This window comes from Aedes albopictus, chromosome 1 (assembly GCF_035046485.1).
Source record: "Aedes albopictus strain Foshan chromosome 1, AalbF5, whole genome shotgun sequence".
NCBI lineage: Eukaryota > Metazoa > Arthropoda > Insecta > Diptera > Culicidae > Aedes > Aedes albopictus.
Window position 1 is genome coordinate 108,352,154 of NC_085136.1, and position 72,089 is coordinate 108,424,242.

The following is a 72,089-nucleotide window of genomic DNA, read 5'->3' on the forward strand; positions in this document are numbered from 1 at the left end:
ATTAGTTAAAAATTAGGGTAAAAACTAACTTTTTTTACTCATTTTTGGGTAATTATTTTAAGTGTGTTATTCTATTTTTAGAAAATAATAGGCCACATAAAAAAAAATTTCGAATTCATTATAAAACTTACAAACATCGACGGGATTTGAACCTCCAATCCTGCTATCGTTAATTTCCAGTCGCCTTTACCAATGAGGCTATCACAGCACTTGCAGTGATGGACGATAGAAGCTTTACTGGTTCTACGTATTGCCAGTTTCCCTATTCCTCCATTTCATGTTTGCCAGTCGCAGGACAAAAATAGACAGAGATTTGAATGCAAGATCAAACAACGAACCTCTCTCTCTTACCAACAGCGCTATCGCGGTGCGCAGACATGTGCACTGTAACACTAATAACAGTGGTGGCGTTCGCAGGGCCCGTCGTCGGCTGGTTCGGAACAAAGAGAACGACGAAAAAGTTGCTAGTCGACTATTTATGATTGAGCTTCGTCATGGGGTGCATTTTGGCGGCGACAAAGATCCTTTCCAGACGGAGATGATTTTATTTAATTTTTTGTTTTGTTCGCGTTGTGAGAACGGCGATTATACACGTACCTACGTGAGCGAAGGTAAAAGGTAATTATGTCATATGCCGATATGATTACTTCTGCAGATGCTGTTTAGTTTTATCCTGTTTTAGATTATTTTTAGTAATGAAAAAAGATATTTATGACATAATGTCAAACAATATATGATCGAATAATAATAGACCGAAAGAAAAAAAAAGTTATAATAAACAAATGCAATCATCAATTGAGCAGAATTGTCTGTATAGTTGACATTTTTATTGATTAGAATTATTTAGTAGGTACCATATTTGCTATCTCCACTCTCACTAACATTCATTACTTCGTAATACATAGTCTGTTCGATACTTTTTGTTGTTATAATTAGAGGTTAGAATAGCAGTACATATGACATGACATATAATTTCAAATAAGTTTGCTCAATTTTGAGATAAAAAGAACTCATTTGCAGATGTATCACTTTTTGAAGCTAAAATTTAAAATAAAGTTTAAAAAATCTGAAAAAATCATACTGGCTTATAAAAAGGTGCTCTTTCGAATAAAATCAAAAAATCAATATATTATTCTTAATTTAAAAAAACCCAATTGGTGATTGGTACAAATTAAGTACCTTACCAAGAAAAAAAATGTTAAATTTAAATTTATACGTTCAATATATAGTCCGTCCAAAGTCTTACACCGTACATCAAAACGTTTTTAATTACATTTTGTTTTAGATTTTATAGAGACATTTTAAAATCTTCTCCTGTGTGGTAGGGATAGGATTTTTCAAAACACCATCGTTCTTCTTCTTCTTCATGCACCATCAAATCACCAATAGCATATCTGCCCAGCCTAGGCCCAAAGTATTGACTTCAAAGTAATCATTACGAAGCATAAATGTCAATTTCTTGATTTTGCTTTGGCTGACCAAGCCAAGGTTGACCGTAGCATTTTCATAATTCAAATCTCAATTTGTTCATCGAGCACATGTTCTGTTGTGCTGCACGTGGATGTCAAAGCGTTTTCAACAGTGTAATTACGAAGCATGTTTCACGAGAGACCATATTTTTTTCAATACGCTAACTCCAACAACGCCGAAATTAGAATAGAGGAGCTTAGAAGCAAAGGGGTTTAAGTTACAAAAACCCACTTTCGAGTAAATGAGCGTTGAGGTTTTTCACCAGTTTTTCATCCCATTCAAAATGTATGGAGTTTCAATATCAACCCAATTTTCTCTGATTTACTGTAATTTTTCTAATCATCATAAAAATAATCTTTAAAAAGTTCCTGTGAGCTTGAAATCTGAAGATTTTTTGATATGTTCAGCTCAAACTCGACAAAACGGTCACTTACACCTCTTTGCATCTGGGCCCCTCAATAGCATAAGGATATGTTCCAGAAAATTTGGACTTTTGAGAATACCACGTAACCCAATCGTTCTATTCGCATAACCAATCAATAAAAAAAGATGTCTTATTCAAACGAGTTGAAGTTCACTTAAATCGGTTCAAAGTTGAAAAAATATGAGTACTTTTCAGTTTTGAGGGTAGCCGGATACGCTTCCGGCATTCTACGCAATGAAAAACAAGCAAAACTGCAGCCCCTCAACAGCAATTGAATGTTTTTTTTTTAATTTTTCAATTACATAGAATAAAGCTGTTTCCTTATAAACATTTTTTGATCTTTTACCTGCTATCCATCGACCTTTTGCTCTACAAGCAATGAAAAAAATCGAATACTTAATCAAATTTCTCATTTTTTGTAATATAGTTAAAAATTAAAATTATTTCATATTCTGATATAATTATGTTATTTTTGCAACTGATTATTTTGTTCAGTTGCAAAAATAACAAAGTTTTAACAGAGTTTGTTCTGATTTATTTGTAACAAAACTAGTTACAAAAGATTATAATATATTTTCTTATAATTTAGTTTGAAAAAGTTTGAAACAGTCCATGTCATAACAAAATTATAACATAATTTGTTAGTTATATCACATTAAGATATAATTATGATATATTATTGTTATGTTCATCTAGTCGGGTATGACCTCCACTTTAGCATCCTATTCTACATCATATATGACTTCGTGATGGCTGAGAATTCTATATATTTAGACCAACATGTGAGAATGCGAACTTCAGTTTCTCTCTTCCCTAATAGGTGTATTTTCAACTATTCATGTACCTATCTTTCAAATAGGTAGATCCGACTTCATCCTCTGGAACGACAGGGAAAACATGTGAAATACAAAATATTTCTGAAAAATCCCATTCAAAACCATCTACAATTTTGGATTCAGCTGTCTGTATTAGCTTCGTTCAAACAAGTTTATTCCATAAGTTTGACATTTTTATCATTGAAATTCACATGTCAAAGGCGGAATCTGGAACGTCCCTTTGAAAACCTTAAAAACCTTCAATATCGTCTGCTATGTTCTCGTTTAGATGTATGCAGGGTACTGCGCCACTTGGGCAGTGGCTGGTATTTTGGGTACTTTTCAGCTACAACTCAGTCAATTTCAGAAATTTAGCAAAACCTCGCGCCGCAGAGCAGGGACTTTGTTTTGTACACAATACAGCACCTCCATGTCACGTAATATACCATACCTCTTATCAAATGTGATACCGTAAGTGTACCATACTTTGCGCACCTAGGGCCTAACTTTGCGCACTTTTCAAAAAATCGTTAAACAGTTTTTCTGGTGCATTATGCAAACTTGTTTCCCACGGAATACTAGCTAGTGATATGGGGCATGCACTTTGTCTCAGTTTGGATGTAATGATAAATGGAAGAGGAAGACAAATTGATGAGTGAATATGCAGTTGCTTTCCCTCAAATGCTGTAAATAACGTTGTAGAATGACGTAGGTTTTGTTTCAAAATTTGTTTTAGTTTAGATAGCAATACCATAAAGTATTTGTGCACTCTCAATAATACAATAATAACCAAACTTGTTCCACAACAGAATGTAATATTGAGATGTTATTTAAGGGCTGCATACCAATTGCTTGGTCATAACAAAATAAGATTGTCCAACAAAACATGTTATGGAAACGTAATGCCTTGATAATTCAATAATAACAAAACAAGATATAAAAACAGGTTTTGTGATTTCGTAGTTATTAATTTGATATTCCCCTCTGCTCGGGGACCAAGTAGAGGACGATCTGCGTACCCTACGCGGAGTACGGAACTGGAGACAAACAGCCATGGACCGAGTGGAATGGAGGCGGCTACTATGTACAGCAGAGGCCACCCCGGCCTTAGCCTGACCGGTAAGTAAAGGTAAGTATGTAACACAGTTCTCCTGATAAGGGTGTATCATTCAAACAAAAAACTTCACCTGGTTTCATTTATTTTGCTCTCTTACAGAAGAGTTTTCAAAATCATGTTTTTTGTCAATTTTGAACCATTTTCAGCATTTAAAAAGTTTTCAGATTCTGCAGCATTCCGCGATCTGAATAAAATTACAATAAAATATAAGGCGTATCCTTTGTGAATCGCAAGAGAACGGGTACCAGAAAGTACCAGACGAAAAAATAAATCATTTTGAAATTTACACCTTTTTGACTAGTTTTTAGTTACAATTTATGATTAATTTTGATATAACAACTTCGTTTCGATTACTTTTTCAATGAACGGCCACTTATTCTTGGTAGATAGATCATAGCAGAATACAAATCTGGTCTTTCATTTCTTAACAAAATGTGTCAAATGGAATTAATTTAATAAATTTGGGCAGAAATCTCCATACACCGATAAACGCCTAAATGTATGCAATGCAGTAGTAATCTAATGTAGCTAGAACTGTTGTGTTCAAAATTTGTTATAAAAAAAATCAAAAACAACTCAAATAAAGAGCTCACTATTTGTAGCATGTGATCATATGTTGATGCACCGGTAAGAAAATATTTTCAGATAAATATTGTTTTTTATAGCTAAACGCATTGAGTTTTTCACTCAGTAATCCACTAACTTACTTTTAAGTATAAAGTTTTGATAAATGCCATATTTTAATAGAAAATTCAAACTGTTATATTCCACACGGCTTCTATCATCATGTTCAAACTCCTAAAATTTCAATACATGATTAATTTTTGAGTTTTGATGTGTATTCCAGGGCACTATAAAAGTTGCCCTAAACTGAAAATGTGATTCCGAAAATATCTAGAAAAAGGTACAACATTTAAACTGAATTTAAGGGACCGTTAAAAAATAACGGCCCATATTCCCAAAAATTGTGAAGATAGAACATTTGTTCAACAAGTTTCCTAATTATGACACTCCTTACAACTTTGCTGAAGACATAAACACGTTATCTACACTTATAAAAGAATTGAATTTCTGTCACACTTCTAGGAGAATTTCTATGAAACGAGGTGGCTCTTGTTTCCAAACAATATTTTTCATGGAAATATAATTATTTTTCAGTTCTCTGTTGTCAAATAAAAATGTTCGACGCTTCAATCGATTTTTGGGGGTGGAAATAAACGTTGTCCTTGGAGAGGTTATAAGAAATCAGTTCTAGCCTTTAAGTGGATTAAATTTATAATCCAAAATGCTTCCTCAATATCTAAATTCACAATTTTATCGCTAGTACTTACATAATACACCATAAAAACGTGTTAAAACTTTTTGGCCATGAATTGTACCCTGTTACTCCAGTGTGCGGCGGTGCGCGGAGAAAAGTCCCGAAAAAGCTACAAAATAAACAACATCACAAGATAGGAGGTAGGTAGGTATACACATCCATCCATAGAGAGCGGAAAACGGATGATGATGACCGTGCTGCGCACGGTTGGTTCCAAGCCAATTTCGCGAATCTCCAAGCTCAGTCTGATCGCAGAAATCGACGCGAACGGGTGGTGCAGTAAAACCCCTAATAAGTAAGACACCAAAAGTCGGTCGTTCGTTGGTGGTAGAAAGTATCGCGGTTTCGCACTAGTAATTTAGGAAATTTGACAGTATTCCACACGGTTTTTTTGATTGACAAGTGAGGTATAGGCCGTCGTACACGTACCCACCGGTTTGAGGAGGATCTGAAGGAAAAACACACAGCACACAGCACCCTACACACAGAGGATGGCGGTAATTTGGATTTGTCACACGCACAATTTGTTTCTGTTTCTTTCGACGGCTGGTGATTTTAGTTACAGTTAATTAGATATCGAATGATCAAAATGAACGTCAACAATGAAGAATATAGATTACAGATATGATAATACACATATCAGGTTTTCAAGAAAGAAAAGCTTAGATATTGCGCACCACTGGACTACGCACTCTTCATAAGTGCGAAAACGTGAATCATAGTGTATGATAACATCAAATCGAGTTGGTGTCTTCAGCGCATTATTTCTTCGATCTCTGAAGAATATGCGTGCTAAAGACACTTGATTCATTTACTGCAATTGCACACTTTAATTTACGTTTTCGCACTTGAGAAAATTTTCTGTGATAGTCTAGATGTGCACATTATGTGCATGTTAATTAAATTGCATCAGAATTTTAAATTTTGAATTAATGGTTCTCATACCAAAACGGTAGTTAAACAAGAACATATTGAACATTTAATTCTTACAGCTAGGGCACTGTTCTCAAATTTTGAATTTATATTTGAACTTAATATTTTCTTCTTCATGGGGAGTTTTACAGGTAACCCCAATCCAAGGTGCCAGGCGACCCGTGCTGAGGGATGAATGTTTGAGGGGGTTTAAAATATGTGGAGCCCGTAGCGTGGGTAGATCGTCCTATTTTTCTATTTTAGAATATGTGATCTGGTAATTCAAGGAATCATAGTATTTAGTCCTTGCTACTGGTATCTTGGTGGTTTCCAGTTTTCGAATTAAACTAAGGTAACCAACTTTACTTTGTAAGTAGTTAAAAACCTCCCCATCCGAGGCTAAACTTAATGCAAAGGAAATCAAATTGGGTTAGGAATCAATGAATGTACTAACTCTTCAAAGACTGGTAAGTGACTTTTAACTAACTTATAACTGAACACATGTTCCATTGGAATGATATTGCTGCTAATTTTAAAACCCGGGTACTAAACTTCCTAGGCGCTGTCCATAAACTACGTAGACTCGTTTTTGGGCATCTCATAGCCCCCCCCCCTCCCCCCTCGTAGACTTTTGTTCATACAAAATTTCCGAAATTTGTATGGACCGTAGACTTTGGACAGGCCCCTACTGGAGATAATTTAGCAGCAAAACAAGGGTGATGCTAGGTTTCCGATGCATGGCCAATATCAGTGCTCATGTTTTGTTTTCTAAGATAACAAAACAAAAACTTTATCAAAATCGATACTTTATTGCCCTTTAATGGCAATTGAGTAATGCGACATGCACTACACTAAGGATACGGGTAATGTCACGATAGATCTAAAAACTGGTCGCAGTGACATACCTGAACAGAAAAATAAAATGCCTAAAACTTGATCATGTAATTTGTCGAATAAATTTGGTAGAGACAGTTTTGAAGCCAATCAACAAAAAAATGGCCTCAAAAGGTTTCAGAAACTCTTCAGAAAGAAGAGATCAAAGCTGACCAAAATAGCAAACTTTCGCTTATGACTCAAATAAAACAAGATGTTAAAATAAAAGAAAAAAAAAATACAAGTAGGTGCTGTCTTACCAAAACAGCAGCTTTTGTGTCACCATTTAAGAGGTACATGAGTGTATTATCTTTGAGTTTATTGTTGTTAGCTACCTTTTCATTCGAGGCTCATTGTTCTGAAAAGGTTAGTTGGGTATCCTTTCTACTAGTTCAGAGATATCACATGTGAAAACATGTCTTTATTTTAGAGACGATTGGCATTCTCTAGAGTCCCTGAACTACAGTTACTTCAGTGACCTCAACTATTTTCCAAGACCACTATCATGGAAATCAAAGAAATTTCTCTAGAGATATCTGGATAAAAGCATTGGAAAATTTCTGTGGAAATAAGGCGCTGTCCATGAACTACGTAGACTCAATTTTGGCCTCAAATTTTCGAAATTTGTATGGAGCGTAGACTTTGGCCTGACCCCCCGTCCCCCCTATAAGTCTACGTAGTTTATGAACAAGCCCTAATAGAGCAAATCCTATTTGAATTCTATACTGAATTAGCCACCAGCTGCTGGTGGCTAGGCATGCGGAGTGCGTGAGTAAGTCTCGACTTCATACAAATAATTCATTCTCACTTGTAATTATCATTACCTGTTCTGTGGTTTGGTTGGTTAAAGCGCCAGTCTATCGATTACGGAGTCGTGGGTTAGAATCCCACCAGAACGCGATTTTTTACCAAATTTATCTATCAATTTGTCAATTTGCAACATTGTGTGCCTTCTAATTGCAATTTTTTTTTCAGTATACCTTGTTGTCAGTTTTATTTCTCTGTTGTATGTAGGTACGATTTTAACTTGTGTTCACTTTTGTGGGCTTCGTAGCTGTGCGGTTAGTGGCTCCAGCCGTATAGGCGTTTGGTAAGCCTCGGAGTGTGGGTTTGATTCCCGTTTCTGTCGGTGAAAAACGGAAAATTCTCCACTGGACCACTGAATGTTTCGTTTGTTGTCCGTTGTCTTATGTTTATGATCGTTCAGTCTGTGCAACCTCTGGTTGAAGACGGTGTAGTGTCTCTTTGATTATTTTCCTAATTTAAATAAGCATTTATAGGGCTCAGAAGCCATAGTGACTGAACTGGTTACCCAAGTAACACCGAAAACATGTGTTATTACAGTGATATAAGTGTATTAGGAAACATATTATATTAGTATTACGCTTTAATTAAGTAAGCCGCTGACAAACAGCAAAAACAATATCATAGATTTCACCAAGCATGAAATGAGCACATTTTACTAAAATATAACATTATTGGAGCCTCGTTCAAATCAATCACGGAAGCAATAATGTTTGTATTCGATAACAACATTTCATTTGAGTATGCCGAATTTCCATAATTGTAGTACAAATAAATAAAATGCGGGCTTTCTGCATGGACAGTTTTCATGGACCAATTTTTAAGGTTTGAAGTTATTAACCTTAATGTTGAAATTTGTTGAATCAAAATTGTGTCAAGCAATTTTACAGAGGTTCACTCAGTACTGATTTTTCAGAAATTCTTTTGGAAATATTTGGATTGGTACTCAGGTTATCAGCAAAACGTGTTTTAAAGTGATCGATTTGACCCTGGTTTACGGTACTGATGTTTTGTGGCTTCTCAGTGTTGACAAAATCAAAACGTGGTAATTTTATTTCATCCAACGTTTTGGTCCGCTTGGGACCTTCTTCAGGGACTCAATAATTACAGTGTCCACGGCCAGTGTGGTTCGGCAGAACCTGTAACTGTCGCATGTATCGAGTGTTCCTGCACAACCCTAGCCAAATCGGATGCCCTATTTTGGATTTCTGAGAATATTTGCATTCATTTTCTAATAAAAAAAACTTTGCTTCTATGATGCTTCGTTCTTGAGTTATGATTCTTCAAAGTACATAAGTAGTGTCAGGGGAAAACAAAAAAAATCCACCTGAGTTTTCCGGAAAAATAGGCGACCCTGAATTTTTTTCAATTTTTTTTGTTCATATATCTATTAGCCCTGCCAGTGGAGAAAGTTTCATGAAAATCTGAGACCCTCCGGCCCAAACCCGTACGGTAATAAAAAAATGTCCAGGTACAGTGACCCCACAATTTATGAATCGGCAAAAATGACCACAGTTTATGGATCACTCATTTGATCAACATGGTGATCCGTAAATAGTGTACAAAATTAAGGTTATGAAAAGTTATGAAAAGCACCCTCGATATCTAAGAAAAAACCCCAAGGAAGATTGCTTTTGAATGAATGCTCTCTCGATATCGTAAACAACTTTGTGTAAAAGAGGCACAGTGTATTTTCCAGATTGGTAAGCATGTTGATTCACATAAAGAAGTACGTTGGCCAGATGAACACTTCGGATGTGATGATCGACAATGCATTCTGGGCATTTTTTGAAGAATAGATTTTAAATTGATTAGATCTGAAATATAATGTAACAACTTTTGTTCTATACATCGATATCTCCTTAGCTCAAACGTCCATATCCTGTGTTTACTTAGTCTGGCGCCAATTTGAAACAACATTTATAAATAGGCTCCCACGCAAATTTTTCTTATCGAAAATATTCAATTCGAAGCTAATCTGACCTAGATCTTCCACCATAAGCATAGCAAAACAGGCCAATATAAACAGTACACGAGCGCTTCATGTTCATCCCCCTCCTCCCCATTAGCTGCCCCTCCGGCATCAAATTAGAATATTAGAACGATCAACAAATATCGCCTCTCCCCACCTTCTTATTTCGAGTCCGACGTGCAAGTGACTTTTGTCATTTCTCATTAGCGTGATTTCGAGCAGCAGGCTTCTTATGAAAACCAGACACCTGTCGATTGTGATCATTCCACTTCTCAACGAGAGGGTTGTGTTATTTTTTTTTCTGTAGGCGCGCTTGTTTGTTGATCCGTTGAGATGAAAATTGAAAATATTACACCAGCCAGGATCCTATGACATCACAGCAACAGAGGCGCCAAATGATCAACATGTGTTTCCATCCGTATAAAGTGCTTCTCTAACTGTTACCCTTAAAGCATTTTCGAGTTAAAAATACAGATCCCAAGAAGTGATGCCCATTTTTTTACCTCGTACCAGCTATGCTTATAAGCAGAAGTTGAATGATCGATGGGGCAATTAGGGGATCGTTAAGAAATGCTCTTATTGTTAATGTTTAATGAGTTTTAATATTTTAAAATAGACGAATCAATGACGAACGAGTTTGCAAGGTATGAATGAAAAGTGGGCGCGCTCGATAATTAGGTCTGAAACAGGCGGTTTGTTGGTGAATGGTCTTTTGAACTCATAATCGAAACGGTAAACGCGCGGGTATTACGCAATACCATGCTCAGGGGGACGGGTTCAATTCCCAGTCGGGTCAGGATAGTAATTACTGTATGAACATTGAACACAGATAAAAGTAAGGAAGAGTACACGTTGTCTAAACTTCCAGTATTGTGAATTTACATGATATATCTGTGGATCTTATTAGCAGGTTTGCTTATATCCTAATGAGTCTGCTTCGGATGTACTGTCAATTTTGATGATTCAGGAACCTTCTAAGGTTCCAAGAATCACCGCATTCAAGATGCTGTTTAGGTCCTTCTTCAATTCCAGCTCATCTAGGGATCTTAGGAGAGATTTAGGGACGACTCCGGTTGCAGAGAGGACAACCGGAACTATAAGGACGTCCTTCATGTGACACATCTGCTTCAACTCCTCCGCTAGGTCACGGTACTTGGAAATCTTGCCGAAGAACGTTGATTGTACATTATGGTCGATGTCGACGAGAGTTACACGCTTCATCCTTTTGTCATGAACCACAATATCTGGCCGGTTCGCACGAATAAAGATGTCCGTAATACAGCTTTATGCAACTATTTTCCAGAACCCGGTCCATCTGTTATTTGTAGTAGGGTACACATCTGTCAACCAAGTTTAAGCAAGCTGTTGATGCGCAATCTTGACAACTACGTTGTGATGATCGAGTTAGGCTGATCCAGTTAACACTGAACAGCCTGCAACGACATGCTCGATCGTTTCCCCTACCTACTGAATTGCACTTTCTACAGCGGTCCTCCACGTCTTCGTGCAGTATGTACCGTCGATAGTTCTTCGTCGCAATTACCCGGTCCTGGATGGCTACCATGAAACCTTCTGTTTCCGAGAAGAGGTCCTCCCGCACCAGCCACGCGTTCGACGCCGCCTTATCGATGTGCTCGAGCTCCAGTTGATGGGGGTGCGTCCCATGCAACTCCTTCTGCTTCCACACTACGATCATCTCGTCAAAGGTCTTGATGTCGCAATTCATCTGGTAATCCTCCTGCGCCAGATGCAGGGCGCTGTAAGCGTGGTCTTTTTCACATATAGTGCGGTACATTTCATGACAGTTCTGGCTTTCTACGAAATATGACCACAACTGCTGGATCTGAGAGACACATAGTGCCTGGATATTGGTGACGCCTCTTCGTTCTACTGCGCGTGGCAAGGTGGCTCTCTCGATGGATGACTTTGGATGGCGCATGCGGTGCTTAGTGAACACCACTCGTACTCGTACCACCCCAAAGCTGTAGGTCAACAGGGGCAGAGTAAATGTGTTGATCGCTTTCACATTGTTGCTGGCTGTCAGAAAGTTTCTCAGAACACAGTTGACACAATGCAAGAACTTGTCCTGCTGTTCCTTCTTGATAGCTGTGTTGCGAATACCTCTAAGTTGCAGGAAGTCGAGGTATTTGTACGCTTCACCTTCAATCGTATTCCGAATCTCCTCCTGTCCATTGACGCTGAAACAGCTGACGTCTACTACTTAACCCCGGTGAAGATGGACTGACTGGCATTTGTCAATTCCAAACTCCATCCGAATGTTGTTGCTGAACACCGTCACAACCTGCAACAGTTGATGCAGCCTCTGTACTGATCCCGCAAACAGCTTCAGGTCGTCCATAAAGAAGGCGTGGGTTTTTTTTTTCAATAATCTTTTTTAGTATCTCAATCAATTTTTACATTCTTCAACTTAATCTAGGTGTTCTGTGTATTATAACACACTATCATCCTAATTTGGTGAAATAAATTTAAGCTATTATCAATACTAACCAATAACATATTACATTTCATTTGCTGTAGCAGTTAAGATTTTTTGCAGGCTTTATTTTTCACCTGCATGTCAGAAATACATTTTTTCAACTTATCCTAACCCCAACCTAACTTAAACTAATTATACAAAGAACTAATCGTAGCAATAGAAGACTGCAACGATTTTTGACGAAAGTTGGCAATGATTTTAGTTGACATCTGTTCCAATGTTTCAATATTAGAAATTTGATGCAACTCATTAGTGCTATACCAGGGAGGTACCTTCAGAATCATTTTCAAAATTTTATTTTGAATCCTCTGAAGTTGCTTCTTTCTGGTATTGCAACAGCTCGACCATATTGGGACAGCGTACAACATGGCCGGTCTGAAAATTTGTTTATAAATCAAAAATTTGTTTTTGCGACAAAGTTTTGATTTTCTATTAATAAGTGGGTATAAACACTTAATGTATTTATTGCACTTAGTTTGAATACTTTCTATGTGGTTTTTAAAAGTTAAGTTTTTATCTAGTAAGAGCCCTAGATACTTAACTTCTTCCGACCAATTTATTGGAGTTCCCCTCATAGTGACAACATGTCTACTTGAGGGTTTCAAATAAAGAGCTCTTGGCTTATGTGGGAATATGATAAGTTGAGTTTTGGAAGCATTTGGAGAAATCTTCCATTTTTGCAAATAAGAAGAAAAAATATCTAAACTTTTTTGCAATCTACTACAAATGACACGCAAACTTCGCCCCTTGGCTGAGATACCTGTGTCATCTGCAAATAGCGATTTTTGACATCCCTGTGGCAAATCAGGTAAGTCGGAGGTAAAAATATTGTACAAGATTGCTATGCTGCCTTGTGGAACACCAGCTCTTACAGGTAATCTATCTGACTTAGAATGTTGATAGTTTACCTGAAGTGTTCGATCTAATAAATAGTTTTGAATAATTTTAATAATATATAGTGGAAAATTAAAATGTTTCAATTTTACGATCAAGCCTTCGTGCCAAACACTATCGAATGCTTTTTCCATGTCAAGAAGTGCTACGCCAGTAGAGTAACCTTCAGATTTATTGGAACGAATGAAATTCGTTACCCGTAAAAGTTGATGAGTAGTCGAATGTCCATGGCGGAATCCAAACTGCTCATTGGCAAAAATAGAATTTTCATCAATATGAATCATCATTCTATTTAAAATAAGCTTTTCAAAAAGTTTACTGATAGATGACAGTAAGCTAATTGGACGATAACTAGAAGCTTCGGCAGGATTTTTGTCAGGCTTCAAAATTGGAACAACTTTAGCATATTTCCATTTTTCAGGAAAATATGCTAACTGAAAACATTTGTTGTATATATTAACTAAAAATGATAAGCAACTTTCTGGAAGTTTTTTGATGAGAATATAGAAAATTCCGTCATCACCCGGAGCTTTCATATTCTTAAACTTCTTTATAATAGATCTCACTTCGTCCAAATCAGTGCCCAATGAATTGTCGAAAATGTTCTCATGATTGAGAATGTTTTCGAATTCGCGGGCAACCTGATGTTCTATTGGACTAGTGAGACCTATACTGAAATTATGCGCACTTTCAAACTGTTTGGCAAGTTTTTGTGCTTTTTCAGAATTAGTTAATAATATTTTGTTATCCTCTTTCAGCGCAGGAATAGGCTTCTGAGGTTTTTTCAATTTTTTTGTCAATTTCCAAAACGGCTTAGAGCCGAGGTTTAATTGAGAAACTTTATTTGCAAAATTTTTGTTTCTCAATTCGGTGAAACGTTTTTTAATTTCCTTCTGAAGATCCTGCCAGATTACTTTCAAAGCAGGATCTCGAGTTCGTTGGAATTGTCTTCTTCTCACGTTTTTAAGACGGATCAGAAGTTTCAGATCGTCGTCAATAATAACTGAGTCGAATTTGACTTCACACTTTGGTATTGATGCGCTTCTAGCTTCGACTATAGTACTAGTCAAAGTTTCGAGGGCGTTGTCAATATCAAAATGTGTTTCCAATGAAACATTAACATCTAAATGGCTATCGATGTATGTTTTATATGTATCCCAGTCAGCTCTGTGATAATTGAAAGTAGAGCTGATGGGATTAAAAATCGCTTCATGGGAAATTTGAAATGTTACAGGAAGATGGTCAGAATCAAAGTCAGCATGAGTAATCAATTGGCTACAATGCTGACTTGAGTCAGTTAAGACCAAATCAATTGTTGAGGGATTTCTAGCAGAAGAAAAACAAGTGGGGCTATCGGGATACAGAATAGAAAAATATCCTGAAGAGCACTGATCAAATAAAATCCTGCCGTTTGCATTGGACTGAAGATTATTCCACGAACGGTGTTTCGCATTAAAATCACCAATTATGAAAAATTTGGACCTGTTGCGAGTTAATTTTCGCAAATCAGATTTAAGAAAATCTATTTGCTGGCCAGTGCATTGAAAAGGCAAGTAGGCCGCAATGAAAGTATGTTTACCAAAGTTTGTTTCAACAGAAACACCCAAAGTTTCAAAAACTTTGGTTTCGAATGATGAAAAAATTTGGTGCTTGATGCGCCTGTGAATGATGATAGAAACTCCACCACATGCTCCATCTAGGCGATCATTTCTATAAATAAAATAGTTTGGGTTTCGTTTGATTGAAGACCCAGGTTTTAGATAAGTTTCAGTAATAACTGCAATATGCACATTATTAACTGTTAAAAAATGGAATAGCTCATCCTCCTTGCCATTTAGAGAACGAGCATTCCAATTTAAAATGTTTAAAAATTTATTTGGATCCATTACCAAAACGTAATCCAATTACTATTTTATTTGTAAATTTAACTCCAACCTGGACTGCTTCAGCCATAGTTTGAGTTTTGAACATTGCATCAATCATTTGTTGCAATTGTTCAGATAAAAAGTCAAAATCGGAAGCAGACATACCTGAATCACGTGCATTTTCCGAATTTGATGTTTGGTGATAGGAATTATTTGAATTTTGCTTACCCTCAGCCACATGGGCATAGGTAGCTCGATTCGTTTGAACAAAATTAGAAATATTACTCACTCCACTGCTGGAGGGTAGATTATTTGCTCGAAGGTTTGTTTGGTGGTTAACTACCTCCGGCGAATAGGTACGAGCGGTATGAAAATTATTCAACCGATCGTTGATGGAAGAATTTGTGTTGTTAGAAATTCTACCTGCAGAGTTTCGGGTACGACTAGCGTTCCCATTCATCTGCCGGGCACGTGATTCGACAACTTTTTTGCGGATAGGGCAATCCCAAAAGTTTGACTTATGGTTGCCACCGCAATTCGTACATTTAATTTTTCTGGTATCTTCCCTTACCGGACAGTCGTCCTTGGCGTGAGAAGAACCTCCACAAATCATGCATTTAGCGTCCATGTGGCAATGTTTCGTGCCGTGCCCCCAACCTTGGCACTGACGGCACTGAGTTGGGTTCTGGAAATTTCCCCCAGGCTTACGAAAATGTTCCCCTGGTCACTTGGGCAAGAAACATTTTCTTCGCCTTTTCCAAATATTTCAAGTTATTTAGATCACTTTTGTTGAAGTGAACTAAATAAAATTGTTGGGAGATACCCTGCCGAGGATTCTCATTTTTATTACTTGGACTGGAGTGAATCCAAGTAATAAGTTGAGTTCAGTTTTGATCTCATCAGGTGATTTGTCATCACTAGAGAGACCTTTTAATACGACTTTGAACAAGCGTGCAGACCTGTCGTCGTATGTGAAAAATTTATGCTTCTTCTCAGTAAGGTACTTGAGAAGAAGATCCCGATCTTTCAGGGTTTCCGGCAATACGCGGCAGTCTCCTTTCCTGGCAATTTGGAAGGAAACCTTGATTCCCCTTATGGAGTTCAAGATCTCCTGCCTAAAACCAGCAAATTCACAGACGCTGACCACGATTGGCGGCACCCGTTGTTTTTTAGCAGAAATTGAAGTACCTGGGCTAGAGGCATCCTCAATTTGCTGTTCCGAAAAATTGTTCAGCGTTTCATATGGATTACTCATTTCAACGAAATTTTCATCCGAAACAATTGTTTTAGTAGAAGGAAGCGGAGAAGCTGAAAGTTCTCCTTTCCTTCTAACTTTGCCACGTTTAGCGACAGTTTTGAAACTGACTTTTTTGGAAGGAAGCGGTGAATTCAAGGATTCACCCTTCCTTTTGTTCGATGATGCAACCATGATTTAATTAGAAGCGACCTTCCAGGAGGTTTTTTCCCTAATCGGTGTCCAAGTAGGATTACCACCGTTTCACGGAATTTGACTTCCGTAAACGGGTCCAACGAATAATCGAAGGCACGGGTCCAGGCAAGGATCGAAAAGGAATCAGTAGGTATAAATTTAGCGCTGAAAAGTGCTATTGTGGGTAGTACTGAGAAGTACTGTTGAATTGCTTTAGGTAGTAAAACTTCCTGCAGCAGAGAGAGCTTACGTCCGCACAGCACAAGAGTACGATGCGAACTGAAGAAGGTGTGGGTTATTCTTGTACTCTTCCCCCCACTTTTCAGTTCAGCCACAGTTGCATCGGTTGAGTGCTCTGCTGAGGGGGTTCATCGCAAGGCAGAACCATAGCGGACTAAAGGTATCGCCTGCAAATATCCCCCTCCTGATGCTGAGAGTTCTGGACCGCAACACAACTGTTCCGTTGGTAATTTGTAGCGACACATCCCCATCCCGTATTGCATCAGCCTGATGACGTTCCCGTTTACCTTGTACAACTAGTAGTACATACCTTAATAAGGTACGAGTGCGGTGCTGAGTCGTACGCCTTCTTGTAGTCGATGTACGCCATGCTCAGTTTCCTCTGTTTTTCGGTGGCTTAACCCACAATGACTGCATCTGATCACCTGATCTTTGCAGACTTGCGACACGACACCCTTTTTGTTCCTCGTTCACCACGTTAGTGTCATCGCAGTAGGCTATGACAGCACTTTGTACAGATTCGAAATTCACGTTATTGGCCTGTACTTTTCTGGATAAGCTGTGTTTTGGTCCTTCGGCAGAAGATAAGTGATACCCTTGGTAATGAACTCTGGTAGCTCCGTGGGATCTTCTAGCACCATATCCTGGACGGTAACTGCGACCACGGTCATGTCTTCAACTACATTACACTGTTGCTCTTCTTCTGCCAACCACATCTCATCGTCGCTGTGCTAGACAGCGTTCTCCCATTAGATTGATTCAGAACTGTGTGACGTCTCCAATTTTCGGAATGCCTTGTCCATAACCAGGCTCGCCGTTTCGGATGCAGTTGTAGAACTCCCTTTCGTTAATGTTGAACATCCGGATTTGTTCATTCTGCTTCGAATATTCTCCATAACACCGCAATCGTTTCGCAAGAGCACTCAACCGCTGTACAGGGTGTCGAATATACAAGTAATAATTAAATAGTTTTGTTGAAACATACTGCAGCAGATTTGCTTCAGTGTATGGATAGCAACAAACTTGAATGAGCTGGGATGATGGGTTCTGCAATCAGGTACATGACTCGAAGCGAATGCAGTACGCAGAAGCTTTGAGTCATGTACCTGATTGCAGAACCCATCATCCCTGCTCGCCTGCTCATTCAAGTTTGTTGCTATCCATACACTGAACCAAATCTGCTGCTGTATGTTTCAACAAAACTATTTAATTTATACTTGTATATTCTACACAGGGATGTCGGGGATCTCCGTAATGTTGACTTCCTTGAAGAAATTGCAATCATTGGAGCATTTTTTAATGAACCTTTGGAAAAATTCGTTGTAGAATACTTTAGGAACCTCAGATGGAGTTCTTGATAGAGTTCTTGAAGGTTTTTTGAGGGGAGTTGCTAAAGAAATCATTGGAGAAATTAATAGAAGAATCATTGGAGGAACTTTTACCGACTCTTCGCAGCCTCAGAATACCATCTTCGAATAAGTGTAATGAGTTTTGTACCTTTTAATTCCGCTCTATTTTGCTTATCCTTTGACAACTATGCGTATTTCGACTACCACTAGTAATTTTCCTCAGTGTCAGTTGTCCACTGTGGATAACTGATGCTGAAGAATATTACAAGTGGTAGTCGAAATACGCGTATCTGTCAAAGGATAAGCAATAGAGCGGAATTAAAAAAATACAAAACTGATTACATTCATTCGAATTGGAGGTACTGTTCTAGAAATCCTTAGAAAACATCTTGAATGAGTTTTTGAATGCACCTCTTGAGGGTTTTTTGAAGAAATTACCTTATGATTACTTCGAAGAATTCGCTACTGAATTCATGCAGATGCCAAATTCAAGAATAAACTACTGTAGGAATCGTTGAAGGAGTTTGGAGGACCTTTTGCATACTTGATCAAGTTACTTAAGTAATCCTTGTTGGAATTCTTGAAGAAATCGCTGGAAGAACTTCCAGAACATCTTTGGTGAAATTTCTGAACAAGTACTTGGATGAATTCCCAAAGGAGAAAATTTTAAAGATTTTTTAAACTAAGTTCTTGATTGAAAACTTGAAGCAATATAGCAAATGATCCATGAAGATATTTCAAAGTTTCCTCAAAATAAACCTTTGTAGAGGTTTCCTAAGATAATCATAATTGCGTAGTTAAAAAAATCACTCAAAAGAACCCTTGGAGGAATTACTGGAGGAGTTACTTATGGATTTGCTGGAGGAATTTCTTATGAATTCCGTGGAAGAAATATAAAAAAATCTAGCGTAAAATATATGTTGAATTTCTTGGAGGAATCCTGGGATAAATTTGCGGGAACCTTTGATAGACATCCTAGTGGAATCGTTGGGGAAATTCATAAAAAAATATACTAATTAATAAGGAATCCTTGGACTTCCTACAGGAATCGTAGAAATTTCAGAAAAAAAAACCTTTCAGGAATCGCTGAAGGAACACTTGGGAAAATTTCTTTGAGCACTCTTGAAAAAGTACCTGAGCGTTTGCCTGGAAGATCAGCAGCAAGATTCCGAGTATTGTAGAGCAAAGTCTCGTAAAAATCTTTCGAGAAATCCCAAGTGAAATCTCAAGAGCTACCAGATAAATCCTTGAAAAACTCCAGAAGCAATCCCTAAAAGTACTTCCAATAATAAAAAGTCAATAATTATAATAATTCTGTGCAGCCCTCATAATAAATAGATCTTAGTGATATGTTCATTTGATGTACATGGCATTTTCAAATTTATAACTGAGCTTGGTATAATGTGGATATAAAGAAGAACAAAATACATTTGAGTCTTGTTATAAGTAGTTCTGGCACACTTTTATATGTAGGTAACTTTTGTGTGCCTGCATACAAAGAAAGAGAGTTTTTCAAAACCAATATTGTGCATAAGTAAATGTTATAATGAAGGTGACTATGGTAACGGTGGTCAAGGGGCGTTTATAGGAGGTCTTAGGGTCGTCTCAGGGGATTGCAGGGAAACTCAGAGATGCTTCAGGGCGTCTTAAGGGCTTTTTAGGCAGTCTCAGGGCGTCTCAGGAGGCCTTAGGGGCGCTTCAAAGGGTCTCAATGTGTTCCAAGGAAGTTCCACAGGGTTTCATGGGTATTTCAGTGGGTTTCAGTGAGTCTCATGAGGAACCTGGAAGTCTAAGGGGTGTTTCAGGGTAGTTCTAAGGGATCTACACACTCAATCTTGAAATGCCAGTTCGGTAACTTTTTTTTGACAAATTCAAAACAGCAGAACTTTCTCAAAAACTTCGGTAATCGATTTTACTGAGGTTCAGGACACCAACTGCCAAAAACTCACTCAAAAAGTAAACGATCCATTTTTACTGCATTCAGCTGTTCTATTTTCGTTCATAAATTACCGAAGTTGGTATTCAAAATTAAGTTTGTAGGGTGCTACAAAGGATCTCAGGGGCGTTCCATGGGACTTTAAGGGGTGATAGGTGTTCTCAAATGCGCGAGTCTCAGGGGCTTTTCATGGAGTCCCAGAGGGTTCTGTGTTTTGTAAGGGGTGCTTCAGTAGGTCTTGAGAGTTTAAAGGGACTTAGGAGCATGTAAAGGGGTTTTAGGGGTGCTTCAAGGTGTTCCAAGGGGCCTCAGGGAGCTGCCAGTTGGTCACCGGGGCATTACAGGAGGTCACTGGGGCGTTATAGGAGGTCTCAGAGACACTTTAGGGGATTCAGGGGGCTCCAGGGAGTACATGGAGGTCTCATGAATGTTTCAAGGATTCTTAAGGGGTACCTGGAGGTTTCAGGGGCGTTTCAGGGGCGTTTCAGTGGGTCTAACGGGGTTCCAGTGGGGGCTCCAGAGGGTCTATGGGACTATAAAAACGCTCATGAAACCCCCGTAATCCCTTCGAAATACCCATGAACGATCTTAAATTGCTGAAACTTGTTCAGAAAAACCATTGAAACGGCCCCGAAATCTCCATGATTCCATGGAAACGCTCTTAAAATCTCCGTAATTCTTTTCTCCCTGACACCCTTTGAAACACTCTAAAAAGGTTTCTGGAACCCCCTGAAACCACCCTGAAAACCTCTCGAAGCGTTCCTGAAATACCTGGAGTATCCTGAAACTCTTTGTATGCCTTTAAACAGAGTCTGGAGTGTCTTGAAACATCTCTGAAAACCTCAGTCGAAATCCTTATAAACGCCAACGAAACCTGTCAAAACGCTCTTAAAAGGCTCCTGAAATCCCCCCGAAACAACCCCGCGAAACGACCCTGAAGCCCCATGAAACCCCCTTTTTTGGGCTTTCTAGGAACTTACTGGAAACCCTCAATCCCAAATGTCCAGGAGCAGGACCTGTTTTCGCGAACTAGAACCTGACTTACCTTATGCACAAAAATCCCTCTTTTTATGCCCTTATTAATGTATGCACCTCCAGCCAACGGCACAAAAGAGGGTCCAGTGTACATAATCTATTCCTTCAAGTCACTTGCAAATTGTTTCAGGGGACGGAGACAAGTAACGATGGATCACTTCTGAACTCCAGATATTAATCCAAAAAATTCTCGTCTCCCACACTTCCACAGCCCCGCAACAAGGAACAGGAACAGGAGGTCCTGGAATGGATCAGCGCAGTGCTGGGTGAGAAACTGCCACCGGGTGCCTACGAGGATGTCCTCAAGGACGGCGTCGTCCTGTGCAAACTGGCTAACAAGCTGGTACCGGGTTCGGTCAAGAAGATCCAGGAACGTGGCACCAACTTCCAGCTGATGGAGAACGTCCAGCGATTCCAGGCCGCCATCAAAAAGTACGGCGTACCGGAGGAGGAGATTTTCCAGACGGCGGATCTGTTCGAACGCCGCAACATCCCCCAGGTGACGCTGTGCCTGTACTCGCTGGGACGGATTGTAAGTTTTGTAGAGCTTGGCAATCGATTAGAATGCTGTAACATTTTTTCGTGGTTCTAGACCCAGAAACACCCAGAGTACAACGGACCGACCCTCGGACCGAAGATGGCCGAAAAGAACGAGCGTACCTTCACCGAGGAGCAGCTGCGGGCCAACGAGGGTCAGTTGAATCTACAGATGGGCTACAACAAGGGAGCGTCCCAGTCCGGACACGGTGGATTCGGCAACACGCGTCACATGTAGAAGGACGCAACGTTTAAAAAATTCATTCACTCATCAACATGCTCGCGTGCTTGCTCCAACAAGCTGTGTCAAAGTACTACCTAGTGTTTCGCTATTTTCGAAACCTGCTTGAGATTCATTCATTCACTCTTCAACCTATAAGATGTACTTTTAGTTTTGTTATAGCTACAGTGCTGGACAAAATTTTTGCAACAAAATCGATTTTTCAGTCATTGCGTCCAATGGACAACAATGTATTTGCTATTTGAAGAACATTTTGTCTATATAATCGATTCTGTTGCAAATTTATTGACCAAAGCTGTATTTCGGTACGTACGAAACCAAGGCATAACGGCAACATTTTAACGCGTCCGTTGGATGGAACAACTTTCTGGACGTGAGCTCATTTGATCGTTCCGCACCGTGGCCGCTGCTGCTAGCTGTTGCTGCGGCTCGTCTCGAGGGCACACTCTCTCTCTTTCTACTTTTAGGATTATATTTATTTTTCCAAAAAGAAAAAAATAGAAAAGCATCTTAAATTCCCGCGAAGGTTGCGGTTGGGGAAAACACAGCTATCCGACAGAGACGAACCAGTAGCGGCAATTTTGCAGTCACTGCTATTTATAGTGCGCGCCCATACTCAGAACACACCGGACGACGAACGGACGAAAAATGGTTGTTGCCATTTTGATGGACACCCACGCAGGAGCAGCGATTTGTAGCTTCGAATAAGTCAGGGAAAAATTCTAGAAGAAATTATAGAAATACACAGCAAGCACATAAGTAGGTGTTTATAATGGCTTGGCTCGTGTCGTCGTCTTGTCGGTCATCGCTTGAATGCATTTTCTTTCGCTGATGTCCCCAATAATCGTGTCTCCGGTCAGTTTAGTTGCGTCAAGCTAAAACAGCAACAGCCGCAGCACTAGCAGCAGCAGCACCCCAGTCAGTGACATATGATTGCCGTTGCGTCAGGTTTACTTTTACTTTCTAAGAATTAGCTCATTATTATTTATTTGCACTCTTTCTATTTGGGAAGCAATAAAATAAGAACAGAATTGTATCTTTGGCTTGTTTGCAAAGAATGAAACGAAAGAAAGCTATCAGCTAGGCCGTTGATGATTTCGATCTCAAACCTGCTCTTCCTGACTGATCAAATATGCAACTCATTTTGTTTTGGAATTCATTACTTCTATATTTTTTGTGGCAATATCATCGTTGTTTTTATGCAATTTTCGTTGATTTTTCAAAGATCTTCATAGTGATTCTTCAAGAACATATTTCAGAAGGGTTACTATGAAGCAGTAATTGTATAAGTGATTCCTTCGGTAATTTCGTGGCCAGAATGGCCATTGGCAATTTATTTGCAAATTCCTCAGATTTTTGTTGGCAAATTATTTAGAAATTCCTTTAAAAATTTCAAATAAATTTTTGTTATTTCTTTTAGTTATTTCAGAAATTTCGTAGAAAATTCAGTTGAAATTGACTGCAGCATTTTTTTTATTGTTTTGACATTTCCTTTGGGAATTTCTACTACAATAACTGGATATTGCATCGGAAACTTTTCCTTCAGTAATTAGTTGGCAATTCCGTTAAAATTGACTTCGGCCCTGTGCGCCGCCGCGCCACGCCGCCGCCGCGCCACGCCGCCGCCTCGCCACGCCGCCGCCGCCGACACGTTTTGCCCCACGCCGACGCTGACCGTAATATCGGCGGCGCGCCATACGCCGATGTTTGTCACGCCGCCGATTTTCATTATTCACGCCGGTGATCAGTACACGAAAAAAATTTGTTTACATTGTGCGGCTCCGTGGTCGTGCGGCTAGGGTCACCAAGCTCTTAGTCGCATCGTGCTGAGGAGTGCGGGTTCGATTCCCGCCGCAGCTGTCAGGAAAAGTTTTCGGCTGTGCCACTGGGCGTTGCATGCTAGTCCGTTGTCTAGTGTCGTGCTTCCTTCAAAGAGCGAAAAGCTCACTGGAAGCATTGAACGTGTCCGTGTCTTTTTTTTTTTTTTTAAGTTGAGATTAAATACTAAAATTCTTTCGAAGATTCCTCTAAAATTCCAATCGAATAATTCTTCAGAAGTTCCTTTAGAGATCTCTTCAGGAGTTTCTTCAAAGATCTCTCCAGTAGTTCCTTCAGATATTCAGGGCTGCCTCTAGGGGTTTCAATTTGCATTTTTTTTTTCAGAAGATGTTTCAGGAAGATCTCGACAGAAGTACCTACCAAGGATGCCTCCTAGAAATACATCCAAGATTCATCCCGAAGATTCACCAGGGGTTCCCATAGGAGATCCTTCAGAGATTAGTCAGAGAGTTTCTCCAGGGATTTCTTCTGAAATTTCTTCAGGAATTCTTACGGGAGTTTCTTCGAGATTAGTCGAGATTAGTTCCAAGAAATTCCTCTAGGAGATCTTTCAGGGATTCCTCCAGAATTCCAGCACCGGGTCCCCTGGCGATCCGTGTTCTTCAGAAATCACTACAGGAGTTCCATCAAGGATTCCATCAGGAAATCCCTCCTGGAATGTTTTCAACAATCCCTCCTGAACTTTCAGGGATTCCTCTCGGTATGCCTCATGGAAATTTTTCAGAAATTCTTTCATGAGTTCTTTAGGGATTTATCTAGGAGTTTCTTCAGATATTCCTACAGAATTTCCTCCACAGATTATTTCATGAGCATTTTCGAGGATTCATGCAGTATAGTAGTTCTTTCAAGGAATGCTCCAGAAGTTCCTTCGGTGACCTCTTCAGGAGTTCTTTCAGGGATCTCCCCAACAATTCCAGGAGGATTCAGGGATGTCTCCAGGTGTTCATTAGGAATTCCTTCAAAGGTTCTCTAAGCTATTTCAACAGAAGTTCGCTCCGGTATTCTTTCAGAAACCCCTTCAGAGATTCTTTCAGGAGGGTTCATAGATGCCTCCTGGAGATCCATCAAGAGTTCCGTTAGAAGTTCTTTCAGAGATTCTAACAAACGGCCCTAGAAATTAGTCTAAGAGTTCCTGCAGGGATTTCTTCTGAAGTTCATTTGACTTTGTAATGGCTTTTCTAGTCTTGACAAATTTCAAATACAGCTATTCAATCTTGTCCGACGTTTCGGTTACATTTGGTACCTTTCTCAGGGTCTCAATTATTGCCGATTTTTCGTCCAGTTTTGTTCTGTCGAACAATGGTTGCCGAACGGATTGAGTTTTCTCTCACAGCAGTTAACGATTTTTGGATTCGACTGCGATAGAATTTCACTTTGAAATGGCATTTCTGACTCCTCCTGACAATCATTCGGGAATTCCTCCTGGAAATCCTGCAAGGATCCCTCTACCCAGAAAGATTCACTCGGGAGATTCCGCTGAAAATCCTTCAAGAATTCCACTTGGAAATTCTTCGGAGATTGCAACCGGAATTCTTTCTCGGATTTCCCCTCGGCATTCCTGCAACAATTTCTCCTGTAATTTCTTCGGGGATTTCTCTTGGACTTCCTTCGATCATTCCTCCTGAAATTCCTACGGGAACTCCTCCTGAAATTTATTTAGAGATTTTTCAAAGAAATCATTCGAAAATTTCTACTGGAATATTTTGAGGATTCCCCTTGGAATTCCTGCGGAGATTTTTCCTAGATTTCCTTCAGGGTTTCCTCCTAGACCTCCTGAAATTCTTTCAAGGATTCCTCCTGATATTCCGTCGTGGATTCCTTTAGGGATTCCTTCGGAATTCCTTCTGGAATTTCTTCAAAGATACAACTTATACATCCTTCTTGGAATTCTTCCGCGGATTCCTCGTACAATTTCTTCGGGAGTCTTTCCTAGAGTTCCTTCAGAAAATCTTCCTTAAATTCCTTTGTAGATTTCTTCTGGAATTCCTTCGACGATTCGTCCTAGACTTACTTCATGAATTCCACCAGAATTGATGATTCCTCTTAGAACTCCTTTGGAGACTCCTCCTGGATTTCCTCATGGAATTCCTCCAGCAGTCCTCCTGGAATTCCTTCGATAATTTCTCCTAAAATTCATTCGAGATTCCTCCTGGAATTAATTTGGAGATTCCTTCTAAAGTTCCTTCGGGATGCCTTCGGGAATTCCTTCAGGATTTACTCCTGGAATTCCTGTGGGTATTCCTCTTAGAAATCCATCGAAGATTTCGGTTTTAGATCCTTCTGGAGTTCTTCGGGGATTTCTCATAGAATTCCTCCAGAGATTCCTCAAAAAGCTCCTTCGGAAATTCCTCCTGAACTTCTTTCAGGGATTCCTCCTTTAATTCCTCCGGAGATTTCTCCTAGAGTTCCTTCGGAGATTCCTTCTAGAATTCCTTAGAAGATTCCTCCTAGAATTCTTCATTGAATTCTTTCGGATATTTCTCCTAGAATTCCTTAAGAGATTCCTCCTAGAGTTGCTTCTGGGATTTCTCCTGTAATTTCTTCGGAGTTTCCTCTTGGAATTCCTTTGGAGCTTTTCCTTCCAATTTCTTCGGAAATTCCTCATGGAATTCGTCCTAGAATTTCTTCGGGGTTTCCTTCTGAAATTCCTTCGGTGAGTCTTCCTAGAATTCCTTCGGAGATTTCTCCTTCCTGAGTTCTCCTGGAATTCTTTCGGGGATACCTCTTGGAATTCCTTCGGTCCTCTTAGATTTTTCTTAGGAATTTCTCCCGGAATTTATTCAGAGATTTCTCCTGGATATATTTCGTTGGTCCGTCCTCAAATTTTTTTGGGGATTATTTCTTGAATCCTCCTTGAAATTCCCACTGAAATTATTTTAAGGATTTTTGCTGGAATTTCTTTGGTGTACTGCTTGAATTCCTTTGAGATACGGGCTGGTATTTTTTCGGGATTTTCTCTTGGAATTCCTGCGGGAATTCCTCACAGAGTTCTTTCGGGGATTTCTTCAGGGATTCCTCCTGTACTTCCTTCGGGGTTTCCTCTTGAAACTCCTTCGAGGATTCCGCTTGGAGTGCCTTCGGATATTCCTTAAAGGGGTTCCCCTGGGATCCCTGCAGGGATTTCATCTGGAATTCCGTTGGGTATACCTCCTGGACTTCATTCGGAGATTTCTTCTGGCATTCCTTCTGGAATTCCTTCGGGGATTTCTCCTGAATTTTCTTCGAGGATTCCTCCTAAAATTCCATCGTGGATTGCTCCTGGACTTTTTTCAGAGATTCCTCCTGGACTTTAACAAGGATTCCTCCAGATTGTTTTCCAGAGATTTCTCTTGGAATTCCTTTGAGATTTCCTCCTAGAATTCCTTTTGGGGTTTCACTTCAAATTTCTTCAGAGATTTTTCCTGGAACTCCTACGAGGATTCCTGGTGGAATTCCTTCGGGAATTCCTCCTAGAAATCCCTCAGGGATTCTTCCTGGAACTCCTTCAGAGATTCCTCTTGCATATTTTTCGTTGATTCCTTCTAGAAATCCTTAGGGGATTCTTTCTCGAATTCACTTTGGAATTCCTACTGGAATAATTTCGAGGATTCTTTCTGCGATTCCTGTTTGGGGATTACTGCTTGAATCTGCTTGGAACTCGTGCTGGAATTATTTTGGGATGTCCTTGTACAAATATTGCGGGAATTTCTTTTAGAACTATTTCAGGGCTCCCTTATGGAATTCCTACGAGCATTCCTCCTTGAATTCTTTCTGGGATTACTCCTAAAATTCCTCTGAGGATTCCTTCTAAAATTCCTCCGTGGATTCCTGCTGGAATTCTTCTAGGGAATCCTCTAGGAATTTCTTCAGGAATTCTTCATAAGTTCTCTAAGAGAGATTCTTGAACTACATATCAGTGATTCCAGCATAAGTTCCTTAAGGGCTTCATACAGCAGTTCTTACAGGGATTATCCCAGAAGTTTCTTCATGGATTCCTCCAGGAGATTCTTTAGGGCTCCTCCTGGAATTCTTTTGGAGATTATTCTCGGAAATCATTCGAGGATTTCTTGTAAATAGTGCGACCTTATTATCTAATGTGATAGCTTCTGAAGGTTCTAAGAAGACAAAACGAAAACTGTAGCAAAATCTATATTTTTGCCTTTAATTGGATGCAGTGGAGTAATGCAACATGCACTAATACAGATACGGGTAATGTCACAATAGGTCTAATTACTGGCCACAGTGACGGACCCGAACAGGAATAAAAAAGGTGTTCATTCAAACGTGAGGTTATAAGTACACAGGGTCAAATATTTGATAAATGAACTTAAGAAAAAACATCTGTTTAACACTAATGAAAATTCGATCGAGTCGAACAACACTGGTTTCTTTTTAGTCAAATACTTCATCCTGTGTACTGGCATAATAATAATTCATGTCATCACCCAAGCAACACACATGTTATAATAGAGTTACGACAGCGCATGTTTTGGTTGTATAGAAGTTTATTTTACGTAATTCTAACATTGTGTTGAAATAACGTAAAATAAACTTCTATAAAACCAAAACTTGCGCTGTCGTAACTTTTATATAACATGTGTGTTGCTTGGGCAATGGCTATGAAGAAGCAAAGACTGGACTACAAATTCTACAGCATATTCGTTTCGCCAATGTTGACATTACGGTCAAGTTTTGGTCACGCCGATTCACGCCGCCGACGCCGCCGGTCAAAAATGGCCCTCACGCCGCCGCCGAGCAAAATAAAGTCGGCGCACAGGTCTCGGCAATCAAATTGGAAGTTTCTGCAATGATGATTAACCTGGGCTTGTTAGGGGAATATCTGTAAATAAAAGAAAATCGCGTTAAGTACTGTTCCTTTGAATTCCACTAAGAATTTGCATCCTTTGACAGATACGTATTTCGACCTCAACTGTAAGGTCGTCTTCAGTGTCTTGTACTTGACTCGACTCAAGTACAAGACACTGAAGACGACCTTACAGTTGAGGTCGAAATACGTATCTGTCAAAGGATGCAAATTCTTAGTGGAATTCAAAGGAACAGTACTTAACGCGATTTCCTTTTATTTAGTTTCTGCAAATTATTTTGGAATTCCTTCGGAAATTTCTCGCAGTTTATTCGGTTATTCTTCTTTTTCCTTCGGCAATTCACCAATTTATTTAAGAAAATTTCAGAGTATTCCGTCGAAATTTTCTTATTCTCCGGATATTCTTTTTCCAATTCTCTCGAAAGTTTGGTTGAAAATCCAGTTGGAATAATTTTCGGTAATTGATCTGTAAATTTCTTTAAGATTATCTTTGGCAAATAATTTGAGAATTCCTTTAGAAATTTCTTAGATTTTCTGATGATTCTTTTGGTAATTCCTTTGGCAAATTCCATTCGAATTCAGTTGAACTGACTTCTTCAATTATATCCAAAACTCTTTTGAGATTTCCTTCGTGAAAATTAATTGTTTTTTTTTGGAAATTCTCCCGGAAAAATTGAATTTTCTTCGGCAATTAGTTTGGGAATTCCTTCGAAAAATTCGTGGAATATGATAATTCTTTTGGTTATTCCTACGGCGAAGTCGTAGGGGGTTTAGTTGAAATTGATTTCGACAATTTATCCTTCTGAAATTTCTTTGGGGTTCCCTTGACGAAATCGTCAAGAATTCAGTTCAAATTATTTGGAATTTTTTATAACAACTAGCTGTGACCCCAGTGGCTTGCCACGTTTGCTTGAAGACTTTTTATAATTCCGAAAATTGTCCTAGGTTTCTAAAATATGCTACTATCTTTTTTGTCTTTTTTTAGGAAGATTCCAAAAAAAATCCGAGTTTAAACAGCGCATTTTCGATTTAGCCTTACGTATGGACATTACGCATTGGTGCATTTTGTTGCGCATTGGCGTATTAAGGTTTAAAAATACGTGAGTACTTCGTGCATTTTTCAACGCTTTGAAATTTTTGGCGCATTTTCAATAAATTTTTCAACGCATTAGGCCAAATCAAGAGTTTTCCAACGCATTTTCGATTCAGTTGTTTTCGTAGTCACCCGTCTCTCGTTAAACAGCAAGCTTTTCAATATGCTATTATTCGTGGATAATACTCAAACATGTTTGTTATTGGTTTGATTCCTACGAAGAATGTTCAAGAATGTTCATGAATCTTCGATTTGATATTCTAATTGTCACAGGATATCGCTAATTTTTCTTCGAATACGAAACACAATTCTTTTTAAATTATTTATCGAAATTTCTCCAATATTTTTGGTAATAGTATTTGCATTTATCTATGAATGTTTTAGAATATTCCAAAATCATGCGTATCTTCATCTTCTTCTCCCCCTTCTTCTCCAATTTCTTCTTCCAGGAAAGATGTAGATTTAGTTTAAATTCGAAAGAAGAAGTTCGCGAACATTTAATTTATACGCCTTCTCATTCTTTCAAAATATGTCCAAGAATTTCTTCTTTTCGTTGTTTTTGGAAAGCTCCGGAAAATTTCTTTCAGTTATGAAAAGAAAGCATATTCAATTCTTCGAAGAGTGTTCTAGAAACGAATTTTACTTCTCCTTGATATGCTCCAGCAGATTTTTTTTTTGTATTTTAAGCAGAGAAATCAAATATTCCATTATGCTTGGAAAACTCTCAAACATTTGCAAAAATAGTATTTTCATACCAGCATGTTTCAGAATGATCTAGAATAATGTTCTTCTTCTACTGATTTCTAGAGACATTCAAGATATTTCTTCATATTTAAAATAGAAACTAATCCAAAGGTTTCATTGACATTTATGTAAAGAAGGAGTTTTTCTGATTCCGGAACAGAAAAAAATCTCGAACACTCGTGGAAAGTTCTGGAACAGTTTCTGAAACCTCATCATACCTTCCTAATCTTTTTTGATTTTTCTTCTTTCTCAATATCATACAACGCTCGCCCCAACATTCAATTTTACTTGAAATATTTCAGTGAAAGTTTGCTAAGCGTGACGGATGGACATATAGACAACTCCAGGATGTCATGCACTCATATGCCGTTTTTGATCTCCCTAATATAAATTCAGTAGTTTTCATCCATTAAGGAATTAAGGAGATTTTTGAAACTTCTGAAACAACAATTTCCAAAAGCTTCTATAAAAGCCATTGCATCAATACATATGCGAAACATTTCACTCAGCATTGGGTTCAGAAGCGCCTGAAGGTGTACTAACAAGATTATCCTAGAAATGTAAAACGCCAGAAAGTATACTTCGAAGTACGCGTATTGACTCGTGAATGCCGGTTATAGAGTTCTAATCCCTGAAATGGTAGGAAACTTCTAGAACAGTGATTTCCAAAGTGGGCGAAAATCGCCCAGTGGGCGAAAATCGGGCCAAAGGGGACGGAAATTTGAAAAAGCAAAATTGGGGGGCGAAAATACTAAAAAGGGGGGCGATTTTTAAAATAATTGATAAACATTAAAAGTATTCAAATGATGACATTCAATCTGAATCAATAAAACTCCTTGATATTCCAATATTTTTTGTTTCTATGGTTATTGAAAAGTGACTGTTTCGAGATTGATTAAATGTTACAGAGTTTTTTATGTGGACTTTTTGGCGGAATTGAAAAAAAAAACAAATAACGCTGCTACACGAATTTCCGAAAGATTCCCTAGTGGTTATGGAGATCTAATAACAAACTTCTATGGTAAAAATTCATGATTGGTTTTTGTCCAAATTATGAATGGAACAGGCTCATGACAGGGTTTTTTTAATTGATATGAATGTTTTGTTTCAAATTTATATACAGTTTGTTTTCATGGAAATTTCAATCAAACATTTCAATCAAAAAGATGAATCTTGAAACATATTTCGGATGAAAGTCGTCCCGCGTTGTTTGAAAATATTTCGGAGAAGCTTCCCGGAGCAATTCCAACCGTTTCTTATTACTAGGAGCTATTTTGACTTTTTTCCACAAATTCAGCGTAGAATTTCCTCAAAACCGAGTAATAACTGATGCACATCTATGTCTACTTATTAGACAAGAAAAAGTTCTCCAACTCTTTCAAAGCTTATCAATTAACACAGAGAACAGACATCCAGGCTAGAACAAATTTCATTCGGAAAGTTGTGTAAGGATTTGAATCTTCACTTGAGTAAGGTTGCAAACCAATACACGATGACAACACTAACGCCATCAAACACCATATTGCCACAGTCAGTGGTGAATTGAAACATTTCAAGTGGTGAATTAAATTTGTATAGGAAATTAACCGATTGCAGCGCCACGCTATTGCCACTTGTGTTGCCGATTTCAAATGGCCGTTAAATTCCTTACACAGTTTCGGAACCGGACTTGGATGTCTGTTCTCTGTGCAATTAACATCACTAGCTTTTTACCCTCCTTACACCCATAAGAAGGGTATAAATACCGCTTGGAAAACCGACTTTCGATCCGAGGCCCGCAGGGCCGAGTCACATATACCAATCAACTTAGCTCGACGAATTGAGCAAATGTCTGTATGTGCGTGTGTGTGTATGTGTGTGTGTGTGTGTATGTGTGTGTGTGTGTATGTATGTTACAAAAAAATGTCACTCACGGTTCTCAGCCATCTGTTGACCGATTTGAGTTCTCTTGGAAGCAAATGAAAGCTACTACATCCTAGTAGAACGCTATTGAATTTTATTTTGATTGGACGTTCGGTTACCGAGATATCTTTCAAAGAGTGCTAGGGAGTAGTACAACTTAATTATTTTAGATATTTTTGACAAAGTGTATCACCATAAATTTCTCAGCCGTCTATCAACCGATTTGGGTTCTCAAGGCCCCAAACGAAAGCTACTACATCCTAGTAGAACGCTATTGATTTTTTTTTTTGATTGGACGTTCGGTTACCGAGATATCTTTCAAAGAGTGCTAGGGAGTAGTACAACTTAATTATTTTAGATATTTTTGACAAAGTGTATCACCATAAATTTCTCAGCCGTCTATCAACCGATTCGGGTTCTTAAGGCCCGAAACGAAAGCTACTGCACCCTAGAAGAACGCTTTTGAATTTCATTCCGATTGGACATTTTGTAACCGAGATATCTTTCGGGGAGTACTTTGGAGTAATACAACTTACAACAAGATTTTGATAAAATGTATCATAATACATTTCTCAGACGTTTGTCAACAGATTTTTTATGATCATATTTGGTTTCTCAAGGAGCTCTGCATGAAAATGCAATTGCAACAAATACATAAAAGCTACTATCTCTTTGTAATATTTGAGCTTAATAAACAGTAGCAAAAATATCACGGAATGTATGTAGGAAAAGCCTTTTTACCCTTCTTACACCCATAAGAAGGGTATAAATATCGCTCGAAAAACCGACTTTCGATCCGAGGCCCGGAGGGCCGAGTCTCATATACCAATGAACTCAGCTCGACGAACTGAGCAAATGTCTGTATGTGTGTGTGTGTGTGTGTGTATGTGTGTATGTGTGTATGTGTGTGTGTGTATATGTGCGTTACAAAAAAAAGTCACGCACGTTTCTCAGCCGTCTGTCAACCGATTTGAGTTCTCTTGGAAGCAAATGAAAGCTACTACATCCTAGTAGAACGCTATTGAATTTTTTTTCGGTTGGACGTTTGGTTACCGAGATATCTCTCGAAGAGTACTTATGAGTCATACTTCTAAACTTTTTAAGATTTTTGACCAAGTGTATCATAATAAATATTTCGACCGTTTGTCAATCGATTTGGGTTCTCTTGGCACCAAATGAAAGCTACAGCATCCTAGTAGATCGCCCAGAAATTTTATTTCGATTGGACATTTGGTTACAGAGATATCTTTCGAAGAGTACTTCGAATTTATACAACTAAACCTTTTGAGATTTTTGACCAAAAGTATCATAATAAATATCTTAGCCGTCTGTCAACCGATTTCGGTTATCCTGGCACCAAATAAAAGCTACAACATTCTAGTAGAACCCTATACATTTTCATTAGGATTGGACATTTGGTTACCGAGATATCTTTCAAAGAGTACTTGGGAGTAATACAGGTTAACTTTTTGAGATTTTTGACCAAGGGTACCATAATAAATATCTCAGCCGTCTGTCAACCGATTTGGGTTCTCTAAGCACCAAATGAAAGCTACAATATGCTTGTATAAGGCCCTGAAATTTTATTTCGATTCGACATTTGATTACTGAGATATCTTACGTAGAGTATTTCAATAAATTATTTTTTTTATTATATTCACTTGTTATCTTGCATTTGTTTTTGACCAGTCTATGGGAAATTATTTTTCAATAAATAATGCTGATCTCATACAAAGTGTATTCTAGCAGGTTATTGTTTTCAACAAAATTATAATTAACAAATTACAAATACACAGGAATTTTATGAAAACTAACAATATGTTAAATGAAAGCTTTAAATTTATATATTGTGGGAAAAATGCAAGAACTGTACAGCCAAAATAACTAGTTAATGCCAAAACTGATTAACTTAGTAGATGTATCATTTTTGTCCTTTCAACACCATAACCATGAATACCAAGTACTTCGGAGTTAATTTATTCGACTGATTAAGAGATATTAGACAAAGTGCATCTTGCTGATTTTTTTTATCCATTTGTTAATCGATTCAAGATTATTTGGCAGTTAACAAAAGATACAATATTCCAGAATATGAAAGCTATTTTTTTAACATTCCATATAAGATTCTTGGAGGTATCTGGCATTACTGGTAAGTCCATGGTCTATGCTATTTTGGGAACCATTTCACTAGATGTCAAATCCACAATATTTTCTAGAACTTTTGGCCAATCGCACAAAATAAATTTGCTTAATACGCATAATACAACAATATTTTTAATAAGTGTAAGAAGGGTTCTGTTCACCATAGGTGGATTAAATCGGGTTTTTTAATTTTCAATTACTGAGCAAAGCTGACGACATTTGATAATACACTAAGATATTCCTGAGTTGTACTTTTTGGATAATATTTACAAAATGATGATTTTTTCAGCACGAGTCGTACATTTATCCCATGAGGCTTACCGAGATACAGTGTATCAAACAATTGTCCGTACAGCAATTTTTTTGTCAAAATAATTTTTCATTCAAATGTAAATAACTTTTTAATGCGTCAATCAGAAACGCTGAAATTTTGATCAATCATGAATCATATATTGAAGCTTAATTAATAAAATTTTGAGTGACATCGAATAAGTTTTCTGAAAGTTATAGAACTTTTAGTAAAACATATAAGATTTTTGAACACATTTTTAAAACATATCTCAATATGTACTCGATGAAATTTTTTCAATTTTTTTTTGTGTTATATCTTATACCTAAGGCTTTCATATGCAGCCATGTTTGGGGTTTTATATTATAAAAAATATGAAAATATAAAATATGTTTTCTTAGAAAACAAAACAAGAGTACTGATATTGGCCATGCATCGGAAACCTAGCATCACCCTTGTTTCACTGCTAAATTCTCCCCAGTAGGAAGTTTAGGACCCGGGTTTTAACATTAGCAGCAATATCATTCCAATAATGGAACATGTGTTCAGTAATAAGGATTCTAGTATGTTTCTTGCGTACTAGCACTTTCCAGTATTCGAAGAGTTAGTACATACATGGATCCCTAACCCAATTTGATTTCCTTTGCATTGAGTTTAGCCTCAGATGGTGACGTTTTTAACTATATGCAAAGTAAATTTGGTAAACTTAAACCCCCTCAACCATTCATCCCTCAGCACGGGTCGCCTGACACCTTGGATTGGGGTTACCTGTTTGGTGGACTTTTACCCCCGGAACAGGTGGTCCGTAGAGCTATTCTACACGGGCTACACGGGCATGATCAAGTACATATTGAGATATAATGTTTTAAAAATGTATTCAAAAATTTTAAAAGTTTTACTAAAAGTTCTATAATTTCCAGAAAACTTATTCGATCTCGCTCAAAATTTTACCAATGGAGCTTTAATATATGGGTTATAATTGGTCAAAACTTCAGCGTTTTTGATTGACGTATAAAAAAGTTATCATTTAAATGAAAAAATATTTTGACCAAAAAATTGCTGTACGGACAATTGTTAGATACACTGTACGTGCTGAAAAAAATCATTTTGCAACTTGTTGCATAAATAACAATTTGGTAGGTATTTGTTTTGCAATTTCCCACCTGTCCTATTCGAGTAGTTGTGATCAAACATCTCGGATGTTCAAGAACACTGGTAAAATGTCTGGTTCAGGATAACAAGTGATAGTAAATGTTCGCACTCCATTCTGTTTTGCTCGATTTTGGTCAAGAATATGTATAGCACAAACAAGATTTAAAAACATACATACAAAACATAGGCGCATATAACTTAAGCAGTAAACTCGTAGGTATTTAGCAAACCAGGGTTTAGCTGAGGGTGAAATTTGTATGTTTCATATTACTGCAAAAGGTTCTTCCTCTTTTTTTCTGGAGCATCTAGAACTTCCGGGAAGTTCTCAAAAATTTAAGAAGTTTAAGTGCAGAACATTCCAGAACTTTTTTTTCTGTTTTTTTGTAACTTCCAGAATGTTCTCGAATGTTTTAAGAATTTTTAAGAAGAAAAACATTCTGGAATTTTCTAGAGTTCCAACATGTTTTTACTTCTTATTAATAATTCTGAAGAGTCCAATAAGTCCCAGAAAGTTCTCGAAACTTTCAGAAGTTTGTTATAGGTATGCTGAAACATTTCAAAGCGTGACGGAAGGACAGACAGACGCCTCCGGGATTATATATATGATGAATCTTTTAAAAATTCCATTCATATTTCAATTCCTTTGAAATTTCCATAGTAAAATATTTGGGATATTCTTCTTAAACTTTCTACAATTTGTTCGTTATTCGTTATTCGTTATTTGGAAATTTGTTCGTGTTATTCTTTTGATAATTCGTTCTACATTTTTTTTGGGAATTCAGATGAAATTGACATCGGAACATTATTTGGGAATATCATCGGAAATTTCTTGATTTTTTTTTGTATTTGATTTGATAATTCTTTTGGCAATTTCGTTGGGAATTTAGCTATGCTTTTATTTTTATTATTTTTACTTCTTCGCGATCCTGTATCGGTAAATTGTTATGGAACTCTCAAGGGAATTCTCTTGTAGTTCTTCTGGCAATAACATAGAAAATTCATTTGAAATTTATCGGTATTTTTTTGCATTTCTTTTAAAAATTTTGTTAGAAATTCCGTTGAAATTGAACTCGATGTTTTTTTGGAAATGTAATTGAAATTGACTTCGGCAAATTATTTGGAAATTCCTTCGAAAAAAATTGTATTTCTTTTGGTTGCATTACCGGCTATTTTGTTGGACATTCAGTAAGAATTTATCTCGGCACATTATTTGGAAATTCCTTTGAGATAAAGGATTTTTTTTCAAAATTTTAGAAGAATTCTTGAAGGTATTCTCGTAAAATCCTTGACACTATCTTTGGATGGAGCCCTTAATGTATCTTTGTAGGAATTCCTGAAGGGAATCCATGAAGAAATTCTTAAAAAAATTCTTGGAGGTATTTCCGGAGAACCGACAGGAAAAAATGCGAAAGTGTTTTTTAACTTCAAACCACATTTACGTCTATTTGACGTTAAACAATCTTTGTTTTATCGTTCCAGGATCTCTAACAGACTAATTTTCTGAAAAGTTATTTAAAGTTTTTTTTAAATTTTGGTCGCTAATTTTCGGAGACAGCGCATGAAGCTGAAGACCATCAGCATTTTTAAACCACGAAAAAGAGAACGGGTCGCCTAATTTCACATCTGATAAAAAATAACATAATTTTCTTTATAATATTATCAAATGTATATTCTGATTTTAACTAGTATATGAAACTTCATGGCTCTGGATGAGTATGGCTTGGGTTTTCATTGAATTATAGGATTTTTTTTTTAATTATTGTCTTATGACAATTGGGCGCGCATTTTATGTATACTCATCACTTTTCCGGCTAACATTATCACAAGTTCAAAACCAAATATATTTCTTTTTATTTTGTATTGCTAGAATATATCTGGAGCTCGGTTTGAATAGGTCGTATGTGCTTTTGTCGATATAAAATTCGATCAGTTTATTTTAGTTATTGTAGCAATATGGAAGATATTTTTGAGACTTTTAATGATGGAACGGAAAGCTTATTTTGTGAGGATTCTGCTGTATATATATACTTTGTTCAATTTCAACGGTTTTCGCTACAATAAGCGAATCCAACTGATCGAATTTTTAATCGACAAAAGCACATACGACCTATTCAAATCGAGCTCCAGATATGCATTGTCTGCTACACTGTCATGAAAAAATTGTCATATATACCCCATATTTAGCCTGTCACAGCTTCTTTAAATTTTCGCATTTTTTCCTGCCGCACCCTGTACTTTATGTGTAGCTAATACCATAAACAATTCATCAAAATCGGTTGAGGTTGGAGAAGATATCGTAGGAATAAGAGACTTAATCATTTGAGAACCTTGGGCAACCAAACACTAAAAATATACCATTTTTTATCCTAAACTGTAGAGCCAAAAATACTGAACCATTTTCAAAGAATTTTTTTCCTGTACGTAAAATATGTGTGTGGAAGTATTGTGCCAAAATTTCATTCAATTTGATCCAACTGATAAAAAGTTATAGCCATTTATGTATCACTATGTCACAATAAGCAGATGTGGTTTTTGTAAAGTTCAAACTACTCTAACTTTGGAAGTATTCAACCAACATGGCTGATATTATCACTGAAAACGGCTCAACACAACAATTTTACATTGTTTTTTGTTTGAATTGTTAAAAAAGTACTGAACCGGCTATGATAAACGCTTCATCACTTATTTACAGTAGGAATTCTTGGAGGAATCCCTGCAGTAATTCCAAAAGCAATCTTTGGATGAATTCCTTGGAAAACCCCTTGAGGAATCTCTGGAGGAATACCTGAAAAAAAAAAATGCTGGGTGAATTCCTGGAAGAACTTCTGATGGCATTCATAGAGAATTCTCTGGTGAAATTCCTGGAGGAATTGCTGTAGGAATTTCTGAAGGAATTCGATGAGGAATGCCTGGAGGGTTTTCTGAAGAAAATCGCAGGAGAAAGTGCTGAAGGACCCGAGCATAAGGGCATACCTTACAAATACCATGCGAAGAGCAACATGTGCTCTAATACTTAAAATTGTTATTGCTGCGTTATTGTACGAAATGTTATGACAATATCACAATAACAGTTGGAGGTATTTGAGCAGAGTTTGGTATTGATGTATCATTTGTTAATTTAGCAGCGAAAATAACCGAAGATCAAGATTTGCTATTACATGATGAAGTCATCGAACATATGAAACATTTAATAACAAAAAATGTTATTAGTTTGTTATTCAATAACTTTGGAGTAACAAATACAGCAATTGATATTTTAGGTATGCATTCATTATTGAAGTAACAAGACTTGTTATTTTCTAGGTGTTATTTATACAAAATTTTGGTATTCGTTTTTGTTATTTTGCCTCTTATTACCACCTAATGAAGGGCATGTCAAGGTATGGTAGTATTTAAGAATACCTTGATATGTTATTCACTTGTTATTTTCTTCTGCTCGGGGAATCGCAGAAGGAATTCTTGGGAAAATCTAGAATGGATTCCCAGAGGAATGCAAGGAGGAATTCCTGGAAAATTCTTGGAGAAATTCTTGGAGGAATTCCTGGAGGAATTCCATATAAATGGAAGTTCCTGGAGGCATTCCTGGATGGAATCCTCGAGGAACGCCTAGAGAAATTTCTGGAGGAATCCCTATAAAAATCACTTGAGAAATTCCTGGAGGAATCCCTGGAAGCAATCCTGGAGGAATTCCTGAAGAAATTCTTGCAGGAATTGCTGAAAAGAATCCCTGTAGCAAATTCTGGAATAATCTCTGGAGGAGCCTCTGGAGAAATTTTTAGAGGAATTCTTAAATAAATCCTGGAAGAAATTTCTGTGGGAATCTCTGATGAATGCTCTGGAGGAATCCGTAGAGGAATCTTTGAAGAAATTAATGGAGAAATTCCTAGAGGAATGCCTGATGGAAAGCCTGAATGTATCACCGGACTAATTCCTGACGGAACCCCTGGAGGAATCCCAAGAGGAGTCCCTAGAGAAATTCATAGAGAAATCTCTGAAAGAATGCCTAGAAGAATTCCTGAAGAAATGCCTGGAGACAGGCTTGTCCGCACTGAGCGCAGGGAAATTTTGCTCTTTGGATTTACACCATCAAACACATCATAAATTAGAAATCTTTTCATCTTATCAGATAGAAGGATGTTGAAATATCCTAAATGTCATTTCGAACTGTCAAAAAACCGCACCGCAGAGCCGCACGGGCCGTTCAAAGTAAAATTCACTGGATTGTTTTCACCCGGGTGAAAATCTTTTTGCGAGCTCCGTGTGGCTCTGCGGTGCGGTTTTTGACAGTTCGAAATGACATTTAGGATATTTCAACATTCCTTCTTAAGATGAAAAGATTTCTAATTTATGATGTGTTTGATGGTGAAAATCCAAAGAGCAGAATTTCCCTGCGCTCAGTGCGGACAAGCCTGTCTCCAGGTATTTCTTCAGGAATTCTTCTAGGCATTCTGATTTATGGTGTGTTTGATGGTGTAAATCCAAAGAGCAGAATTTCCATGCACTCAGTGCGGACAAGCCTGACTGGAGGAACCCTTGGAGGCCCTGGCTCAATTCCTAAAAGAACTCCTGGAAGAATTCCTTGGAGCAATTCCTAGAGATATATATAAAGGAACTACACTGGAGGACTCTTCCTGAAAAAACCCTAAGAAGAGCTCGTAGGGAACTCCTGGAGGAATCCCTGAAGCAGTTCCTGAAGGAATTCTCGAAGAAACCCCAGGATGAATCCCGAATCACAAAAAAAAATCCCGAATGAATCCCTGGAGCAATTCTTGAGAGATTCTCTGAAGGAAGTCTTGGAGGAATACCTGGAGGTTTTCCATGAGGAATTTCTAAGGAAATCCCAGGAGAGCTTTCTAAATGTCTGCAGAAATTTCTTGACGAATTATTGAAGGAATCCTTGAATTTACGTCGATAGGATTTTTGTGCAACATTTTGAAGGAATAGCTGGATTAATTTTGAAATACCGAATTCCTGGTAAAATTTTCTGAAAGTTCTGAAAAATTGATAAGATTGAAGTGGCGCTCTTGGAGAAATACTCAATAAGCTTTCTAGTAAGTTTCGCGAAAAAAAAGATAATTATGGATATAATGATCCTAAATTATTGGAATAGTGGAAAGAAATAGTCGAATTGGAAAAAAATAAGACGGGGGGGGGGGGGGGGGGGGAGGGTTGTTTCAATTGAACAATATTCAAATGGGAGTATTACAAAACGTTTTCTCTACCAACGCTTTGCTGAGCATTATGATCCAGCACCAACAGATCGTAGTTTACATCTGCTCATCATCCATCCGAGCCAAAGTTTATACATTGTACAAATAAACCAATGAACCTAAACCTGCTCAAGGCCATCCCTTTGCCATGACAGACAACAAATTAGTAAACACAACTTCCACGGCTTGGCGATCATCTGGGCTAAGAATAGCCCTCACACCCGCCAGCCAATACAGATTGACCTTGGTGGGATACGGCGACAACCACGACGATCGCGATCTTCACCATACAGTTTAGAACTCCACCCGTTCCTATCGCATCGCATCGGACTAAAGTCTCCCTCCCTAATGAATAAGTTAAACTGCGTGGAAAATCCGCACGCGCGCATGGCATCGTAATCGACGCTATCATGGTGAGCATTATTGGAGGAGATGTAGCGCGGTCGACAGTTGAAGGAAAATTTTACTAAACATACACCCGCGCCCGCGCTGGCTCCCCGGCGACAACGACAACCGATCATTTCCATTGCATCATTGCCGTTGGCTGCCCGATGAACGACCGACACCATCAATGGAGGAGGTCGCCGACGTTATGTGTTATCAAGCTCCGCGTTTTTCTCGGTCAATGAAAATGCGTGATTTTGCAGGTTTTTTGTTTCGTTTCTTCGAGGAAATTTCCCTGTGCGTTCGCTGGTTTGGTGGGAAAGCCCCGTGGGTGGTGAGAGTCATTTGTTGGGAAGGGGTTTCCAAACAGCCTGATCAAGCAGTAGGTATAATACCTGAGTAACATTTGCTCACTCGATTTTAACCTTTAGCGAAGCCTTACCTGAAAGCAAAAGAAAAAAAATGCAAACAATTAAAAATATAAAATTCAACATTTTTATACAAGGATAAATTGAGACAATACTGCAGAATGACTACATTGACGAGAAATTAAGAGATAATTGCAATTGGGTTCTTTAGGGGTATCCAGATTATTTCATAATCGGATTCCCCGCCCTAAAATTAGTCTAAATCCAAAATTTCATAATTTTTGGAGTCCAGAATCTATTCTTAAAATGCATTTAAAGTTTGTATGAGGAAAATTTTTTGTTCGGGTCGAACTGTCATTTTAGCGATTGAACTGTCATTCTATCCACGAAATTTAAAACTGTTTTGTTAATTTGACCATCAAAATAAAGGTATTGGAATCCAATAAAATCACGTAATACTCAGAAAAAAAGAGCTATTTCGATTAGGCTATAGAAAATAGCAATATTTTATTCATTAAACAACCCAATTATCGAGTGAAACACAGTCGTCACTTTCAAACAAATGCGATTTCTCAGTTATCTTACATTCAATTGAGCTGATTTGCTGTGATGCAGTTGGAAGGGAGGTGGGTTTGAAAAGTCTAACGCCTCATAGAGAAAGATTTGTTTTTTTTTTGTACAAAAAAAACCTTACAAGGAGGAGGTATGTTAAAAATCGTAAAAATGTCTTGTTTTGCGCTACGGCCCCATAGCAGTCAGCACCCCATTAATCCTTTGATTCAATATTATGAGAAATGTGATTAACTCTATCGGATTGTATAATAGTTGTTGACTAAACGCCCAACACATATCATTTGAAAATGGGAAGCGCTCGGCACTGCTCAGCAGTGTAGTCACTAATTAGACGGGAAGTTAGTTGAGTAATTATGGAAACCGTAACCAATCTCGTTAAAGTTGACTGAATGCTTGGGTGTTAGATGATCATTTCTGTTGGTGGGAAGTTCTTAGTTCAATTGATAGGATGAGCATTATTAATGACTGGGTGGCTTGAACTGCGCTTTGACCTCGAAGTGTCTAGTGTCTACAGATGAGTGAGTGTCATTAATTACTCAATAACTATTTGTAGTTACTTATACCGCGTTGCTGCTTATGTGGTCTTTCATTTATGTAAATGTAATATATACAATGGTCTTTATTACTGCGTGAACACTTTTCGCATTTCACTTGCAACTCGTGCGACAATTGGCCCCGTCTTGTGGTCACGAAGCTCACACGTTCACTGCATTTGCGGATGGTCATGAATGGGTTGAATTCCCAGCGTAATAAATCCATTTCCACCACACAACGTTTGCCTGCACTTTACCATACATAGATAATACCTAGTACACTTCGCTCGAATACGTCAAGTGCTTACATGTTCTCCTCGAGGATGGTCTAGGTTGCATATGTGAGGATGACTACCGGTTTTATATGCATTTTTGTGCATATGGCTCAGTCGATACGAAATGAATTCATTTGAAAAAATGAACTAACGTGGTTACTCAGCTCTTCGTACTCGTGCTCATCCATATTGGGGATACCCACACGATTGTCTGAACTAGCCACAAGATATCCGTTACAATAGTGATTTTTCCATAATTGCGTAACAAACCAATAACTCGCTGAGATATTTTTCGTCGGTGACTCAATACCCGAGCAAAGTCTGATAGCTAATTGAAAACTAATTTTGATGTTGTGATATTGCAAATTTTGATAACTCAGGCTGTTGTCATTTTGGTCGTTTTAACAGTTAAAACATCAAAAATGAGAGCAGAAAAATGTTCCTGTGATTGAAATTGAAATTAATTCCTGCTATTGATGATAGCAAATAGATAACTGTTTTTGTTATCAGCGTAAAATGAAAATAAAAATCGTTAAATGAAGAGTTTTTCGGTTGATATCATATCATAAATGCATAACTGTTTTTGTTATCAGCGTAAAATAAAAATAAAAATCGTTAAATGAAGAGTTTTTCGGTTGATATCATATCATAAATGCAATAATATAATTGCACTTATGATATCTCCCTACTTAGAATTACTTACATAGTTTACTAAAAGATTGAAATCTATTCTAACACTTTGTACTTACATTAAATTGACAGCAAATCGAAAACAAAATTTGAAATCAAATTAAGCAAAGAGAAACTGATATCAAAATGTGATATCAATTTGTTGCTGAATACAAATCATGTTTTCGATTTGCTGTAATTTTGTTGTTGAATTTGGCTCGGGTACCTGCATAATACCTAAATAAGCTATTTTCAATATCCGAATAACCAACCAGTTCCTTGTCTTGGTATGATACCTGAGTTTGGTATGCTGCAGTTAAATGCCAGTTATTCGTCGCACTTGCACTAGTATAAAAAAAAGTGGCATATGTGAACGTTTGGCCTAAACTGCAACTAAGGTCTGTTCAATTTATAAAACGGACAACTTGCTTGTGCGATATCTTTTTTATTTTTCAATAAAATCATTATCAGTTTTTTGCATTACTTTCTATAGCTATTCTCAAATGTAGGAAAAATATAACATTATGCAAAATGTTCTTTACTGTATAACTGAAGCGGTTTTCGTAAAACATCAATAAAACCCCATTTCTTGAAATTCGACATAACTTTTCACATACTTAACATGCACATTTTCATGAAGTTTTTAATGTATTGGAATCTTATACTATTCTACTAAAGGTAAAGCTCAATAGTTGGTCAGTAATAATGCACCAAGCAGCCTCCAGCTTGATACTGTGAATTGCCTTGTTTTCATAGAAATTATTGAAAAATATTTTATTAAGTCCTATGCTGCAATAGCCCTACGGATTCGGCTGAAAATTTGTCCAGAGTAGTAGAATACTGCTTTCTGGATGATACAGAAGAAAAATTTACTTTTAATTGCATTCTGCATCAAAAATTTAATCCACAAAGATGGTCTTAGTAAAAAATTGCATACTTTTTGCTCCATTGATGGAGATTTTCGACTCTAGCGAATCTTAAGATTATTTATTTTCAACAAAGTTGCTCCTACACCTCATTTAATAATAATCGGAAGTAAAGTTTTTAGTTCCAACTTCATTGTTATGCAAAACTTGCATAAGGTTGCATTGTTATTTAGAATAACCTTCATAGAACGAAACTGTTTTGATTACTGTGCCTGTAATGGTGCACAGTTACCAAACCAGCAATGCTATTAAGAAGCAGTTTTCTGCATTTTAAACCACATTATTCCTACTTTCGACTGGATGCATAAAAAAATGTTTATTTAATATTTTCATACTCTTTTTGCTTTACAATTGAATTTTATTTAAAAAAAATCTAAACTCACTTGAGACTTTAATATCCCAACAACTAATTTTCCAATTGAGTTTAAATTTCGCCATAATGTTCACTACTCATGCTGCTGCAGCATGGCACATACTTTTCCGATATTAAAAACGATATACCATATGTGAACAATAATTTTATATATAGTTTCAATTTTCAGCCATCTGAAAATTGACCTCATTTAACACCTAACCGATTTTCTATAAGATAAAACTATTTATATTCGATTCAAAAATGGTTACCATAATGAGAGATGATGTACTGAACAACGAAGCAAGGGTGGTTAAATTTGAGCTACGCGTCTTCTTTTTATAGCCTTGTAAAGTTGTCCGTTTTATAAATTGAACAGTCCTTACAAAAGGATAACAACGCCCGTGAGTTCTCCAAGATGACTGGGTAGGGTGTGCCTGAAAAGGGAGGTGGGCTGTTGCCTTATATGAGTCCACGGTTACAAAAAGATATAACGTACTAGGAAGATGCACGCGTCTTCAACGCTTGTGGATAAGAGATACATACAGTATGACCCATAAAAAAATGCGACAGTTTTCAAAGTCATCGTTCCCCTACTTCGAACTGATTAACCTCGCATGTATCTATTGGATAGTAAAGTAGAGCCACTAATCTTATAATGGCAAAGGAATATAGACTGATTCCATGCAAATACCTTCGGAAATATAACGTTGAACATATGGATGTCGAAATCGTCCACGCGCCAGAGGCTGTTCAATTGCTTTCAATCACATTCAATCAAATTTTATTTTCAAAATAGTACTTTTATGGCTGCATAAGGTCTTCAGGAGTTGGTTGGTTCGTCGGACAAGCACGAAAAAAATATTAACTTATAAATTAAGAGACATTTTGTGAAAATTGAATTATTTGACAAATGATAATTTTTAGAAAATATTATGTTTTAAGCATGAAATTGTTTTTAAGTACATAGTATTTGTACCTATCATAAAGGTAGGTATATATGGCTTCATCGACAAAAAAATGTTTTGAAAAATGTTTTAACAGTGTTAAGTTTTTTATTAATTTATCTTAAATACGGTTTTTAATGTGTAGCACCTTTTTTAGTTTTTGTTTCCTAAACATTTGAAATTATTTCTAAAATATTTTTCAAACATGGGCGTATTAAAGAGTACATATTTCTTCATGGTTTCCATGTGTTTAAAAGTTTTTATCTTAGTTCATTTTGCTATGAAAATTATAGGAAAATTTGATTTTATTTAGAAATGGTTAACAATTATAAGGTACCCCATATACGTAACCTATGAATATTTTGACAAAAATTTTAGAGATCCTGTATGACAATGACCTCCTTATTTTATCCTAATCCAAAAAAGTTTAATTCATTGGGATTATTTCATTAAAAATCATCAAATACTGCAAAAAATGGAATGTCGCATTTTTTTATGGGTCATACTGTAGATGGGAAAGAGACAGGAGAAGACTAGGCACGTTTTCAGGAAGAGGTAGAAAAGGCGACGCTCGGATCATCAAGACCGACGATCGATAGTGTTTTCATTACCTCAGCAAGGCATACGTTGCCTTCCACAGTACTGGGCCCAGGATTGACCCCTCAGGTACCCCCCATGTGCTAGCAGCACACATGTTATAGGAGATCCACTGCAGCGTAAGTTTTGGTTGCACAGAAATCATTATTAGGTACCTTTAGTTTATTGCATTGCTAACTGGACTGCGACAAAGTGCGGAATCTCAAATAAAAGTGCGATATTGCATCAAATCGTTCCGGTGTCTTCACCGCACTTATTCATCACGAGCTAATGAATAAGTGCGGTGAAGACACCGGAACGATCTGACGCAAAGTCGCACTTTTATTTGACATTCCGCCCTTCATCGTCGCACTTATAACTGCGCAATGCGCAATACTTCTGTGCCAACACTCGTGTGGGCTCCCTGCTTGCATAACCATCAGGTTCATTTGCGACTACTGCATTGGTAGTGAGCGATAGCGGCTTTAGGGTGGGCCAACAGCCATGAATACTAAAATACAAACCAAAAAGTGAGCGATAGCGGTGTAGCAGAGGATGCGCCGGCTAACCCGTTCGCGTGAGGCGGGTTGGCGAGATCGTCACTACGAGGGGTGAGGGTGGAAGCTGGACTACCCACCAGCGAGCAATTAGCAGGAGGAGCACGAAGCGGTGCTGCGCCGGCCGAGGAGACCCAGATGACTGGCGCAGACTACACGCGGGCGCTGAACCGCAACAGGAGAGGAAATCCATGTTTGTATTGGTAGTCGCCGAGCAGCTGAAGGAGCTGATCGTTTGCACGAGCGGGCGCAGCAACATCAGCAAGGATCTCAAACGAGGTCTGTTGAAAAGAAGAGCGCGGTCTACGAGTGCAAGGAAGAGCGCAAGGGACAGGGAAACTAAGCCCCTGCAGGCCAACCCAAGAAAACAAGGGGCCAACCGAGCCAAGAGAAAGAGAACCCTTGGATCACGATTTAAAGTAGAACAGATTTTGAGTTTTAGCTCAATATCGAGTTTTACAACTTTTCAAAATATGTAATTTACTAAAATTGAAATATATTGCGTTTTGTTCAACCAATTTTAAATCTTTTTTCACCAATTGAAAGCTGAATACAATACCATTCGATCATCTGAATACAGGTTTTGCGTCAGATTGATGAAATTCAAGATATTGGCGAGCTTTAGGGACGATCTTCTTAAATTTTAGCCAAATTCCCAAAAACTTTTGAAGAAATGTATTTTTAGCAATAAGAAAAAAACAACTTAAAAATTCTTTCTCGACGTTTAGTTGACATATCATATGTAGACGAGTTACAGTAAAAATTTCAGCTCAATCGAAGCATTGATTACGGAGAATGAGATGTTTAAAGTGAGCGACTTTGCTTAAAAATAAAACAAAAATCGATTTCAAATCATCAACCTTGTATGGAAAGTCGAAAAAAAAATCCGCACTACTGTAATTTTTTTCTTTCGCGTTTTCGAACTCAGGGCATGATTCTACACCAAAAATGATCATCAGCTTACCGAGTTCAAAAATTCTGTAAACTAGTGTAATCGATGTGCCTGCTCAGCCGCGTTCTACAACTTGTAATAACTTGCATGTAACTTGCATTGTAGACTACAAGTGCAGCAAGCAAAGACACAAGTCGTGTGCGAGTAAAAGCCCTGACATGAGCAATCTCTGACAATCTCTGCAGGAAGTGCGAAGTAGTAGGCCACATCGTCAGGGAGTGCAACTCGGCACCAAAATGCCTGCTTTGCACGGCGAACAAGGGTCACACGACGGGCGGGTTAAACCTGAACCACTGTGAAGCTGCACAACAGTTGCTGTGGCAGTCAGTCTCGCTATCAAGAATAGACATCGCCCTACTATCGGACCCATACCACATCCCTCCCGATAACGGGAACTGGGTAGCGGATAAGGCCAAACAAGCAGCGATCTGTACAACCGGTCGTTTTCCGTTTGTGGGGTTTTAGTCACCGTTGAGTTTTATGTTTCGAAATTTGTTGATTTTTTTCGGTCAAAAAAGACTCCATTTGTTTTGGCATAACGTTTTGGCCTACTTCATTCAGCCATCATCAAATGTGTGAACATCTATTGAGTCAAGTTAAAACAATTTTCCTTCTTGGTCTACAATTTGAAATTACCACCCACTTACTAAACTGAGCGTGGCTGTCGCGAACGAGGGCATAGGAACGGTGCTGAGTCCATCGCTGATGTGACCTTCTGAGGCCCGGGTCTAAACCCTAGCTCGACTTGAAGGGTCGACGATGGAAACTGAAACGTGTTGACCCCGGGTGTAGTTGTGCCGTCCCAGACGGGGACTGGCCTAAGCCCCAACGGGCTGGTCTTGGGCCAACGGCCGCTTCCGGGGTGGCCACACAAGGCCTTCTTCTACCCCCCGGGTCCCAGGGCGTGTTAGTAGGGGAGAGCTTATGTGGGAGTCCTATAAATATTAAATGGAATTAACTTACAATTTATTGACGATTCAGCGGTGAGCGGTGGTCATGTGCGGCGGTGCAGTGGTATCACAGAGAACAGACATCCAAGCTAGAACAAATTTCATTCAGAATGTTGTGTAAGGATTTGAATCTCTACTTGAGTAAGGTTGCAAACCAATATACGATGACAACACTAACGCCACCAAACACCATATTGCCACAGTCAGTGGTGAATTGAAACATTTCAAGTGGTGAATTAAATTAGTATGGGAAATTAATCGATTGCAGCGCCACGCTATTGCCACTTGTGTTGCCGATTTCAAATGGCCGTTAAATTGCTTACACAGTTTCGGAACTGGACTTGGATGTCTGTTCTCTGCGGTGGTATTCAACCACCACAAGCTTACGTAGATGAAGGCGTGGTCGAAAGGGTCGAGCGACACTGTTAGGCAGCGGTTATGAACCAGCGGAGCGCACTGATGGACAGGTCGTGCGTCTTGGTTGGTCACCGGCTTCGAACCACCCCGGTATTTGGACGTGCGGATAGACGGGAGCTTGGTGGTGACCCGCGGGGCGGCTTCGGGCGTCACGGATCGGCGGCCCTAACCTCGGGAAGCGGTTGACTTCGTGAGAGGCGGAGGGAATCCGCGGAGGCGAGGTGATGAGTCGATGGTCGACAGGACCAATCGTGTGGGACCCCCAAATGACTTGGCGGACTGGGGTGGCTACAGCAGTCGTGTTGGATCACCGAAAGGCTTTTTTTTTCTTCTAAACCATAGGGGGACGGAGTTCCGAACCTGGGCTTACAAGTAGCTATTTCAGAGGCTCCCGAGATGTTCAGGTCTGCCTGCTATGTAGAAATGCTTGGACGAGGGAGTTTTCCCAGAAGCTTGGAAGAGGCAGAGCCTGTTACTATTGCCAAAGGCGGGGAAACCACACAGAGACCCGTCGGCATATAGACCACTATGCTTGATTGACACAGCGGGGAAGGTGCTCGAAAAGATCATCCTCAATAGAATGTTGAGGTTCACTGAGGGCGAAAATGGTCTTTCGAGCAACCAGTACGGCTTCCGGAAGGGGAGGTCCACCGTAGACGCTTACAAAAACCGCCTAGAAAGCACTCGAGCCTAAGAGGAGGGAAATTCGCTTCTGCGCGGTAGTGACTCTAGATGTAAGGAATGCGTTTAATAGCGCCAGCTGGTCTGCTATCGCCGATGCGCTTTTGTGTCTGGGGATACCGGAGTACCTGTACAAGATTCTCGAAAGTTACTTTCAGAATCGTGTACTAGTCTACGACACGGAGGTGGGTCGGAAGCATAGGCGCCAACTTGTGACGTAGTTGGGGGGGCGAAGCTCTTCAAAATTGGACAATATTCAACTTTTTTCAGCTCAATGCACTAGTTTTCACGTGAATATGCCTAAACTAGATGAAGTGCGTCGATATTATCCGAATTTCATTGATTTTGCCCCCCCAACTACGTCACAAGTTGTCGCGTATGGTCGGAAGAGATTTCACATAACCTCAGGAGTCCCCTTGGGAGTCCCGCAATGTTCCATCCTGGGTTTGGTGTTATGGAATGTCTTGTACGACGAGGTGTTGAGGTTAGAGTACCCAGTGGGAGTGGAGATTGTCGGATTTGCCGACGACATTACGCTCGAAGTCTACGGTGAAACGATCGAGGAGGTGAAGTTGACTACCAACCACTCGATCAAGGTTGTGGAGGCGTGGATGCGGTCTAGGAAACTGGAGCTGGCTCACCACAAGACAGAGGTGACGGTTGTTAACAACCGGAAGTCGGAGCAGCAGACGGAGATCAGTGTAGGAGAGTGCACGATCATGTCAAAGTGCTCCATCAAACACTTGGGCGTGATGATCGACGATAAGCTTACCTTCGGTAGCCACGTCGATTATGCCTCCACAGCTATTGCGGCACTGTCCCGGATAATGTCCAACAGCTCTGCGGTGTACGCCAGTAAGCGCAAGCTTCTGGCTTGTGTTGCTACGTCCATACTTAGGTATGGCGGCCCGGCGTGGGGTACCGCACTAAGTACTGAATATTACCGACGGAAGCTGAAAAGTACTTACAGGCTTATGTGCCTGAGGGTTGTGAGCGCGTACCGTGACGTGTCACACGACGCTCTCTGCGTCATTACTGCCAGGATGGCCTCTGTGCTCAAATGGCAGCGCGCGTGGAACAATTCCACCAAAAGAAGGTGGACGCATAGGTTGATACCGAGGGTAGATAGTTGAATTAATAGGCGCCATGGGGAAGTTACATTCCACCTGACACAGGTCCTTACAGGTCATGGTTGCTTCCGATAGTATCTAAACCGTTTCGGGCATGCGGATTCTCCCAAATGCCCAGTGTGCAATGGTTTAGAAGAAACGGCGGAACACGTTTTGTTCGTGTGCCCGCGTTTTCACACAATGCGTGGCCGCATGCTTGCCACAAGCGGGGAGGACACAACTCCGGACAATTTGGTCCAAAGGATGTGTAGGGATGAGTTTGACTGGAACGCCGTTTCAACGGCTATTCCCCATATCGTCTGGGAGCTACAGAGGAGGTGGCGCATGGACTCGGAGAATGGCTAGTCCAGATGCAGTACAAGAGGTGGTCCAGGGGTTCGAAGTCGGCTTCGTAGGTCATACCGGTACCCTGCGATCGAGATCGACCCTTACAGCGATTAAGTGGCCGCGGAGAGGAAGTCTCGGTAGCGATGCTGTCGTGGCGTCGGTCTATTGGGTTGGATCCGAGCCCGCGGTTGGAAAGGGGTCCCCGGCAAGGGTCGGGACAGGTGGAGACCCTGCCGTCAGCAACCTGATAGGGCCTGAAGGGTAGTGATACCCTTCCTTACGAGCAGGTCAGATCGGGTTGCACGTGGGCATCAGTTCTTGATGTCTGCCAAGCAGTTGGGCGCGGGCGGGGTTGACCCTGCCCGCTTTCCGAGGACAAAGGGAGTGGCGAGGACCTCTCGGGAAACTGGCTAAGCGCTAGCATGTTACCGTGATGGACTCTCCAGAGCGAGTCATCGATGTTCGTTGCTGCTAGGCTACGCAGCTAACCTTGAGGGTGCGATGTGCACTAGCCCCTCTCTGAAGCAATGCCTTCTTGGTGGTTCCGGAAAGACGTAGGGTTTGGCGACCATAGGAATGTGTTTTAGTGGGTCGAGGAGAGAGTAGTCCTGGCTTTTACTAGTGTTGTAGAAGACGGCCTTAACCCTACACTACCCTAACCTTCCTGTTAGGGTGTCTGTTGAGCAGTTTTTCCGTCGTAATCTGCAGACCGTCGTAATCTGATATCGTGTCTAAAGGATCAACTTCACGCGACCGGTGTTAAGAACAACTCCTGGACTCCCATCGGCCTCGCTATTTCTTAGCCCTTCTCAGCACTCCTTTTTGACGGTTTGTAGGTGCTGCGTTTTCCCGCATCCGTCATCTGACTGTCGCGGTCGCCCAGCCCACCCATCAGTTGTGCTGTGCGTTGGTAGCGTTAGCTCATCTGCCGTCCATCGATTAGATTTGGACGTTGCTAGCTTAACAAAGTGTTTGAGCCAAGGTTTGAGCCTACCGTCCCACTGTGGGTGCTGCGGTGCTCTCCCACATCGCAACAGAGCAAAACAAAATGTTACCATTCGGTAACAATACACACACACTGACCATCTGGCGGTTCGATATAGGGTGGAACACGGAGGAAGACGGCCACAGCCGAAGTTCATCGACCGTCATTGGTGATGGCTGACCTCGCGCTTCGATAAGCCGGCATTTATGGAGCGATTGCTTCTGACAAATAACATCGACGATCTATGCAGTGATGATCTAGTCAGAACCCTATGCTATGCATGTGACGATGCAATGCCAAGGCGATTCCTACCCAGAAATGGACACAAACCGGTATACTGGCGGTGTCCAGAAATCGCAGAACTCCGCGCATCTTGCCTAAGAGCTAGAAGGAGGATGCAAAAAGCTCGCACCGATGAGGATAGAATAGAACGAAGTGATGCCTACAGGATGGTTAAACTGGCATTGAGCAAAGAGATTAAGGCACATAAGTGGGCGTGCTTGTAAATCTCTGTCAGGCAGCTAACACGATCCCTTGGAGTGGTGCCTACAGAGTAGTCATTGCCCAAACGAAGGGCGCGTCAGCACCCTCTGAACACTTTACCGAGATGCTACAGTAGATCGAGGAAACGATGTAGCGAAGATCAACGTTGTAGCGACTGGCCAAAGTGAGGCGGTGACGAGCGACAAGCTCATCACAACAGTGAAGTCGCTTAATTTGAACAAAGCTCCGTGTCCCGTCAGTAGCCATCAAGACAGCCATGTTCAGACATGTTCAGAATGGCTATGCAGATATGCCTAGACAGAGGCGAATTTCCGTAGAGGTGGGAAAGGCAAAGATTGGTTCTACTGCCTAAACTCGGGAAGCCACCTGGCGACCCGTCGACATACAGACCTATCTGCCTTCTGGACACCACCGGGAAACTATCGGAACGGATCATTCTGCCGAGGCTGATGGTCTATACCGAGAAACCCGATGACTCTGGCCTCTCGGATAATCAGTTCAGCTTTCGAAAGGGTCGATCGACAGTGGACGCTATTAGGGCTGTAACGAAAACGGCCTAGATAGTGTTCCAAAAGAAACGAACGGACATCAGCTATTACGCGGTCGTCACATTGGACGTAAAGGATGCGTTCAACTGAGTCGACCGCCATTGAGTGCACCATGAAATACCTATGAGTACCGGTTAGGCTATGTCGGATACTGGAGATCTACTTCAAGAACAGGATGCTAATCTATAACACGAGGAAGGTTAGAGGAGCTACAACATCACCGCGGGAGAACCTCAGGGCTCCGGCCTGGGCCCGGTATTATGAAACGCGGTGTATGATAGGGTATTGAGGCTCAAACATCCATCGGGTGTAAAGCTGGTCTGCTTTGCATATGACATTACCCTCATGGTATATGGCGAGATAGAGGAGGTGGAAGAAGTCTAGATAGTTGGTACTCGCGAATCATAAAACGGAGAAGGTGGGGGTTAAAAACCGCACTTGGTTACTACATGCGGGTGCACGATCAAATCTAAGCGCTCACTGAAGTAATTGGGGGTCATGATCGACGATAAGCTGAAATTCAGAAGCCACGTGGAGTATCCCAGCAAAAGGACGATAATGACATTGTCAAAGATAATGCCAAGTAGCTCGGCAATAGTCTCGAGTAAGCATAAGCTGCTAGCGGTCTCCATTTCACGGTATGACTCCGCTGCATGGTCGAGTGTGCTAGTGGTTAACCGAAACGTGAAGCGACTCGAGTCGAGAGTACCCACAGGCTGATATGCCTTAGGGTGGTCAGTGCATACCGCACGATCCCAAAGGACGCGGTATGTATTGTGGGTTTAGCACTAAATTGATTTCCAAAAAAACTTCATTGACCTCCGCTGCCTTTCCTATGCGTTAAACATAACGTCGGAAGTAGTGCGCTGAACAGTAAATCTGGTTTTCTATACAGCGCACTACTTCCGACGTTATGTTTAACGCAAAGGAAAGGCAGCGGAAGTCAATGAAGTTTTTTCGGAAATCAATTTAGTGCTAAACCCACAATATCTAATGGTGGCAGAGGACGAAGAATGCTTCAAAAGACGCGAGACGGATTACCAGAACATTGTTTATGTTGAAATGACCGCAATGAGTGTCTAATTAGCAAATTTCCTTTTTCAATAAAGAAGAGGTAACAAATATAAACAATTTTGCAGTAATCTGTACGATATTGGTTAATAAATGGCTTGTCTCTCAGCTATTATTCTTGAAACATTTTATTCTAGACCCGATTTTTCAACAAAACATTAAATCGACGTTAAACCAATTAACAAAAAAAAAAAGCGATGACATTGTCGCATCATTTCGGATATTATCTTTCAAGTCACTGCATCTGCCACAATAAAATCTTTTTATGACATTCGTTATTACAAGAAATAAGCAGCTGATGCACGTGATCGTTGCTCCATTAGCAGAGAAATCTTCACCTGGTCATCCGTAATAAATATTGTGCGAGCAACGAACGCCTGCAACAAAATCATCTGTTTGCTGATCCATTAGGCTTGTAATCAGCTGGCGAAATCATCTGCCATAGTAGCTGCCCGCCGTGGGAATTGTAATTCACATGTCAAGAGACCGGCCTTACGTATTCTCTAACTAAAATAAATTTACCGAGAACACTGTTTACAGTTACAGTTACACGTTACACGCAGCGCTGTATGAAGTTTTTTGTTCTAAGCTTGTCCGTCACGCACGATTATTAAATATTATCATCGTGTACACCCTGAAACACACCTCCTCAAACGACCGACTAGCTCATCTGAATCTCCGAGCTGAGGCGGTCCTGCATCGTCGTCGATCGGTGATTCTAAGTTGCACCGCGCTTGACCACACAGCATCCCTATATCTACTCAGACCGGCCGGTTGATCACTGCGAGCAATGCAGCTCGTCGTCGGCGCCGATGACGATGGAAGCACGCGCCATCGTCGGATATCCGAATGCACCGCGGTCGACTCCGGTGCGGAGGTGCATTTCAGGTGGACGCATGATCGCAATGATGCATCGCGCGAGAGAGAACGCGGTTGCGAATAGCCGGTGCTACCGGCCGTTTTCAGTTAGAACGAGAACCTGCAGGTAATTCTGAGCCACCCGTCCGTGTGGCTTGCTTGATATTTAACTGCATGCTGGCGGCCGAGGCTTTTCAGATATTGGTTGATCTTTGGAGAGCTCGGGTAGAACTGGAAGTTTTCGTTTGGAGTTCGTGGTCTAGAACCTCAAGTGCACAGTCAGTGGCGGTGATTAATTGAGTGGAAACCGGATTTGCGAGATAGTGTCGTTTGATTAAATTGAGGTAGTTCTACACGAACGCGAACAAAATGGAAAATTCGGTTAACAAGTTGGTTTTGGTTGTGGTTCTGCAAGTGTTGTTGGCTTTGCAGCTATGTTCGACGGAAAAGTTTGATGTTAAACGTAGGTTGCTCTTGTAGCACCATATGAGTTAACAGTGAAAGTGAATGATTTTGGTATCCTTTTATTGTAGCTGCCTTCATTAAAACATGCAGATTTTCGGACGCAGATTTTGTAGCCTGCTCCACTGAGTCAGTACAAGGATTATTCGATAAACTTGTGACAGGTGAGTACAATACACGTGATATGTTTTTCGTTTAGCTTGTTGAAATATGCTGGAGAATTTGTTGAGTATGTTTCGTTTAGAGAAGGAGAAAATGAAGATAGAATCTGCTCTGTGGAACCATTAAGGAAATGGGTTCCTATTTTGGACACATTGGAGATATTTCTGGAGGAGTATCTCTATAGAGAAACTGCTGTAGATATTCAAGTAGCAGTCCGCTAGAAATCTTGAGGTATTCCCATGAGGAATCCTGGGAGGAAATTTGAAAAAAAAAAATACGTTTAAAGGAAAAAGGAATTTTAGAAGGAATCAATGCAAGTGTCCTAGAAGAAATACTTGTAGGGTTGCATGGGACGTGCTCCTAAAGGCCAAATCAATGGGCAGAAATCCTAGAGAAACTTTAAGCGAAATATTTTGATAAATTTCAGGTGGAATCCCTAGAGGAACCCCGGGAAGAATCCCAAAAGGATTCTCAAGATGCATTCTAGAAACTTCTGTTGGAAACTTTTAAGAAGTTTTAAAAAGGAATCTCGAGAGAAACTTCTGTTGGAAACTTTTAAGAAGTTTTAAAAAGGAATCTCGAGAGAAATTTCTGGAGGCATATACATTCTTGGAAGGAATTGGTTCTCCCGAGCGCTTACTATTTTTTGTATTTTCCCAATGTTTTCACTTACTCCATCCGTTTGTAAGTTATATTGCCTCATAGGGAATTCAAACTCATTTTTATATAGATATAGAGCATTTCCAGCCCAAAATACGGAAATATATGCCATTATTAAGCTCGATTATTTTTTATTGAGATTTTGTTCATGCAGTGAATTTCGTTAATCATTTACTTTTGCATCAACACATATTCATTTTTCCTCACCTAACTATAAAAAATGGAGAATTAAAAAAAAACAAATTCCCGTCTTCAATCAATTATAGCTCGGAAACGGTTTGATTGAAATTATGTATGCGAAGATGCTTAAGGATATTGCAACGACTTCTACAAAAATAAACTAAGAGTAGTATCCATCGCGGATCTCTGAATAACATTTCAGACCATCTCGAATAATACCATTCCTTTTATGGTTGTGGCAAGATTTCTTCTAAGAAAATCTAGGAAATTCTAAAGAATAAGCTTCAAAAACACCACCTGCATTTCCTTTTCCTTTTAGGATTTCTTAGAATAATTGTAGCAAAAATTCATATTAGTATCCCTTGAAAATGCATCCCTGTTTATGAGTCTCTTTATTTTTTTTTTTATTTCAAGGATTTCTCCAGAGATTTGTTAAGCGATTTTTCTTGGCACTTCCTCAGTAGTTTTTTCAAGAAATTTCTCAAAGGATTTATTTTTCAAATTTTGCAGTGTTATTGTTTAATTTCTCCAGGACTTTATAATTGTTTCTGCGGTTTATGAATTTTTGTATACAAAAACCTCCAGAAATTGAATAAACGATGTTTCAGAGAGATTTTTTTCAGAAATTCCTCCAGAAGTTTCTCGAGGGTTTTTTCCTTGGAATTACTTGCGGATCTCCTTTATTAGTCCCTCAGGGATCTCTTGAGTTATCCTAGGGGATATTTATGGTGCCATCAAGCAAAATCAATTAAAAAAAATTGTAGGAATATGTGCAGAAATCACTGAAGAAACTTCTCGAAGTATTCTTAGAGAAACCATGGTAAGAATTTCCAAAGCAATCCCTATAGAGTTTGAAAAGAAATCCCTTGCTGAAATTCCTGAAGCATAGCATAGCATAGCCGACGGTAGACATCCTGGGGTGTCTGTCGATAGAGACGTTTAATGTACCAGAAAAGCTGCCTGGGACTTGACAAACCTTTCATTCAACGAACTCTCTTTTCGACACCTGGCCAGAATATGTCCAAGAACTTGGGCCACTTCGTAGATATGGCATGATACACTAGTTACGTAACGCAAAAATTGACCATTTCAGACCTTATCTGAACCAGTTGTGTACCGGAACCGTTCCGGATGTCCCACCGGAAGTGGCCAAATATAAAAGTGATTCAAAACTATGCATGTGACACACCAAATTGTGGCAATTTCGATAACCTGATGAACAGTTAGCAAGAAAACAGTCTCAGACCTTATCTGAATCGATAGTATTCCGGAACCGGTTCCAGATGTCCCGCCGGTAGCGGTCAAATATAAAAGTGATCCAAAACTATGCATGTGACAAATCAAATTGCGGCATTTTCGATAACCTGATGAACAGTTAGCAATAAAACAATCTCAGACCATATCGGAACCAGTTGTGTTCCGGAACCGGTTCCAGAAGTCCCGCCAGAAGTGGCCAAATATGAAAGGGATCCAAAACTATGCATGTGACACATCAAATTTTAGCATCAACAGTTAGCAAGAAAACAGTCTCAGACTAGGTTTCAGACCATATCTGAACCGATAGCGTTCCAGAACCGGTTCTGGGTGTCCCACCGGAAGTGGCCAAATATTAAAGTGAACCAAATCCATGCATGCGGCATATCAAAGCGCGGCTTTTTTGACAATGGAAGGTTGGAATAAAAAAAGACTCAGACCATGTCTGAACCGGTAGTGTTTTGGAACCGGTTTCGGATATCCCGCTGTAAGCGGTCAAATATAAAATTGATCTAAACCCATGCATGCGACATATCAAACTGCGGAAATTTCGAACAGTTAGCAAGAAAACAGTCTCAGACCATATCTGAAACGGTAGAGTTCCGGAACCGGTTCCAGATGTCCCACCGGAAGTGGTTAAATATAAAAGTGACTAGTTTATTTGTGGACGCAGTAGCGCCCGTGGCAAGTGTTTTTTTTTTTAACAAACGGTTCATGTGTCATTCTTCTCGTTTGAATTGAGTTTTTTATTCGGTGAATTCAATGCAACTTATATTTACATCTGAAAAAACTTCAGTGAAATCACCGGACAGACAAACTGGACTATTTGTGTTATTTTTAGCAACTGCTGCATTCGGTTGTTTAAGAGTAACAGATTCTTTTCCGCATAAAAAAAATCTTTAGCTTCTGTTGTCTGTGGTTTTTATTCATCAAATGCTGTGTCTGGTTGTCTATGGTTGTCACTGGTTCTGTTCTCTGCATCTGATAGTAAAAAAGAATTAAAGTGTCAAATACAAAAAAAAACAAAATTTTCAACGTCTGTTGTCTGTGATTTTTTTTATCAAATGCTGTGTCTGCTTGTCTATGGTTGTCACTGGTTTTGTTTTCGTCATTTGATAGTAAAAAAATTGAAGTGTCAACAGCTTTAAGAAAAAAATAAAATTTTCAACGTCTGTTGTCTGTGGTTTTTTTTTTTCATCAAATGCTGTGTCTGGTTGTCTATGGTTGTCACTGGTTTTGTTTTCGTCATCTGATAGTAAAAAAAATTGAAGTGTCAACCAATTTAAGAAAAAAAAAAATCAAAATTTTCAACGTCTGTTGTCTGTGTTTTTTTTATCAAATGCTCTGTCTGGTTGTCTATGGTTGTCACTGGTTTTGTTCTCTGCATCTGATAGTAAAAAAAAAATAGTGTCAAATAATTAAAAAAAAAACTCAAAGCTTCCAACGTCTGTTGTCTGTGATTTTTTTTATCAAATGCTGTGTCGGGTTGTCTAAGGTTGTCACTGGTTTTGTTTTCGTCATCTGATAGTAAAAAAAATTAAAGTGTCAAATATTTAAAAAAAAATTTCAACGTCTATTGTCTGTGATTTTTTTTCATCAAATGCTGTGTCTGGTTGTCTATGGTTGTCACTGGTTTAGTTCTCTGCATCTGATAGTAAAAAAGAATTAAAGTGTCAAATATTAAAAAAAAAATTTCAACGTCTATTGTCTGTGATTTTTTTTTCATCAAATGCTGTGTCTGGTTGTCTATGGTTGTCACTGGTTTTGTTCTCTGTATCTGATGGTAAAAAACAATTAAAGTGTCAAATATGTATTTGAAAAATTCAAAATTTTCAACGTCTGTTGTCTGTGATTGTCACTGTGGTTTCTTCATCAAATGCTGTGTCTGGTTGTCTAAGGTTGTCACTGGTTTTGTTTACGTCATCTGATAGTAAAAAAAAAAAATAAAGTGTCAAATAATTTAAAAAAAAATCAAAACTTTCAACGTCTGTTGTCTGTGATTTTTTTTCATCAAACGCTGTGTTTGGTTGTCTATGGTTGTCTCTGGTTTTGTTCTTTGCATCTGATAGTAAAAAAAAATTGAAGTGTCAAATATTTTAGTTTTAATGAGAATTTCCCCGCGTGCTGCGTCTGGTTGGCTAGTCACCGGACAGACAAACGAGGCTATTATATATATGATGATATAAAACCATATCTGCACTGGTTCCGGGTGTCCCGTTGAAAGTGGCCGTATATAAAATTGAACAAAACTTTTGCATGTGGCACATCAAATCACGGCTTTTCCGATGAATTGCTGACCGGTTATCAAGGAAGTATGCTAAGATCACATTAGGGACCATCAGTAGCTCCGAAACTAGTTCTGGGTTTCCCTTCGAAAGCGCCCAAATATAAAAATGAATCAAACCCATGCATGCGACACATCAAAGCGCGGCTTTTTTGATAATCTAATAAACGTTAGCAAGCAAATAAGCTCAGACTGTTTAAGAAACTACCGGTAGTGTTCCGCAACCGGTTCTGGGCATGCGACACATGAAATCGCGGCTTTTTCAAATAAATTCCGAACGGTTAGCAAAAAATAGCCTCAGATCACAAGAATTTTCGGCTTTTTAGGTAACCCGAAGAACAGTTGACAAGATCATAGTCTCTGACCATATTTAAGACAACTGGAATCGGTTCCAGGTGTCCCGCCAGAAGTGGTCAAACGTAAAATTTAACGAAACCAATTCACATCAAATAGCGGAATTACAAAAATGAACAAAATAAATGTCAAAGCGATAAATCAAATCGTGGCTTTTTGATAGCCTGTAAACGTTGGGTCATGGGTGAGATCATAAGTGAAGAAATGGTCAAAGTCTTCATATATGCAAGAGAACAAAATCGTGACCAAAGCGATCTCTTCAAATCACACAATTTCAGATTCCTGCGGTGTAAATGTATCAAAGTTTTATGAACAAATTAAAATCAAAGTTTTATGGACAAATTATATTTTAATCGCATCAACACCGAATAAAGCTTTTTCAATCTTCAATCTCGTTTTGTTTCTTAAATTACTGCTCACAATTTGGGTGCGACTGGTTGAGCCCTCGCTCTTCTCCTTGCGAATGAAATTTGATTGGAAAATTCACTTCTTTTGCATTTTCTCGTAAGGAGGTCAAATTTTACATGAATCGTGTTACCAATGATAATATTTATAATATAGAATAAGTGTGCTGAAATAAACATTGGTGAAGATCACAAAGTGATCTGTGATTGTGAATAAAGTTAACCTTCTTCATGCATTAGCTGACGCTCACCCCGCTGCCATAGTGCATGGAATGGGGTCATAATGACCACGACTAGGGTTAAGATAGTCAAGCAGTCAACTGAGAGGTCTAATATTTTTCAGCTCTGTTTTGCTGTTGAACATAACATCGAAATATGTACCATCAATAAGTTTCCCATATCGATGATGGCTTTGTTAAAATTGTTGCTTTTCTATATAAAGTGTTCACAGGATAGAAACATTTTGGCTAACGTCGCCGGAAAGTTCATGAGTACATATTCAACGAGAAAGGCACTATCGCCACTAGGTGGATTAATTTGGGTTTTTTTGTGTGGATCGTAACGCTAAGCTCGACTCCCAAACACCTCACCCCCCCCCCCCCCCCCACCCCAACCCTAAACAGAAAGAGTAAACATAAGCGTTAAGCAAGTCGCACAAAGTTCATAGGTAGTACAGCCCCAAACCCTAGCGCTGTTATAAGAATTGCCTTCTTCCAGTCGGATACCAAAGCACACAGATAGAAGACCAATTCCTTACTCCTAGACAAGACTGACGCAATTATACAACAGTTGAGTGCAGTTCTGACCTCGCCCATGCAACTGCTGAGAAATAGAAAAGGATGGTTAGTTGGACACCTAAGAAAGATGTAGAAAGTGGTAAGAGAATATGCTACCGGATCTCTTGCTGAAATTCCTAAAACAATCCCTAAAGATCTGAAGTCTCCCTGGTGATAAAAAATATTTTCTCAGAAAAATGTCTGAAATAATCCCAGCAGGAATTTCGAAGAGAAACTCTGAAAACCCTTGAACGAATCCCAAAATGAATTTCTTAAAACTTCATGAAGAAATAGATGGAGAAACTTCTCAGGAAGCTCTTGAGGGAATTCGTAGAAAAAAAATGAAGGAGTTTATAGGAAAATCCCTGAGAAATCCTTTAACTAAATTCTTTTAGGATTTTTTAAAGTATTTTTTGAGAAATCTGTGAACGAATCCAGAATACCTGAAGAAATGTATCAGATAAGCGTCTACAAAAATCCCTGAAAAAAACCCTGAGATATGTCTTAAGGAATTTCTGTAGAAACTCCTAGATATTATTTTTGAATACATTTCTTATAGATTCCTTGGAAAAGCTATTGGAGTAATCCTAGAGAAAATGCCGGAGACATTTCTAGGACAATACAAGGGGAAATATCTGAACGAAATCCTTCTTGAATCTCTGGAGGTGCTTCTGCCTCAAAAACTGAAAATCAAGAATCTATGGAAGAATTCCTGCAAAAGCTTCTGTACAGATTCATGTGGAAATTTTTAGTGGACTCTAAATTCCTGAGAAATCTTTGGTGGACTTCCTGAAAAAGTCTCTAGACGAATTTTTGAACAAACCACTGGAAGAAATTATTTAAAAAAAATCGAAAGAGTTAGCATAAATATCGCTGAACGAAACCCTGGTTTCCGTTGAATTTTTAAATGAATCCTTAGAAGAATTTCTAAAGTAATTCCTGGTGGAATTTCTGAAGAAATCCATAGAAATCTACATAAAAGAATTCTTGTGGAAATTTAGAATGAAATTGAGAATTTCAAAAATGAATCGCCGAAGGAGTAGCTGTAAGAAACCTTGGTAGATTTTAACGCTGAATTACTGGAGTAATTTCTGGAGAAATCCATAAATGTTTCCTTGAACTTGACAAATTTGTGGAGGAATCTCATGAAGTATTTTTGAAGGAATCTCCTGGAAAATTTGGAAAAGAATCCCTGAAAGAATTTCTGAAGGAATTGTAATTGTTATGTTAGATATCCTGAAGGAGTCTGTGGAAGATTTGCTGCAGAAATCCTTAAAGAAATTTTGACTTTCTTAAGGAATTGGTGAAGGCATTTCTGCAGCAATCCGTCGATGCTTTCTTGAAAAAAAAAACTCTCGTTCGGATTCCTGAAAAAAAAATGGAGAATATTTAAAAAAAAACGGACGGAAGCTTTTCTAGGGAAATTTTGCGAGAAATTTCTAGAGGATCCCTTAACGAAAATTCCGAAGGGAAATTCTAGAGGAAATTCTGAAGAGATTCATGAAAGATGATTTAAAGAGCTTTCAAAAGAAATCCCTGAAAGACTTCAACAGGAATTCCTGCAGGATTTTTTAAAGAAATCTGTGGAGCAACATCGGAAGGAATCCAGGAAAGGTCTTTTAAATCTTAAAAAAAATCTAACTTAATTTCTGGGGTTATTTTTGGGGCAAACTTTGAATAAAATTCTAAATGAAACTAATTTGTTTCTAAAGGAATCAATGGAAGAATTCATTATGGATTTAAAAAAAATGTCCGAAAGCATTCATGGGATTTTTTCTTTATATTCCCTGGAAGATGTTCTTAATGAATTGGCCCGTCACAAATTACGTCACGCTTGTAGGGGGTTGGGGGTTTTGCAGAACGTAACAACAAAATTATTTTGAGGTCCCATATAAAAAGTGTGGCATAGAAGGGAGGGAGCGGTTTAAGAAAGGTCGATTTTTGCGTGACATAATTTGTGTATCACCCCAATCACTGGAGGAATTTCTGAAGTAATACCCGAAAGATAACCATGAAAACTTTAAGATTTTTTTTTTTGTTGGGATTTGAACCACTGCGACCATTACTTTGATCTATTGTGGTATATCCCTGTTTAGTTTCGCATTTGTTCAGGATGACGAGTCACCATTAAGGGTTGACGTCGTTTGCTGATTATGCGAAGTATGCCAATCTGGGATGATTCTTAGGATAAAATCAACCATCAAATTGGGATTTTTCAACCAAACTTCAGAAGGATTTAGAATACCCTTGGTGAAATATTGTCTTCTACGCCCAAATAGTGCAGGACTGTCACATAACAGATGGTGAGAGGTCTCAATTGCATAGTTACAGAATCGCCTGACATCAGTTTGACATCGATTAATATTTTTCAAATGATATCGTGTCGGGCAGTGCCCCGTGACAAGCCCAATAGCTATGCTCAGAGATTTTTCATTTAGGTTTAATGGTTTTTCTGTAGTTTTATCATTCGGAGTTATGAACAGTTTGGATTGTCTTGATGTTTTCGTAGCAATCCAGTTTGATTGTATCATTTGATCCTCCCATCGCTTTACTTCCATTTGTATTTCACATTTAGATACACCACAGAATGGTTCTGGGCCAATGAATTGAACTTCAGAGCCTTCTCCGGCAAGTGTATCAGCTTTCTCATTACCTTCTATTCCACAGTGACCTGGTACCCAGTACAGATTAACCTGGTTTTTAGCGGCCAACTGTTTCAGTAGTTCAATGCATTCCCACACCAGTTAAGACTGACATGTGAAAGATTTTAGTGCATTCAAAGCCGCCTGACTATCTGAAAATATGCGAATCCGTGTATGCCTGTACTTCCATACATGTACAGGCATACAGACACACGCTCCAGAATTGCATATATTTCTGCAAGAAAAACGGTTGTCCATTTTCCCATTGATATTGAAATATTCAGCCCTGGCCCGGTAATTCCAGCTCCAGTGCCATGATTCATTTTTGAGCCATCTGTGTAGAAAATAACCGATCCTGGTAAGATATTCGGCCCTCCCGATTCCCATACTTGACGATCAGTGTTGACCACTGTGTATGGTATATCAAAGTTCAGTCTCTTATCCATCCAGTCTTCGTTCATTACTACTAATTGATTAACGAGAAAATCTTTCAGTATACTGAGATGCCCGACAAGATTACCTTCCAGTAATATAGTACTTCTTCTTAGCCTTAGGGCATTCTTTTCAGCTTCCTTTTGCACATATTGATGCAGTGGAAGATCATAAAGAGCGACATCTAAGGCCTTTGACGGTGTACTATGTATTGCTCCTGTTATAGCTATACAAGCCCAACGTTGTAACTTTTCGAATCTTCTTTGTGTTGTATATTGTTTTGTCTTGGGCCACCAAACCAGCGATGCATAGACTATCCTGGGTCTCACGATAACCGTATAGATCCAATGAATCATTTTTGGTTTGAGTTCCCATTTTCTTCCAAACGTAGTTTCACTTACCCAAAAAGCACTCGTGGCTTTGTTAATAACATATTCTAAGTGTAAGTTCCAGTTAAGTTTATCATCTAGAATTACTCCCAGATATTTAGCATTTGACGAGTATTTTGAGATATATCCGTTAATTTTCGAAGTTTTTAAAGTAGGTTTTCTTCTGCGGGTAAATGGTACTAAAATTGCTTTTGAAAGGTTGATGTTCAATCCTTCGTTTTGACACCAACGCCAGGTGCAGTTTAGTGCAGATTGCATTCTGTTTCAGAAATTTTAAAATTTGATTGATTTTAGTCTAAAGTTTGTAAGCGAAATTGCAATGGAATTTATTGATGTTCCACCTTGTTCGGTTGTTCTATTTTTGGTAAAAGTTCAGATTACCGAAGTTCAGCATAGTTTTACCGAAGTTTGATTATTTTTACCGAACGTTCGGCAAACATTGCCCATAATTCGGTAGAGTTTACCGAACGTTCGGTAATTTTTTGTTGAACTTCGGTAGAACAGCTGAATACGGTACTTTGCTAGTGTGTATACTTCAACAGTGAGACATTTTGTCGTCTGAAGCATTCGAACTCATTAGAGATAATACGATTGTGATACGGTTATTTCTGAATGCTATTCATGCTGTTCTTTCTTCCCCAGTGCTAAGCTTTTATTCAGAAGTCATCATTGCAAGCGAATGCTCTATGCAAGGTGCTGTAGGTGCAATTAGTTAATTTCAAGTAAACGTATTATCATAAGTGGTCACTGTAGACTCTCATCACATTTTCTCATTGCGCAATATGTGCAAACATACACTTACTCTCCAATTGACGAGTGCACTGCAAAATGAACCTATTAGTAGTGTTGCTAGCCAATGACTTTGAAAATTCAGATTCGTTGTCAGCACCCGTCGAACAAAAATAAGCGAATGCATCCCACTATTTAGCCAAAATTAATTATCTATTATTTAAAGCAACAACTTGCAAAAAAGGTAAAACTATCCAATCGCCGTAGTTGCCGTCGCCGCGCCGTCACTGCCACTGCCATCGCTGATCGCCACGGGCACATGCGGATGCATGCCGCGTTTAACATTGATCGTGAAAATCGCACCCACTGCAACCCCATGTTGTAGAAGGTGGTAGTAAACGGTGCCACCGGTCGTTGCGACGCGATGGGTATACGACGACGCACATCGGCACCAGCCATCTTATGGACGGTTGTGCAACTGCGGCTCGGAACCGGCTTCGATTTGTTGTGGTTGGGTGCAGTCCGATGGTCTATGTACTACGACGGATCTGTCCTCAATTCTGATAATTTATATTTGATCATCGCTCTGGTGCTGTACAAGTTCTAAGTCAGCTCACATGGCTGAGCTTTGCGAAGTTCAGATGGCTTTGATACACATGGAACGAAGAGATCTTAAACTTGAGTTTAGGAGATATTGGGGTTTCGTTTATTTTTCTTCTGAACCACAGGGAGATGATCTGCTCAGCACTCAGCAGACACCAAAACAGGGAGATCTAGATAGTTCGTGGTTAAGGACCGTCTTCAACAACAAAAGTAAAATGCCAGGACTACTCATTCATCGACCCTCCAAATAACATTCCAGTGGTCGCCAAACCCTTCGTCTCTCCGGAACCACCAAGAATGTATTGATTCTGAGAGGGGCTAGTGCACATCAAAACTTCAAGGTTAGCTGCGTGGCCTGAGGCAACGAACATCGAGATTCGCTTTGGGGAGTTCACCAAGGCAGCATGCTGGCGCTTAATCAGTTTCCCGAGTGGTCCTCGCCACTCCCTTTGTCCTCGGAAGGCAGGCAGAGTCGACACCATGCCTGCTTCCAACTACACAACAAGTATCCAGAACTGATACCGCGTGCATAGCGATTTGACCTTCCCGTAAGTAAGGCCCTATCAGCCAGCACACAGATGGACGTGTCGACATGTGGTCTCCACCTGCCCCAAGCTTGCCGGGGACCATCTTCCAACCGCTGGCTCAGATCCAACCCAGTAGACCGACCCTACAACAGCAACGCTACCACGATATTCTCCCCGCGGCGACGTAATCGTTGTAAGGGTCGATTTCGACCTCAGGGCACCGGTATGATCTGCATAGCCGATTCCGCACCCTTGGAACTCATCTTGCATAACGTGTGAACTAGTAATTTTTGAAGTGCACGTGTCACCTACTCTGTAGCTCCAAGACGATGAGGTGATAGCCGTTGAAATGGCAAAACCACATTTGAACCAAACTCATCCCTACACATCCTCTGGGCAAGATTCTCCGGAGATGTGTCCTCCCCACATGTGGCAAGCATGCAGTCACTCATTGTGAAAACGCGGGGATACGAAAAAAACGTGTTCCGCCGGCACTGCATAGGCTGGCAATACGATTCAAACCTCTTGTAAGGTCCTTCAGCCTCTTGCCATGCAACTTCGATCCCTACCTCCTCGTGGCACCGGCCGGGGTACGAGCAACCTTAGGGGAGAGTGGGTAACCAACCACGATGGGAACTTTGGTCGTTTGCTGCTGACGGACGGACGTGAGGTGATCGAAAGGTGGAAGCAGCACTACGACGAACACCTGAATGGTGCGGAGAGCGCAGACATGGGGGACCATGGCAGCGGGAGAAATGACTACGTCAGCGCAGCAGGGCTGTTCGGGTCCATATGAAGTTGATCATCAATATTAACTTCTTTTCTCGATCAGCCTAGATTGGCTAAGAATAACACTACGGACTGCCTCTTCCGGTGGAAAGAGTCCATCAAACAAGTGACCCCTAATTCATGGTGTCATGTGGCTATATGCTTACCGTGCCTAGGAATGAATGTTTAGGGGGGTTTAATGAAATCCTAACCGCTTAACGGAGCCTGTGGAGTACTAGGGCGCCCTCCACAGTATTCTGCTCTTAGTGCGCTAACCGGAGCAATGGTGCGCAGTTGACCTTGTGTTTCTCCGAGATAATCTGCTATACTTCTTAAGCCTCAACTGCGAGGCTCAATAAGGGTGGGATTATTAGTATGTTGTTTATTATCTTTAATTATAACCTATATGGCTCTTCGTATTATGCGTTCTTCACAGTGTCCTCTGTGTATCTTCGTCTCTGGCGTTTTTCAATCGATACCGGATTGGTTTTTATCGCTGCTCTTTTTTCTTGTGTTGTGGTTGTAAGAGTTTGATCGTGCCTAGTTTGGGTAGTGGCTATGGTTATGACAGCTCAGATCAATCTTCAGCGTAAAAGAACAGCTTTGCTGCCGTAATTCTGCAAAGTGACGTAAGCGACATTGATAGTTTTGGCCCATTTTTTGGTTATTATGCATATAACGCTTGGTCATTTGTTCCATAGATGATAGATTACGACTAGATCTTTCATTCTAATACAGCAGGCATACCACAGTTTTATTTTTACACCAGATATTGTATATAATATACCAAAAAATGTCAAAATTTTGAATAACGCTTACGTTACTTTTCAGAATTACGGCAGTTTGGTCCAAGAACCTTACTTTCGTAGAAGGGATTTCTATGTAGATGTAAAGCCTGTATCTGCAATAATCGGAACACAGAAGTACGGCTGTAGCTCTGTAATGAATCAGTAAAATTGGCCAAATAATTGGCTGAGAGCTCTTTGGTGTATGTTTATTATTTGTGCCAAATTTCATGAAAATCGATGCAATACTTTTAACTGTGGATGAAAAACAAACAGACGTAGTTTTAAGCATTTTGTACAATCTTCACCAATTTTCATTCGCATGACAGATGGTTCTTTTACGCTGCAGTTCAAAGTTCTGTGGTGATAATTATGAAATTTCGTCAGCAGTTAGACACACTTTCTTGCAAAATTTCATCAACTTTGATCAATTGGTTTGGAAGCTACTGGTGCTGATAGGGGTGAGTTATTATTATTATTGGCTCTTTATTATGGGGATTTTCAGCCCGAGGCTGGTTCATCCCCGATAGGGGTGAGTGTTAGTAAATTTTTTTCGTGTTTTTCATGTGCGATGTTTGCCTATTCATAACTTTTGAATTTCTCTGCCAATTTTCATGAAATTTTCACAGAAGGTAGTTGATTATGTATATATTATGCCTGCAAAATTTGATGATTATTGGTAAAGAACTTTCAATAGTACAATCGAAACAATAAAGGGTGCTGATTTATTGCCTTCTGCGGAGCTAAAATCACGTTCAGTCCCAATACATGTTTCGACTAAAAAACTGTTGATAGTGCATCGTTTATTTTTTTTTTTAATTTTGCCTATGCAACAAAAGTAGATTGATAGATTTGTATTCAAAATTTCTGCCATTTTCTTTGCTGAATTCCAAAGTTACAGCGCTTCAAGCAAAACTAGGGGCTGTACAAAATTCAATGACGCACATTCTTCTGTTTCATTGCTACAACAAAAAGTACTGCACCGATTCACATGAAATTTTGTAGGTGACATTAACACATCTTAAGAAGTTATTAAGCCAAATTTGAGCAATTTTAATGTATCTATTGCAGAGTTGCAGCTGTATTTCTGTGTCCTGATTATTGTGGATACAGGCTTTAATGCTTTAATTAACACCTATATGGTTCCGCATTTTGCGTTTGATCCGATGTTTGCTACTTTCAGTAAAATTGAAATGGCAATCTCGCGTGTCATGCCTCGAGCCCCAAAATGTTTTGATAAAACTGCTTGTTTGTAGCCTTGCTATTCCCAAATCTTGGTGGGATTATACTGTCAAGTTTATTCCGTAAGTGGATGATGCATCGTATGAAGTTCAGACCTATCAATTTGACCTCTTTCTTCTGAAATTATTAGAACGTTTTGTCGAGCATCACACCCGTGATGTTTTTCTGGCAAACATGCCTCTCCATGGGAACCAACATGCTTACCAAAATGAAAAGTCCACTGTGATTAGTTTACGTAATGTTGTTTACGATATCGGAAAAGCATTCATTCAAAAACATTTTTGTTTGGGTGTTTTCTTGGATTCCAGGATACTTTCGATTCCATATTGGAAGCCGCATTGATTGTCCTATTTATCTTTAAGTCATTTCCAATTGGATTTACCAAATGCTCAAAAACCAACATCTCTTCTCGGCATTACGTCAAGCAGCGATTAGGAAATTGAGTGTGGATGGCCCCATGCGGGAGTCTTGCCATCACTTTTGATGAATCTTATAGCAGAAACGCAATTGAGATAACTCAATGTGGTTTTCCTACTTATGATTTTGTCCGTCACAAGCCTCAACAGGCTTCTTCATTTCTATATCTTAGCTGAAAATCCGACTGTGGAACTTTGAATCATTTGATATGTAACTACCCAGTTTTTACGCAACTGCGTTTCCGAGTACTCGTTAAACACTTGATTAAGAGAAACTGAAAAGAAAATCGCATTAAGTACTGTTCCTTTGAATTCCACTAAGAATTTGCATCCTTTGACAGATACGTATTTCGACTTCAACTGTAAGGTCGTCTTCAGTGTCTTGTACTTGACTCGACTGTACAAGATACTCGAAGTACAAGATACTGAAGACGACCTTACAGTTGAGGTCGAAATACGTATCTGTCAAAGGATGCAAATTCTTAGTGGAATTCAAAGGAACAGTACTTAACGCGATTCACTACTTATACATTGCCAAGCCATAATCTACCAAAATGAATTACAAGCTCAAAGCACCCCTTTGCACCCTACAACCAGTGTCAACAAGCAGCATAATCTACCCCGACACAATCCAAACGACACTTGCATAATATGCGAACATCTCGGCTTACACGGTCCGGGCCGGAACAAAATGCTTGTCACAAGATCGGCGTTGCCAAATGAGTTATGCCGCCCGCCTTCAGCTATGTGTAGCTAGCCAACTGCGGCTTTCCGCGTCGGATTTCCGCAAATCTTCACCCACCCCATTCCACACACGACAGTTGGTTCAGTAGGCAGCTACCAAGTCAAACACCCCAACTAGCTCGTTTGTTTGCTTTTGCCTCGGCAAATGACATCCAACTATGTAACTGCTACGACAACATAACCTCAATAAACGTTCAATGGTGGTACGTACCTCCACGCTGGCTGCCGTAAGATGCAGTCAGCAGATCTGGTTGGCCGTTAGAAGCTGCTGTAATTGGACGTATCATGCGATCACCAGTAGTGTTCTCACCACATGGGTTGATAGAACCTTAGAACCAGTTCCACGTGTTGCTTTTGCTTACCAGCTGAGGTGCTGCTGTCGTGCTGTGATGGCAAAAACATACCCCCAGTGACACTGACACTCTCGCAAACCATGTGTGAAGAATTGCAAGCCAAAATTGTGGGACGTATAGATGATCGTAAATTAAGTTACTACCGATGCAGAATGCTTTCCATAATAGTACGATAATTTTGTTTTTCTTGTGTTTCTTGTTCTTGGCGAACGACTGAATTTAAAACTTCTAAAAAAATAACTCAGGGAACTTCTGAGGAAATTTCTGTAGGATTGTTACAGAAATCCCAAAAGCAGTTTCTGGAAAAATCTCTGGATAAAATCTAAAGAAATTCCTTTTTAAATTTATGAAGAAATCCTTACAATACTATAGTTGTAGATATTTCTGAAGTACCGCGATTTCGGGTGAAATTGATCGACGAGAGGGCTATTTTTATT

General features: G+C 39.3%; 2 protein-coding genes across 5 annotated transcripts in view; both read left to right on the plus strand.

Moving 5' to 3' along the window:
* Positions 1-5,369: 5,369 nt before the first annotated feature.
* On the plus strand, positions 5,370-22,764 carry LOC109432989 (myophilin). The gene is made up of 3 exons (XM_019709361.3): positions 5,370-5,641; positions 21,162-21,482; positions 21,543-22,764. Exons 1-3 carry the CDS (start codon positions 5,636-5,638, stop codon positions 21,723-21,725), a joined length of 510 nt encoding a protein of 169 aa, XP_019564906.1. The 5' UTR covers positions 5,370-5,635; the 3' UTR covers positions 21,726-22,764.
* A 32,906-nt stretch (positions 22,765-55,670) lies between these two features.
* LOC109432987 (protein takeout) overlaps positions 55,671-72,089 on the plus strand; it is a 71,149-nt gene continuing 54,730 nt past the window's right edge. For 3 of the 4 annotated variants that reach the window (XM_062845164.1, XM_062845165.1, XM_062845166.1), the window contains exons 1-2: positions 55,671-55,949; positions 56,020-56,112. In XM_062845164.1, the coding sequence (XP_062701148.1) occupies positions 55,856-55,949; positions 56,020-56,112 (187 nt within the window). In that variant the 5' untranslated portion in view covers positions 55,671-55,855. The remainder of the gene's footprint in view (positions 55,950-56,019; positions 56,113-72,089) is intronic. The other variant, XM_062845163.1, reaches the window with a different exon arrangement.

Excerpts from the sequence above, each read along its gene's own strand:
- LOC109432989 (XM_019709361.3), top strand. Across the intron at positions 21,483-21,542 it reads TGTACTCGCTGGGACGGATT|ACCCAGAAACACCCAGAGTA; the intron begins GTAAGTTTTGTA and ends TCGTGGTTCTAG.